Below are 72,089 nucleotides of genomic sequence, written 5' to 3'. Positions count from 1 at the left end.
TCCCAGGTCCTTTTCTGCCGGGCAGCTTTCCAGCCACTCTTCCCCAAGCCTGTAGCGTTGCTTGGGGTTGTTGTGACCAAAATGCAGGACCCGGCACTTGGCCTTATTAAACCTCATCTCATTGGCCTTGGCCCATTGGTCCAATCTGTCCAGGTCCCTCTGTAGAGCCTGCCGACCCTCAAGCAGATCAACACTCCCACCTAGCTTGGTGTCATCCGCAAACTTACTGAGGGTGCACTCAATCCCCTTATCTAGATCATCAATGAAGATATTGAACAAGACTGGCCCCAAAACTGAGCCCTGAGGGACACCACTGATGACCGCCCGCCAACCAGATTTTGCTCCATTAATCACAACTCACTGGGCACGGCCATCCAGCCAGTTTTTTATCCAGCGGAGGGTACACTTGTCTATGCCATGGTTCTCCAGTTTCTCCAGGAGAATGCCGTGAGGGACGGTGTCGAAGGCCTTACCAAAGTCCAGGTAGACAACATCCACAGCCTTCCCCTCATCGAGAAAGCGGGTCACATGGTCATAGAAAGAGATCAAGTTGGTCAGGCAGGACCTCCCTCTCATAAACCCATGCTGGCTGGCCCTGATCCCTTGGCTGCCCTGCACATGCCTTGAGAGCTCACTCAGGATGATCCTCTCCATGATCTTTCCCGGTACTGAGGTCAGGCTGACAGGCCTGTAGTTTCCAGGATCCTCTTTCCGGCCCTTCTTGTAGATGGGCGTCACATTTGCCACCCTCCAGTCATCTGGCACCTCTCCTGTTGACCAGGATTGTTGATAAATAATGGAGAGAGGCTTGGTGAGCTCTCTTGCCAGCTCCCTGAGAACCTTTGGGTGAATGCCATCCGGCCCCATAGACTTATGCGTGTCCAGGTGCATAAGCAAATCATTAACCACTTCCTCCTGGATTACAGGGGAGTTGTTCTGTTCTCCATTCTTATCTTCCAGCCCAAGAAGCTGAACACCCTGGGGGTAGCTGGTCTGACTATTAAAGACAGAGGTAAAGAAGGCATTAAGTATCTCAGCCTTCTCCTCATCCTTGGTTGCAAGGTTTCCCCCCGCATCCAGTAAGGGATGGACATTCTCTGTCACTCTCTTTTTGTTGATGTATTTATAGAAACTTTTTTTGTTGTCCCTTATATTAATGGCCAGGTTGAGTTCTAGCTGGGCTTTTGCCTTCCTGATTTTTTCTCTGTATGACCTAACACAATCTCTGTACTCCTCCCGAGTTGCCTGTCCCCTCTTCCAAAGGTGGTAAACCTTCCTTTTTTCCTTAAGTCCCATCAAGAGCTCTTTGTTCATCCAGGCCGGCCATTTTCCCCGCCCTTTAATTTTGCGCCTCATGGGGACAGCCTGCTCCTGGGCCTTTAGGATTTCCCTCTTGAAGAGCGTCCAGCCTTCCTGGGCTCCTTTGTCTCTCAGGACTACCTCCCACGGGACTCTCCCAACCAGGGTTCTGAACAGGTTAAAGTCTGCCCACCGGAAGTCCAAGATGGAGGTTTTGTTAATCCCCTTCCTTACCTCACTATGAATGGAAAACTTAACCATTTCATGATCACTAAGGGAGAGGAGCAGGCAGCGGAGGATGCTTTCCTGGGTCCCGCCATCACTGCCTCCAGTCCCAGGGGCTGAGCTGGCTGGCTCTGCCCCGGTGAGGTGGTGTCTCCTATGGGTGATGCAGGGAGGAAGGAGGGAGTGTATTGGCACTGCTGCTTGCTTGGAAGAGGCTGAAGCGCACGGCAGTGATGGGATCATGCAATCGTTAAAGGTGCTTGCATTTAATGAAGGGGAAGGCATTTTTGCAGTGTTCCTGGGGGCCTGAGCAAGTGCCACCAAGGCTGAGTGTGGACTCAATGCAGCTTTCTCTATCAACTTGTCCCCAATGAGCCTGAGAGACATCTGGTATGCTTACATTGCTGATGGGTCACTAAATGTATTTTCTTGGATGTTTCACCAATTTCACAAATTGCTGCTTCTTTGGCCTGTCCTGTAGAACTGCAATATTGTGTTGTGCACAGGATATGACTAAGGGCTTGGTACATCTTTTCAGTATTAAGATGTCTTGAGGAGTTACAATGCTAAGTCACATCAATGTGTTTCCGCAGCTGGGCCGAGCCAGGGAAAGTGAGTCAGTGTAGTGCATTGCAGCTGGTACCAACAGAAGCTGGGAAAGGACTCTGTGCCATGGAAATCACGGAATCACGGAATTGTTGGAGTTGGAAGGGACCTTCTAGAGATCATCTAGTCCAACTCCCCTGCCAAAGCAGGATTGTCTATAGCACATTACTCAGGACTGCATCAAGGCGGGTCTTGAATATCTGCAGAGAAGGGGACTCCACGACCTCCCTGGGCAGCCTGTTCCAGGGCTCTGGCACCCTCACCGTAAAGAAGTTCTTCCTCATATTTGAGTGGAACTTCCTATGTTCCATCTTGTGCCCGTTGTCCCTCGTCCTGATGTTGTTGAAATGATGTTGTGTGTTGCCTTGTTGTTCTCTCTGCACGTTACTCCCATGGTACCAGCTCTTACCAAAAAAAGCACACAGGAATTTTTTTGTTTTTGCTTGCTCCTCAGAACGTGTGATGGGAAAAAAGCCCAATCCCAAACACTTCTTGCTACAACTTATATCACTTAGTGCTGCAGTGGATTTCAGCGTACTTTTTCCCCCAAAGGATTAGCTTTGATAATACTGTTCCTGAAAATCCCTCTCCTGCACTCTCTGGGAAGCTCACTGGTACAGCATGAGAGTGTACAAAACACGGCAGCCTGGCCCATTCACGCTGCAAGATAAAGATGGTTCAGAGTCACACTTTTCCTGTAAAAAACATAAATACGATCTCTTTTACAGATAGAAAGATTTTCACTCTGTGGTTTAAACAGTGAGTTTACTATTTTTAAGTCAGGAGAATGTATGCTGGTATTATCCGGAAATAGCTTCTGGAAAGCAGTTTCAGTTCCTGCAGGCATGTAAACAGGGATGATCCTCAAGTACAAATTATATCTTTTTTTTTTTTTTTTTCTAATCCAAGAGACAAGACCTATTAACAGTTCATTCATGTGTTTTCCAGGAAGCTGAGGAATCCTGTTGATACTTGGAGGAGGGAGAAATTGCCTGAATGAGCAAAATCTCTCTAGTCGTTATTGCAGAGCCACATTGCAGATTTGGCTTTGAGAACAGATACCTCTTGTGCAGACCAAAGAAACAAACTCGTTAAAACCGTATAATGAGATAAGCACGTGCAATTCCTGCTGATATTCACAACAAGCCAAGGCACCGTGTGCTTATCGGAGACCTTGGGCTTCATGAGAATGGCAAAATATTTAGCCATCCCCTCACTACTAAGCAGCTGAAAGATGCCCCAGCAGCTCACTGCATCTCCTGGCAGGCTCAGGCTCAAGCACGTGCCTCAGTTCTGCATTTGGTTTCCAGAAGGTGATTTGGAAAAAAAAAATGCAGAAGTTTCCTGCTCAAGCAACCCCCACCAAAACCCCCTACCAAAAGCGGTTAAAATCATTCTAGGCATTATTCACGTATTTTGATCTGGCTATATGTAGATGTGTTTTCTCTTCCCACAGTAACAACAGCTGGGATACATGGTATACATGGGATAATTTCATACAGGGTTTAGGGCTTGTGATTCAGCCTTTCAGACTTGGGACATAGGAAGAAGATGCTGTGAGCCCCCATGGACACCTCCACTCTCCTGACAGAGAAAAAGTATGTTTTTTCCTGTCTCATTTGACATATGCAATAAGAACACTTCACTTTCCATCTCTTAAAGTGATTGCTGCAGCAGTGAGAAGATCTCCTTGGACGGACACAGTTGAAAGGTTAGCAGTGTTTATTGATTTAATAATTCTCACATTCCTTCTCAACAGATTATCTTTCCAGAGCCATTAGCAGAAGCAGAGCCCAAAAGCGTAGGAGAGCATCTCTGATATATTAGGAAGGCAAAGGACATGGGGGAAAGGTGATGAATTTCTCTGGTCCTGACCTATTAAGCCCCCGGTGCAGATTGGAAGATAGAATAGGAAATCCATGTACCTATTTTCTATAGGGAACGTTTATAAGGACACTGTTTATGCTGACCTTTCACACCAAGGTCGTGCACCACTTTGTATTACATATTGGTTAGTCCATCACTGGTGCAGACAGCAGGTAGGGAGAGATCAAGGCTCAGGACTTTCTTCCCGTGGGAGCTGGTGAGCTCATGGACAGGAAGGAATCATGCGCCCTCTTCTGAATTAGGGTGAAGGTGAAGTGTTTTTCTAGAGGCAGAAGACTGGGATTGTAGCCCCAGAGTACGTTGGTCCTGAAGTGACAACTGTCAGATGCCTGCAAACACACTGCAGGCTTCCCCAAATCAGACTCACCAGCTCACTGGAGGGATGAACAGCCTGGCCCTACTAACCTGCTTTCCACTGCCATCTGATTACCATTTTTGATCATTTTCACAGCATCAGAGGGAATCAGTGACAGCACTTCATGTTCCCTTTTGGCTCTTTCCAGCAAAAAAGGCTTTGTTACATGTGGGGAGGAAGCTCCATACATCTGGGAGCTGTTTGGAGGAGGCTGAGTGCCCACGGGAGAAATTTATCACACCTTCAAGCCAGGCCATGGCAGAGTCTGGGACCTCATCCTCTTGCCACTGAGATCAGTCCAAACCAATGCGCCAATTTCCATGATTTCACTCCTTTGATGGAAAACTCCTGTTCTGATCATCCAGCCCCTCCTCTTAATGGAGGTTTGTTGTTCTTCACAACAGATTGTAGCCAGTGGCTCTTCTGCCTGAGTTTCGGAGTCGGAGTGGGCCTGCTCCTGAGTTGCACTTCATACCCTCGCAGCCATGGGTGTGCTGAGACCTTTAATGGGTTGCTAATTGCTCTGATTACAAATCAAGACCAAAGAGGAATTGTTGGATGATGAGCTCCCTGGCAGAAAAGAAGATACCAGTGGAACATTTTGGATGAATAATTCAGTAGGCAGGAATGGGAAATGAACAAGTCTTCTGTCTGCTAAAGGGAAGAAAAAAAAAAAAACCCTCAAAGAAAAAGACAAGATATCTCCTGCTGGAGAGAGGCAGACCTCTCTGAGCTTGAGCTTCAGCTCACGAACAGCGGCACAGCCTGGCCAAGCACTTCGCAGAGCCTTTGCATGATTGCTCCATACCTAGTTACAAACCGCTTTGCAAAGGAGAATAAAACCCACCTCTCTTGTGGTGACCATTGCAACCAAGTGAGAGCTCACAGGCTCAGGTTCTCTTGCGGTGTAAGATCCCTCAAAGCCTATTCAGTTGAAAGAACATATGCTAGTCACAAGCTAGCAAGCCATGAAAGCTAGGATAGAGATTTCTCTTTGGGGAAGATGTTAAAAGGGGTTTTTTACATGTTTTTTAAGTTCTGTGTCAGTAGAGTTGGAAGGTCTTAGCACAAAATTTTTTCTCCAACATGAAGAGGAACTTTTTGCAAGTGTGATTTTTTTTTTATTTCCGTACCAGAGGATGATGTGCAAGCGCAAGTCTTGCTCCTTGCAAGACAGGAGCATTTGCAGTGAGGGCTGCTTTTATTTGATGCACCTACTTAAATGTGCCAATAGCAGTGCAAAACTTTCTCCCCATTCATGATGCTGGAGTTGTGGTATCTTTTTTTCTCTCTTTCCAATTACTCCTCTCTCCCCCATTCTGCAGATACAAACTAGTTTAATCTCTCGGCTAACAAAGGTCTGCTGTCTTAATCCAGTGGTGACAACAACAGCAAATGTTTCAATTAAAACTGCATTCTGCAAAATAGCTTTATTCATTATATTGTTTCCTTTCCTTTGCAAGTGAGAACAGTCACGTGAAGGACTTGCATCCGTAAGTCTGCAAATAGAAATATGGTGGTTACTCTTCCAGCAGGGAGAGAGGCAACTGCCTGAGCTATCAGAGCAAACAGTCGAAAGGGCAGAAAGCAGTAAATGGGCAACACCCATGCCAGGAGTGAATGGCTTCAGCCAGATAAATTCTCCACCCTCTTGAGAGGTTCCAGTGCTTCAGGCTGCGGAGGAGCTGATTCAATCAGTTTCTACAAAGCTGTCGTGGGTAGGTGGGTCTGTACAGAGGAACTTTGGTCCTTGCTTGGGCACTGAAGCCTCAGAGCACTGCTCATCAGATGCTGCTAGAGGCTCCCACAGAGCAGGGCAAGGAGGAAACTTTCGCTTTAGGCTCCATTTTCTTTACCAGTTCATGTGCATAACTCAGGTTATGGTACCTTCTGCAGTTTGCTTCCTCCCTTGGAGTCAAATTCAGGTACTGGTTCATTTGTACAAAACTGATACGATCTCATTTGAGATGAGTTCTTAGCCCCAGAACACGGGGCTTTGCATCCAACCATTATTTTTTTTCTTGGGAAAAGTAGCTCAGATGAACAGATTATCCTAAACTCCACACAGCTCTTCTTACAAGCAAGTGCAAAAATAATTTCTCATCTTTATTTACAGTTACCTCTAGAGAAGTTAAAAGCTTGCTAAGGCAAGACTGGCCACTCCTCTCCCCAGTAAAGAAAAATCTGTTTTATTTGGGAGCTTATTGAATAAGTGAATTACACATTGAAATCTTTTGTACTGAAAAGCAGCCAAGTTTGCCATTGAGTACTTCCTTAACAAAAAATAAATGAATGGCTGCAGCAAGGTGTGTTGCAATCATTATTCTTGAGCAGGGAGGGCGGCACAGATCCCTACCCGTATCCCTTGCAGCAATGTAAAGCAGGGACACAGGTATAGCATCCAACATGCAGTCGTGGGATTTTCTTTCTGTGCTCTCCTTATCCAGAGGTGATCGGCATCACAAACACCCTGCAAGGCTGCGGCTCAATTTACCGTCTCTTTCCAGATAGTTTTAAGCACTCTTTTTTAAGAGGGTGATGGATAAACTGCTAAATGTGTGCAGCTGTTGGTAGAGCTCATCTCTCTGATGATGTCTAGTGGGACCTAAGAAGCAATACTAATAAGGAGAGGATTAAAGTTTTGGTGTCCACCTGCAGTAAATCCACAATTTTCCAATGATGCAGCATTCTCACATCTACTTCAGTTTCAAACACTGAAAGAGCATTCATCCTTTGTACCACACCGAGTGCTTTCACCTTCACTGATGCTACTTGTGTCGTACTTTGATCCCTGGGTATTTGTAATTTGAACTGCTGTGCAGTACCCACAGGGTCTCCTGCAACCCAGCTCCCACAGTTTGACACCCATGTTCTTATCAATTTATCCATCATGGAAGAATATTATGACACTTACGAGGGCAGTGTTTGCAGCACAGAGGTCTTTGGTGAGGTTGGAGTGTGCTTCTCACTTTCCAGTGTTGGACATCCCTCCTTGGCCACTCCAGTATTATCCAGGAACCTCACACTGATGATTCAGCCTAAGAGGACAAGGATGGAGTCAGCAAAATTATGCAGTGTGGATTTGAAATCTTCTTTCAGATGCTTCTTCATGGTTTTTCTCTCCACAATGAAATATCATAGACTCCATAACACTTTTCCTTATGCCAAACCTTATTTCAATGTCTTAAACAGCAAATAATGCTTTTATTTTCAGTGGAAACAACAGAGACCCCCCTTCAAATGAGGTGGGTCTGAAGCTACAGACCCTTGTTTTGCTCAAGGTATAAACAAGCTTTGGATTAAAATTCCCCTATTAAACACACCCTGTATGGCTCTAGGGCTATAGGTGACAGTGCCAGGCACCGTCTCAAGCTTCTTAAACATACAATCCTTCTTTAGTGTAGTTGCATCATCTCTCACTGGTTCTGAATTTGATCGGTTCGAAAAGCGTGTGTGTGTATGTATGTGAGGGAGCACAAAGGCAATTGTAAAGTAACAAAATATTAAGGAGAAGGCTTACGTAAAATCTGGGCAAAGCACTCGTGATGCAAATGAGCTTGCAAATACAGTCCGTCTGCTCTGCTTCAATACTTTTGTGACAATTCAGCACAATATTTATTTGCTTAAATCATTTTCTGACCTTCCTCTTGCCCTCCCTCCCCAAGGAAATAACCTTGACCCTTTTTTCTTTGCAGAGAAGTCCTTAAGAGTGGCTTCTGAATGAAAACCCATTGGAATAAGAGCAAACGCCAAACATACTATAAATGAAAGCAGTTCCATGTCAAGAGGCACCAAAGTCTTGCTAAGCATCACAAAGAGCACTTGTCCTCCTGAGAGGAAAGGGAGACTTTGTTCTTCCAGGTGACACGGACGGTGGGAGGAACGGTTCAGTAACAGTGGTAAATAATTTGTGGTTTCACGTGATTTCCCCCAAATCTCTGAGGGGCTTTATGTTCTAAATCAGCCCAGCCACAGCAGACATGCTACCTAAGTTGCACTGGGTAGCGGGGTATCCATTACATGCCCCTGTTTAGGCTCATCCCATGGGCTCTTCCAGGTAGGACCGTGGCTGGCAGCACCGAGCATCAGGAGCCGCTGGACCATGCCTGCCCGTCTGGGCAAGGCAAGGCACAGTCGGGATGATGATTATCTTTCACAACAGAGAGGAGGGAAGACTCACCACGCAAGCATAAACATTTTCAGAATCAAGAATATAAAAAGAAAAGAAAAAAAAAAACCCCAAACTTTTAGAAGTCTCACAGCTGCTATTGCTGATGGTGTGTGTGACTCAGAGGGTAGACTGTACGCTATAAATGGAAATGGGCTACTTACAATTTGACTGATAATGTCTTAGTTTTTGTAAGAAAAATGTCTTTTGAAGAAATACTATAGTGGGGTGGCAAGCTGTACCATATGTTCTTTGCTGCAGCTGACTTTATAATACATCTCAGCTACACTTTAAACTGTATAGCGCTGATTGCATTGTAACTCCTATGTCCTCTGCAGATAAAAGTTATGGAAATATAATGATTGTGCTTCAGATACATGCCAGCACTGCCTATACTATTTCAAATCATCAGACAAGAGAAGAGCACCTGCTTGCCTAGGCTTTCCCCGCTTGTTTACCACCTTCTGCACCACAGTAAGGGAGGCTTGCAGGTCCCCCAGGGAGAGCCACCACCAAAAATAAAAATTCCTGCCTGCTGGAGCTGTGCTTTGAGTGAATAGTACTTTGTGGCAGAGGATGGATGCCTTGTGCCCTAACACAGGGCAAAACTAGTAACTACAGCTGCTTGGGCCACTGCTTCAGAGGGATAACTGGGGAGGGGACAGCCAGGAGAAAATCCAGACAATGTCCTCCTCCCTGAAGGAAAACAGTTCTGGAAATAATGGCTGTTGTATCCCAAATTCATCTCGAAATTGCTTGTCTGTTGTGAATTCCAAGGACCATCTTCTGCTGCACCTCTGGGAAATGCTGACACTGCTCAGAAGAGCTGCCGCTTGGCCAGCACCCCTGTGATTATTGACCTATTAAATTTTGATATTGCAAGAAGGTTGAAGCCATCTGAAATGCTGTGGTGTGGTGTCCCAGCAGTGCCTTTCTGGGTCGGAGCTAGCAGAGCCCTGTCTCTCTCTGTCTCTGGATAAACTAACTGGCAAGATGTCTTATCTGCACTTGAAAGCCTGGCTAAGTATTGACATTTGCAGGGAAAACAATTTGTCACTGTAAAACTGTCTGTACAGGGTGAGCCATAGAAAATGGTTGAATAATAACTCTCTCTCTGAAGATTTCTATGCAGTGTCTTTGTTGTTGATTTTACCAGCAGGCCACCTTCACCATTGCTTTACATATGATATTTTAATGGAGGGCTGGACCGAAGAGTTGTCTTCTCCAGAAAGTCTACACCACGTAGTTGGCCTCAGTCCTGGGCTGCTCAGGTGCATGAAAGGCTTTGCTATGTATTATGGCAGAGAAATGTTGTAAAATCACCAGGGAGCAGTGGGCATCGCAGTGTAAGGAGTACCTAAGTCCCTGTGCCTTACCCTTTGCAACCTCCTACAGCATTCACTGCTGCCCAACAACATTGGTGTGGTCCTGCATGTTGAGCCAGATCTCGACAGCTCTTCCCCTGGCTGCTCCACCCCATCTCCCAGGGCTGGCCAAAGTCTCAGGCAGGGAAGGTGCTCAGGTTACGTTTTTCCAGCGGCAGCCAAGGCTGGTTTTCTCAATTCCCTGTGTGCCTCCAGCAGGGAGCAAACCCTAGCGTCTCACGCGTGGTCTGGGTGCTGTTGTGGTAAGACGGGAATGGAAAGGAAGGCAGCAGAGACCCCAGACCTTTAAACGGACTTACGTATCATCTGGCGTCAGAACCTGAGCTGGAAATAAGGAATTCAGCAAAGCCAACCAAGAGATTGGAGTCTGTCAGCAGGCCAGAGGTTAGAAGTTAATTTATGAAGAAAGGCAAGGAGACACAAAGCTTGTGGTCCCAAACACTGCTGAAGATCATGCCCCACCCAGCTCAGCTGCTCAAGGTTTCCCTAGAAGGCAGATGGGAGATAGCCAGGAGGTGACCAGCACAGCGGTCAGCCCCGGGTGATATCTATGCTGGTGTCAACCACGGGGAGAGATGGACCCAGGTGGACCGACAAAGGAAAACATCCTGATGGAAGAGAAGGGATCTGGAAGGAAACTGGGCACGCATCCCTCTAGCGCTCCTTCCATGGCATGGAAAGGAATGTTCAGGTGGAGGTGGTGCTGAGGGGCAGGCATCCCTCAGCAGCGGCAAGGAGCGAGCCATAAAGCCACTTTTTATGGACAATGCTTCAGTGTGAATTGGTGAATGTTTAACAATTACTTTGCTTCCTGGCAAGAAGACAGGACATGGCATCTGAAGGAATGAGCGCCTGTTGGCTGCTGAGGATAAGACATGTCATGGATCTGTTTACTTAGAGTCAGTCCTTTCTGTCTCCTATGAGGTTATTAGCTGTGATCCACTCCTGATGTACAGTAGATGTAATTTTACTGCAATTTGTGAGTAATTAATGTCCATTGCTCACTGTTTTACGCAACTAGGTGCACACATTTGTTTTAATATGCTTCAGATGAAGTATGGTAGGGGAGGATAGTCCTTACATCAGTATGCACCAAATTTCATCAGAGTACTTCTACTCCTATCCTAATTTCTTTGGCAGGCACAGCGGAATCACAGGATTTACCTAGACCAGGAGAAGAAATCCCACATTACTATCAGGCAGGATACCAACGCTGTTCCAGACTGCTTTATATTATAAATCCAAATATCACTTCACTCCTTCAGTGGTTGTTCCAGCAGCGGTGTTGATGGAACAGCTTATGGAAAGGATTGGTTCGGGTCAGCAGGGAAGTTTTGCAAATGTGCTGGAAAAGGTGTTTTCCCTCTTCCTCGTGGACAAAATGACAACTGAGTCTGGAATTGACTCTTTTTGGTTAGAACACCGTCTTGTAGCTCCCCAGAAAACTTGTGTATCGGGAGGAAAGGAGACGCCCATCACTACCTTGGCCGGTGAGTTGACCTCTTACAAGACCTGCTGACCTGCTCCGTCAGAGGAACATGCAGAGGCATGTTTGTTCCCTGCTCTCCCATCACCACGATATCATTTAATATTAAGACGCAGAGGACCAGAGGCCTCAAAGGCACAAAGGGAAGATTTACAGCAGAATGGCTGTCAGTTGTTTTGGTCTAATTAAATGGCTCCTGCCTCCTTGACTCGGTTCCAGTGCAGTGGAGCTTGACTTGTTAAGCATTAGGGAAGCGTCCTGGCCACTCACTGTTACTAATGCCTCAGCCCCAAAGTGTGACTGTTTGGCTGAAATAAGCTGTAAAAACCTGTCACTGCCTTCCCACCCCACTTCGTGAGCAGCTGGATGTCTCTCCTGATGGGTGCCTGTGCCTGTGACAACAGCAACAGACGCCATGGGGCAAGGGACACCACACATGGGCAGCTGGACATGGGATTAAATGCTGCTCCCCCACGGGGCCACCACCACCCTTGGACCCTCTTTGGTGGTGTAGGCACTTCTCTTCTCTGCCTCCTTTTTGGAGGGGGAAATGGGGAGCTGGCAGTAGAAGAGAACTCTGGAGGTGAGGACAAACCTCAGCGGTGGTCCCATGATGTCTTCTCCATAAGATCCCATGCCCCTCAAGCAGAGGTCCTTCCCCTCTTCACCCAGAGCCACCCTGCCTCTCCTGAGGCACTTCCCAGCCCGCCCTGTTGCTCTCTGAATTTCTAAACATCCGGAAACAGAGCCAACCAAGCTGTTCATAACGAGTAACTCACCCAACACCCTCAGCCCATTTTTTCATGTCAGTGAAATAAGGAACAGGTTATGGTTTGAGTAAATGTGTTATTTTTGATTATGGATTATTATTTGTGTCTTGTTAGCAAATTGGCTGGTGTTAGTCACCAGAGCACATGCCATCTAATTGGCCATTTACATCATATGTTATTCCCTCCCTTCCCTGATTGGATGAATTAAATTTTATTAAGCAGAAGCCTTCTTTCTCTCTTGTTTGCAGATGATGCATGAACATTTGTAGCTACTTGGCAATTCTGTTGTGAGACAATAAAAGAGCTTTTCAAAATGCCAGGAGAGGAAATCCAGTGTGAATACTCTTGCAAATATTTACTTGTGCTCGTATTTGCAATATTTCATTGTGTAATGGATTTAATGATGCTATTTATCAAATAATTATGATTGCTCTCTTTAATGAATTCAAATTTAACTAAGCAATTTCCAGAAATATCTGTTAAAATTAAAAGAAAATTCCAGTGCACTAAATGCAGAAGATATGGGAAACCATTATAAATAATTATAGTTATACGGTGTTTAGATATTGCACAAATGTATGTTTCACAAGTACCTTAGAGGAGAGAAAACAAGTATAGAGTTACCTCAGATAAAATAACAATAACAAATTAGCAAATCGTAAATCTCCACTTCCTCAATTTGGCAGCGCCAAGTTAGGACGCAGGGAATCGGCCTTTTCACCGCAAGAGGAGCTGAGCAAAGATGAGTACACACGCAAAGGTCTGCTGCCTCAAGACAGAGCTGTGATACCAGCTGTATTTTAGAAACCAGAGATGTTTTCAGGGTTCGGGGACGGTTTGACAAGCAGGGCTGCCTCATCACTGTAGTCTTCCCAGCCTTGCCCTGTGGCCCCGGTCCCGATGCCACCCCTCTCTCCCACTCAGGGAAAGAGGAAAAACGGGATCTGGCAGCAACAGGGGCATCTAAGAGTCCCTCAGGCTTAACACATCGGCCAATGAACTCTGGCCACGGAGCTGTGGCTGATGTTTATTCTGTCGAGACCAAGGAAGTGGACATGGATACACTGTTCCTCCCTACCTCTTTTCTGCTGTGCATTATACCTGTGAAGCTTCCAGCATCTGCAGAGATAATTTCTCGCTACCTGATCTATCATTGTTGGAAAACAAGAAATCAAGAAAAAGCTAATTTCAGAGGTACTCAAGAAAACACGGATGAGCATAGCGATACCTTCCCAAGATGGGCAGCAGCTGTGTTTTCCATGGTTTTCTTTGAGGGATCTTCAAGGATGTGTTCCCAAAAAACTGAAGACGAGATCAGTCTCCAAGTCCAGCCCCTTTCTCTGGAAGTTGAGGGCTGGGCATCTTCCAGTGGCCATGACTTGAAAGGCCCCATCCATATGTCTATTAAGTCACTAAGCTGAAAGTGATGGGCTGCAAAAATCCCTCGAAATCTCCGGTATCTAGGCTACGTCTATGAATAAGAGGCAACAAGGACACGTTCTTAACCTAGTCTGAAGGGATGCCCAGTGAGCATCAGAGAGTGGGACCATCTCCAAAACACCCAAATTTCACTGAAATTAAACACACTCTTTCCTCAATTGATTAAAATGGAGGTACTGCCCTTTTCCACATTGCTATTTTGACGTGTACCTTATTTGAATATGTAACACCAACCTCTATTTCTAAATAATGCATTAAATGTGGATTCTTGGACAGCCAAATTCCTCTTTACAAGGTCTGAAACACCCAAATCTTTGAAGCAAGAAATATTTCCTCCAGCTGTCCATGCATGAAGTTGATTTATGACTAGTTTTCTGTTCAAACCACTGTAATTTTGTGAAATGATAGCAGTATTGATTCTAGTAAGAGTTTCACTTTGCTGAAACTACCAGGGCAGAGGGACTAAATGGAGCCTTGGAGTGAATAATATAGCTCTCCACTTTATCAATTTCATCTGTTTTGCTCCCCACCTTCACTTAACAACCTACATCTCTTCTTTCCCCTTTAAGGCATTGGTCTTTTGCTGTGGTTCACAGCTATAAATGATGGAGCGTATTTTCTTACCTGAGAACTCTGAGCAGCATCAAACTACAATCTGAGCAATGAATAGACTGCTCAACATCTCTGAGTGGTTCGTGTTGCTGTGTGGGAAGCTGAATTCTGGCTTTGAAAGATACTGAATTATGGAGGTGAAAGATGATTTTTAAAAATATTTTATTTTGCATGGAAGAAAATATTTCTGGTTTAGTTTTTCTTAAAATAGCAAGTAAGCAAAAGTATTTGCTTAGAAGAACTAGGAAGTTCCTTATTCTGGGCTAGATTCGGCTCTCAGTTACGTTGATATGAATGAAGGTAAACTTTATTGAAGACAATGAAAATATCTTGGCATAAAACTGGTCTGAAGACCAGTTCCACAAACAGACAAGTTCTCACCTATGTAGGAGAGAAACACAGCAGAGTCAGATGACATTTCTGGACCAGTAACTTCAACAATCTCCTGTTTTGGAGAATAAGTAAAAATTGCAGATGAACTCCATACACACTCCATCCATACTCCCTGTGTGCAGGTGTTGCTGGGTTTACATTTCTAAAGTCAGAGTGAAAAAAAGCAGAAAATACAAATGCTTCAGTGGCTCTATTAATTCAGCCATAGGCACAGCATGCATGTCAGCATAAATCTCCAGTAGCCTAGCCAGCTACTGAAACTGCTGCTTCTGCATTTGCTTTCTCTATACTTACTTAAAAAAAGAAATTTCAGAAAACCAGAGGGCTATAGAGGTGTTAGGAACAAAAGCCACTCAGAAAAAATAAGAAAAATCTTAATATGATATTTTTCCAGGCATACATAAAACATAGATTTATTTTTGCAAATGGTCCATCCAAGGCTCTGTAAACACATTAGATATTTGAAGATTTTGGGGCAAGTGTTTAGGAAAAAAAAAAAAAAGGCAAATAATGCAAACAGGCTCTAGCACCATCAAATAATAGTTTGGATTCCACCATAGGAACCAGGATTTAAAGTAAACCTGAGACACACTGGGTTTCTCCAGAATGTAGCACGTGGCAGTGGGGCTCCAGCACGGGGATGTCACCAGTCAGCACACGGGGTCAGGTTTGAAGGTGGAGGTGGGTTGCTGCCGCTGTGCTGGTGCCAAACAGCTTGTGGTGGCCATGAAACCCCACTGCCTGCAGCCTGTCCCCTCAGCCCCAAGGAGAGGGAAAGGCAGGTAATCGTTCAGCAGCTCCCAACATGGAGAAAAAACCCACATCGGGATGCAGGAGGGAGAAGGCTCCTGCTTGAGAACTAAACCAAGCATGAAATTAGTATTTCCTTTACAGTGAAAAAAAAAAGGAAAAAAGCCTGTAACATGGGAATAAATGTAAACTTGAGGCAGGAACAGGCTTTGGATCTCCTTGTGAGAAGGGGAACACTTTGGCTGGTTCACATCTGTCCCTGTTAAGCAGCACGATGCTGAAGAGGTCTAGGATGAGCTGCATGGACAGATCCTGATACCCAACCTGCCACCTGGGTGAAATTCCTGTAGGTTTTGTATTCTCAGCTCCCTGGGGAAAAATCTCACCCATAAGGTATAGGCAGGGCCCATGCGAGTCTTCATACCTGCAGGAATGGATTACCTCCTTCCACCCAGGCTCTGAGCACCGCTTGCCAAAAAACACTGCAGAAAGCTGGTGGGGCTTCAGAAGAGGTTTCCTGCAGACCAAAGGGCAGCAGTGCCATGCAGAGTTGTGCATCAGTGGGATTTTTCTTCCATGGTTGGGTTTCGTTTCTCTTTCATCACCTCTCTGTTTCCTTTCAGTATCTGCTCCAAAACATCTTGTGTTTGGAACCATCAGAGATGGGACTGACCAAAACCAGGGTGTGAAAGTAAAGCTCAGGCAACCCAAGAGGTGTGAGATTCAGTCAAAACTGCATCTTGATTAAAAATGGCACACTTCCTTTTTCCCAAATGAAAATTTCTCAGGAAATTCTGTTTTGTTTGTGTTTCGGTCCTTCCCTTCCTTTTTTTTTTTTTTGACAATCACATCCCAGCACTGCCCTTCCTTCTGCGGTTTCCCAGGGAGGAGTTCCGCACTGAGTGTTTCTCCCGGCCACCTTAGCATGGGAATGGAGATCCTCACAGCATCACTGATATTCCCCAGGGGAGGCAAACTCTCTGTTTTGCCGTGACCACCGAGTAGCGGAAGAAAATCAAGCAAGCAGTGAGGACTGGCCAACAGCCTGGGTGACAACAAAGCATCCCACAGCAGGGGAGGGTCACATCCACCCAGGATGGGCACATTTTGGAGGGTGTTGGTGTTGGTGATGGGCAGGGAAATACCCAACGTGTCGTGCACTTACTGCCTTCACCCCTCTGAACGGTGCGAGAGGAAGGAGGCAGAGATGGCCACTCTGCAATGGAAACAAATGACCCAGCTTTGCCCATTTGGGGTACAAGACACAGAGGAAGAGCAAAATTATGGAAAATGTAGCAAACTTTTCAGTGCAAGGAAAAAAGCTAAATAAACCCCTACGGCTTTTTTGTTTTTGAAAAGCTGGTGTTCGGGAAATCTGCTTGAAACTAGGCTTCAGCTGCCTCCGTTCTCCTGCCTCTGCTGGGTTGAGCCATCACTGGTTCATGCTGCTGCTTGGTGCATTGCGTTTGTTTTTTTTTCCCGCCATCCATCCAACTTTTCGGTTAATCGGGCATACAGAAGCACACCTCTGCTTCGAAAAGCCACGATCTCCTCCTAAGTCATCAAGCTGCTCCTCCTCTCAACTAGGAACCTAACGCACCATTTAAAAAGACAAAATAATTCTCTTTTTTCCCTGAAACTGCTGTTTGAGAGACAGCCCGGATGGCACAGCTGGACTCCAGCTGCTCTGTGGTACCTACTTTTCCCCAAAAATGCCATATTAGAGGGGGTCTGACAGGAGGAAGCAGCTGGGGTGAGGAGCCACTCGGTGTGCTTGGGATGTCACCATGCTTTGGTCCCTCTCCCTGGCAGGCTGCCCCCCACCTCCTGCCCCCGTTGCACCCTTGGGCCTTTACATTCCCCAAAACCACTTTGGTTTTGGAGAAAACAATAATTAAAAAAAAAAAAAAGAAAAGAAAAAAGGAAAAAGTGGAGGAAAATTTCTCCTTGATTGCTGAGGCACTGATGGCAGGACCCCTCCTCCCCAGCGGGTTTCTTTCCCCGCTGAAGCACTTAATCAGGCCGGCCCCGCCGCCTCCGGCAGCCGCCCTCCCCACAACAGCAGCAGGTACCCACCGAGGCGGCCTCGCGAAATCTCCTCATCACTGGCAAAATGGCCCTGATGATGGCACAGTGGGTGCCGAGCGAGGACGGCTCTTAGCAAGCACGGAGGAGCTTCACCGGCAGTGCCGGAGCATCTCGCCTCTCACCTCTTCTGGCAGTGGGGAGCCAGCTCTGCCACTGCCCCGGGGAAAACCCTTGGGCTGGAGCCACCAGCTGCTGCGGATGAGGATGTTCAGCCCTGAGTCCTGATGGGGAGGGCACAGCCCAGTACTCCCCAGTTTTGAGCTGGAGGGCTCGTAGCTCCTTGGACGGCGAGGAAACACTGGGATTTCAGAGGAAAGAAGGCATCAAGGGGTCACTTGTGACACAAAACAACTTGACTGACCATTTTCCTGGCATTGCACTTCCTTTTTGCTTACAGCAACATGTGCAGGCGGGCACTCACTGCGTGTCCTCTGGAAAGCTGTGCTTTCACGTATCACATCCATACAGGGCCCTATCCCCAATCTGAGCTGATCTTTATGAATGAAGGTAGAAAGCACAGTTTTGGCACAACCATAGTGCTTTACCCTTGGCTTCCATATGACAAATATCGGTGCTTTCCTGTGACCCGCAGCTCTCTGCCCCAGGCATTACCAGGGTTACATGTCTGCCCTCCCAACTTTACTCGAGGTGACGTGATTACAGTCCCTGTCTCCTCTGGATAAATGTCTTCAGTTGCTGAGCAACCTCCACACCAGGATTAAATTAACTTTGATTACAGTTACAGACAGCACGAATCAGCCCGCATCATCAGAAGAAAGCAGAGCGCAGGCTGTTTTTTTTCTGGAGGATTTTTTTCCCAAAGCACAGCTCTCGGGGGAAATCGCATCTCCCCCTTTGCTTTGTGCTGAGCATGGATGCATCCCAACCCCGATGCTTTAAATGCACAGTGGAACTGAGCACAAAAGAATTGATTTATGTGCCTGAAGATATTTCCCTGCATGGGGAAGGAAAGCAGAGCGGAGGCCCAAGTGCTGATGGCAGCTTTGCTCCTATGCCAAAGTCCTGAAACTTCCTCTGGTGAAACCGATAGGCTTAAATACAGCTACTCATCACTCCTATAGGGCCCTTGCTGTCATCTTTTCCAGGTCCTCAATTTAATATATGGAATTGTGCAGTTATTATATATAGCTCCTCAGGTCCCTGGAACAGGAACCGCAGCTGAGGGGAGCGTCTCCAAGGAACACCCTGGGCAATAGAGCAAGGAGGGGTTGTAGGTGTCCGACCCTCCAGGGATCAGACGTATGGGGCGCAAAGAGGGAGGGTTAAACACCTCTATCTGCTGTTCATGGCCTTTCCTGCCATGTCTGGAGCAGACCTGCCTGGCTGGCAGGATGTTTTTGTGGTGGCCAGTGTCCCATCAAGTGGGTTGCAGTGGGTTATGGGTGGAGAGGCAGGAGAGCCTTTGCCCAGGGTCTAGAAAACTGAGGATTGCCTGAAGCACTGCCCATTTACTCCTGGCCTCGGGGAGGTCAGGCTGCTCTGCTCCTTGCTCTTGCACCTCTTTGTTTCATGACCTCTTCTCAGCCAAACTAGAGCCTCTCTTTCCCTGGCTTTCCCTCTTCCCTGGCTCATCGCGTGGGAGAGAGCTGAGTACTGGCCACCACCAGTCTGCAGGAGAGCTGCTGGAATCCCTCTGAAACACCTACTGAGCTGTTTATTCAGTTAAGATCCTCTTTCAGGTAGGTGGAGAGGCAAACGGTGCAGAGAGGTATATCAGTGTGGGAGCTGGGACTGGTAGCACCAGCAAGAGACCCAGGTGTAGATAAAATTGAGGTGGGCTTGCTAAATGCCTTAGTAGAAGTGCAGTGTTACTTCTGTCCCTGAATGAGGAGGAGGAAGAGGAGGAGAGGAGGGCAGGGCAGAGCAGGAACTTCTGCTCCTCTCTGCGGTCCCCTGGCCAGCAGACTTTTGCCAAATCAGTAGGTAGGAGCAGTGTTTGCTGCAGGAATTGGCCAGCAGCAAATGACTGCTCCCAAGTGGGAGCAGGGAAGGAAGTGTGGAGGCTCATTACACTTAATGTAATTACTCTGGACTTACAGCAGGGTATGCGACAAAGGAATTTGGCCTTCTCTCTTTCTCTCCTCTCCCTGCCTTAATCTTCAATGATACAAGGGTCTGGTCATACCAGCCTGGGATCCAAAGCAGCTCTCTGCAGCTTCTCCTTGAACAGTGACACTCCTGGACTTGCACAGGCAGACGTAACATGGCAGAAAAATGTATGAATAAGACTAACATTTGGCCAAGGCTGCTGCTGTGCAGAGGTCTGAGGCAAGCAGCACCTGCCCTGGCGTTGCTCACCGGGCAGGTCCCTCTGCTACCGGAGTCACTGCCCTCCCAGCTCTGCCAGAGAAGGGTTGGAGCTGCTCCTTCACCGTCCACCCATCACCTGCACAGGAAGCATGGCCGTGGAGGCCAGTGAAGGGTTCCCTTTGCCTGGGACCCACCATCACACCTGCAAAACAGCTGGAGAAGCATCATCCAGGATGTCCTGGAGGAAGGTGGGATATGGGGGCTTTGATCCACCCACTCCTCCTTCCCCAGCTCTCAGATGTGCCTCCCTTGCTTGCTGCTGGAGGAGATGGAGGTGGCTAAAATGCTGCTGCAGTGCTGTCCTGCTCCCCCAGGCACACGCCTCTCCTCAGCACCCTGTGCACCGGGGTTGTACCTCTTTCCTAGCACAGATCCCCTGGGTCCTGGGCACTGACCTTCACCCTGGGGCTCCCAAGGTTTGTCCATGTGAGTCAGGTTGGGGCCATCTAATGCTGGACACCTTACACAGGCAGGTCCCCGGGCTGCGGCAGTGTGTGGCTACCTGCACCCTAGGAAAGCGCATGGTCATCGTCCGTCACTGCTCTCAGCTGTCTTTCAGTATCTGTTTTCTCTCTCTCATGAGCATCTTGATGTTTCCTGACACTTTCACCTTCCTCTTCCTTGTGCACTCCCAGGGGAAAGTCTCTTTGACTCACCTTCCTGTTTCACCGTGACGCATTTCAGTCCTGCTGCAGCCTCCTCTGACCACTCGCCTGAGCGCAGCGCATCAGATACACCAGAGATTGCCAGGATTTGTCTTTCCTAACCATATTTCTAATGAGGGGAGCCTTTGCATAGTCCACATTTTACAGACTTGGTCAAACAGACCACTTTATTCTTATGATGACCATCAAGAAGTTGCAGGTCCACGCTCAACTTTTCCTAGGGTCAAGTTGGACTTTCGCACATCTTAAATTTCTTCTATCCTTTGCTGTACTCTTTGCAAAACATCTCACACCCTTATTTGTTCTAGCAGGAAATATTCTCTGTGGCTGATCTGTCTCCAGGAGTGCGATGTTTATCTGTTTTGTACTGCCAGCTCTACATTTGCTTGAATCCCTGAGCAGCCTGCTTTAAACAAAGGCCCCATCTGTGTACACTGCTCCTCTTTTTCTTGTGGTGGAGGTAGCACAGGACACTTGGTCCTTGCAGTCTGGCCATCAATGATTTGCCACCTCCAACCCACCCTGCACCCAACCCTGCACAGTGCTAGGTAGGAGTGCCTGGAGGCTCCTTCCAGAGAGGCCGAGGTGCACAGCAAGGGTGATAGGGTCAACCCTTTTTTCCACTGAACTACCTTGTGCATCCCACTTGTGTGGGAGACACCTCCTGCTCCACGCACATGTGGAGACACCATTACTGTGTTTTGCAGACAGGCAGTGCAGTCAGCCATGGCTCCTTCCTGGTCCTTCTTCATGGCTGGTGATCAGGCTGTGCATCCCACTGGCACCCAATGATGCCCCATGGTAATGAACCGTCTCCTTCCTGCGCCTCTCAGGGCTCTGTTGCAGAAAGTCTTGGGCCGTTGCCTTTGTGCTAGAGATGTTCAGAGTCCCTCCTCCATGGCAGCACCAGCAGCTCTGCTTGCTCCCAGCACATCAGGGCTTAGCCATATATGTCATCTTCTTGACACTTCCAAAAGCAGAAAGTGGATTTCTTCTCTTTGTGCTACTGTTCACCAAAGTCTACTGGCTTCGTGCTACAAAAAGAGAGGTTGAGTTATTGCTTGCAAAGGCATGTCCATCTCAAGGGCTCTTGTGATACCCTCAAGCTGTTGCTTCAACAGCAGTGATGGAGGCCTCCAAAATAAGATGCCCAGGTGTTCTCACTGCCCCTGCCCTCGTCTCAACAGCCGTAGAATCACCGTTCCCAGCTATGCAATCCACATGTGTCAGCCTCCAGCCTCCAGTGAAGGCATTGTCTGTCCTCCGTTTCCCTTTCAGAAGCGAGTGTCCACAGTATCCATTTCACCTATGCAGATAAACCCAACTTTCAGAATATGAAGGACTTTAGGTCCATTTAAATACTTATTTGCTAACACAAAAGCAAGTGCCCCCATAATTTAATATTCTTCTGGAAGTAATTGGATAGAAGTCCTTTGTTTCTTTTCCTCCTGTCAGCTTGCATTTGTTTAATTTGGCTGTCGTGACACGAAGTGACGGATCCCATGCTCCATTTTTACAGATAGCAAAACTCCGGGATTCTTCTTTCTTCATTGTTAGAAATTTATGTATTCTCCCCATTCACTCGTACATCACTATTGTGTCAGATTACTGACCCCCTTAAGAATAAATGCATTTTAATACAGCTGACCCAGAAACCTCCCAGAGGGGAGATAAAGCGTAGCTCCGAGAACCAGCTGAATTTGCCTTAGCTTAGAGAGGAATCAGAGAAGGGTCCAAAGCAGGCAATGGCTCAGTGCCACGGCTATTTCCTATTAACACGCCTCCCACCATGTTCACATTGCCTGCTGCTCACAGCGGTCTGGTCCCAGGGCCTCATCCTCTCCTCTGGGTGGGAAGGAGATGCTCACACAGAGTTTTCTGCAATGCTTTCCCGAAGAAACAGGTGCAGGGGAGGATGAGGCTTTACCCGGGTGCAGAGCAGGCAGCAGGGCTGTCCCAAAGACCAGACGTCCTGGCATGAGGCACAGCAGGTGCCGAGGGCAGCAGAATTCAAGGAGAGGTCTCAACGTCTGCAAGGGCGAGAAGGCCAGGGACAAAGCAGTCTGCAGGGGCTGGGGAGGTGCATTGCAAATAACGTCTCATACTACGTTTGCCTGGCTGGCAACGTTCCTGGTTCTTCCCTTTAAAGAATATTTTCCAGAAGAAAGGAGAAACAGCAGGAAATTGCCGATTCAACCTTGTATGGAAATGTGAAGCTGCAGAATGCAGGAGGAAAAAAAAAAATCATCTTTCTCTTTCTAGAAATCTTTAGACTTTTTTCTCAGATTTCATACAGTGAATCTTGCTCCATGTCCGGTTTAGCAAGTTGTTTTAGACAGATTTCTATAAAATGCATTCTAAGCTTGAAGGACTTGCTCAGTTCTGAGGACCACAGGCCAGTAATGCTTTTCTTGCTTTGCGGTTTCCGAGTCATGCGTTTGGGTCCCTGCGGGTCTCTTCAGAGTATGGCTGTGGCAAATTGTTGGGGGGGAAATTTGTGTCGCGTTGGATGACTCCAGTTACCCATCACGTTATTCTGACACCTTCCCTGAGCACCACGGGCCTTAGATGCTTAATCTCTGTGCTGTAATGTAACAGTAATCAAATAAAGACCTTTTCAGGCAAAACTCCTCTTAATTGTCAAACTGCAGGTTGAATGTAATCCTCAGGCAGTTTAGAATGACCGCTTTGTTATTAGCCCTAAGAGGCTTGTCCTGCAGCGGCCCTGGTAATGGCCTCACCCCGTGGGAACAGCTGATGTGGGTGGATGCTGCTGCTCGGGAGCCTGCCCGCAGGTTCAGTTTGCCACCGTGGCTGGCCCAACTATGCAGGGCGTGGGTCTGCGTTCACCAAAGGGATGGAGCCTCTCACCAATGAAGCTCCCATGCAGCGCTGCTCGGGCCACCGGGAAGGTCCTTCACCCTGGCAATACACTTTGCACCCGTCCTTGAAGGGACCAAACTCTCCATGGTGCTCTCTGCGTTTCCCATGCACGCGTAGAGGCAAGGTTCCCTCTCCCACCCACCAGAAGTCATGAGCTGAAACAGGTCTGTGCTCTCACTGTCTGAGCACGAAGTTGTGGGTGCAGCAGGTAGTTTCACATGAGTTGGTGAAGATGTGCTTGACACGAAGGAGCAGGGACCGGTGTTTCTGCACGTACTGGGAGCCCACACACCCCTTTTAACCTATCAACACAGTAAGGGCCGAGCCTTTCCACCGTTTTGTTACTGATGATCAGTGGTGTAGGGGTGAATCAGAAAGTGGCTAAATTCGTTTGCTTGATCTTCCAGGGTAGTGAAGACTGGGTAGGCTCTTCTAATCTGTGATTCCCTTCCCTGAGGGGGTACGAAAGCCAAGAGGAGAAAATAGCTGAGGTTTCAGATCTCAGGTTGATTTTGCAGCATGGGCCAAAAAGGAAAGCCAGCTTCTCCTCTTGTTTGGAGCTGAAGAACAATTGCTCTGGAAGCCCTTGAAAGAAAATAGACACGGTGCAATATGGTGGTGTTTGTACAATCAGTTTTCTGTGAATAACTTCACTTTAAATGGTTATGGAGATCTGGATAGTGTTGATCACACATGTGGATTTAAGGAATATGCAGTAACCAAGGTGATATTTCTACAAATGCCTAATTAGTGAATAAAGCAGGCTACAGAGAAAGATGCTTTTCTGAGGGCTGCTCTCCTTCTCTCTGGTACAAACAGGTTCACACATATGCATTTATATACATATATATACTAGAGTTTATTTAGATCTAAGGCCCATTAAACAACCTAGCTTTAAGACTCATGATGAGATTAATCGGGCATGGTAATTACATGTGCTCGAAAATTACTTAGCAATTATACTTGAAGTTACCAAGAATTTCTATGATGAATTACCTTAGGATTTTAATTCTGAAAGAGGTAAGGACAAGGTTAACAGAGGTCTAGTTTGATGATAGTTGAGCACCAGATAATTATCCTGTGCTGTTGTATATTTACAGCATGTACCACTGCCATGAATCTTCACACCTGTTGCAATGTAATTATTTCTGTTTTCCACAATAGGAAATTAATTCTGCACCACGGCTTGGGATTCCCTGTTCAAATCCCTGGATATTTTTTGGTCGGTCGTTCAGAGAGGGGACCTGGCAATCCCTCAGGTCACTGGAGGCGGCTCATCCCACTCTCCTTTCCTTATCCACCAAGACGTGAATTAAGATGCCAGAGGTCGGGCACCTATTTTGGGAATTTTCATGGAAAAGGATTAAAAAAATTCTGTTTTCAGAAACTGGAACATTTAAGTTCTTTAAAAATGCAGTGCAAGGGGCAGCTTCTTGCCGTTATCAGCTGAACTAAGGAGAAGATGGAGAGTTGGCATACAGAAGCACACATTTTTCATCTACAAACATCTACTCTGTGCATTAGAACTGAAGAGGTGGTAACTTTCCTTTGCTGGCCTCAGCCCCCCCCAGGGCATACGAGGCTGTGGACCTGGCGGGATTTGGATGGAGCCAGTGTCTCAGCCCCACTGGGGATCAAAGGATGGTTTCAGCAGGTGATGGTTGTCACTCTGGGTCTGCAGTGGCTGTGAGGGCATCCCTGGACACAGTATCTGTCTCCGGGTGCTCAGGCAGGACCAGCACCCTCCTCACAGCAAACCACAGGCAGAGCTCAGCTTGTCCTCAGCAACATTGCTGGTTCTTTAATGGAGGTATGCAAGGGAAGGGTTTCATCTCCAGTGCCTGGGCAGCGGGAGCAGGGGGAGGTGGGGCCGAACAAAATCTCTGCAGCACTTAAATTCCCAAGTAAATATCTAATTAGAGAAATGTTTGACTTCAATAATAAATGAGCAGAATATCAGGAGACGTGAGTACTGGCAAAGTACATCTAAGGCAAAGTCTTTACAACGGGGGCATTTTTTGGCCTGCCCTCCTATTTAAGATCCTCATGTAAGTGGAAAAACCACGTGTGTGGCTACTAAGGGTAGGGCATGACTTTCCTCGCTCTTGCTCGAACAATTTGGAGGCACCCATCGGCAAACCCACCCTCATCAATTCTGCATCTTCCTGAAAATGTACTTTTAAGCACCTTAATTGCATTTCAGAGATAACCCTGCAGGCAAAGTGACAGGAAGAGAAACCATATGGAGCAGTTTGGCGGTCGGGCTCTTTGTTTTAAATCAATCAAACATCTGCTGCTAATGTAGCTTTGGGCTGCTCCTCAGGAAACATTAGCCCTATTAGTCTGGGCTGGCAGGAACACAAAATAATATATTTATGGACAAAGCACATGTGCATTACTGCTGGAGAGCGAGCAAAGGAGGAGGAGGAAGAGAAGATCTGTGGTCAGCAATTTGCCTTCTTGGGAGGTCAGCTCCAACAAGCAAAAAGCACGGATGTGGGGTCCTGTCTCCTTGCCCCAGCCCCACGCCGCCCACCTCCCTGCCCGAGTGCAGCCTCAAGACGCACTGCCCCAAGCCCAATGGGGAAACACCACCAAGAAGAAGGTGTGTGGCTTCTTTCCTTAGAGGAAATGAGGTGGGATGGCGCAGTGGGATGTGTTGCAGTCCGCAGGGGCAGGGAGGGGAAGCCTGGGTGGTGGGCACAGGCATGGGGCTGTGTGGCTCCCAGAGCACCACATCCCTGCAGGGCTGTTGTGTCCCAGCAGCACAGCACAGGGATCGCACTCATCGCTCACAGGTGGAGGCAATGACGGTGCATGTGAGGGCAACAGGGTCTTACCAGGCTAAAACCACCATTTCACAGCAAGGGCTACAAAAGCCCAAGGGAGCTGATTCCCCATACAGTGTTGCCTTTTAAATTTAGGCAGCTTTCAGGTGGGTCATCCCATTCTGCCCCCACCCCCCACCATGTGGTGTCTTTACGTGTGCTCACATAACAGCAGCAGTCCCAAGAAGAAGATGGGAGATAGAAAGGGTAACAAGACTTTCTCATTTACACTGTCATGCAGACAAATACGTGTGCATGTGCATATCCATCCATATATCAGAGGCATGGGGACATATGTCCACCTGCCAGCATCTCTCTAGTCCATCCACCCACACCCCAGTTGTCTGGGAAATGGAGAACCATGACTGGGAGCAAGAAGAGTGAGAGCTTTGGGGGTGCTTTCCAGCCAGCCACTGCCCCTGTGCAGGAGGGAATTTGCGTGAGAGAAACCTTAAAAGGTGTGAAAATCTTAATTAACTCCCTAACCACAGTTTTAGGCTTCCTTGTTTCTGTTCCCTACAGGGGAAAACTAAAAATTCTATGACAATGAGGGGGATAAGGTAGAGCATCCATATTAAAGGAGAAGTACATCATTGGCATGTTTTGATTCCGCCAAGACAAAATGCTGTGAATCTTGAAAACACAAATAATTGTTGAATTTAAGAAAAAAACAAACTTATTCAGAGAAAGGAGTTGTATATTAGGTAGGATGAGACCGTAAATCTGTCCCTTAGTGACACTGAGAAGTAATCATATAGCTATGACATTTCAACTAGGTTTTCAGTCCAGCACTAGATGAGTCTAATTTCCAAAATATAATCTAGTTAATCCTTTTTTATTTTTTCTGATGCCATCAACACTGGGCAGAGTCAGGGATTTGGGGATGCCTTAACTGTGACTTTCTGAATTTTTAAATGTTTTATTCCATCTTTGCACTTCTTCAGATTTTAATGGCAGGGGTTGGGGAGAGGAGGATGGCAGCATGTGCAATTTGGGTATTCTATTTTTTAACGATGCATCCATGATGCATTTAGTGTAACTGTATGTGTCATTTTGAGGAGTTTCCTCTTTTGCCCAGGTTGAAAATGTCAGATTTGTACAGTGACTGTGAAATGCAGAAAGAGCACTATTACACGCAGGAAATGTAATGACTTCAATCTGGAGAATACCGGTTGTATTTACATTTCTGGTCTTTCATGAGCATGCTCATTTGTAAGCTCTGGCTTTCTTGCAGGGACGCAGTGAAGCTAAGCTGGAGCAGGTAACTCGGCATGCCCCAGAGACCTCCCTGCTGCCTCTGCAGCTTACATCCCCTCACATGCCCTACACCATCCTCCTGCCCACACCCTCTCCCCATACCTCTTGTGCTCACAAGCCGCATGCAGGTGCGTGGGTGCCCCCATGCAGCCCATCCTCCTGCTCCTTTCACAGCCCTAGGCCTTTTCCAAAAGAGATGTCAACTCCAAATCTTTTCAGTTGCACCAATTCCATTCCTGCCCCAGCAAATATCCCCATTTCAGAGCAGAAACTTTCTTCCACCTTCCTCTTCTCTAAGGGATGGATGAATTGTGCCAACTCATGACCCCTGTTCTCCTAGGAGGGAGCTCAATACGTTATGAAATGGGACAATTTCCGGGACCAACGTTACTGCCTTTTCCTTTCCCAAAGGCTGACAAAGCTTCAGTGCTCAATGGGAGGAGAGGGACTCACCTACTGTCCTTTGAGAGCCCCTGAGTGCAGCCTGTATGAAACACCTTGCCTCTAAGGAAAGGCTGGAGAAACATCTACACATTTCCTCTGGCGCACTCATGAGAAGGCAGAAGTCTGAAGATTGCTGCTAAATTTGTCAAAGGGCGTATTTTCCAAAGTACTTCTAACTCAGGCAAATTATCCAATTTATTTGCAAATTATTTGAAAATCCATCCTCTACTCAAAAGAGTAAGTGCTGTAATTCTGCCAGAGATTCGCTGCATCCACACCAGTCACTCACCACCTTCTCCAAGTGCAAAGAAGCGTCGTAATTTTCAGCAGCATCCCCATCATGCAAAACACACTGCTTTGGTTAGAATTTTCCCAGCATCGCAAGCAGAAGGTTTCCTTGAGTCATCCAGAGCTGAGGGGCTTCAAGAGGATACCAAGGGTAGCTCAGCTGCAAGGACAAGGAATCTTCTGCCAATGGAGCTTCCCAGTGTGGTCGAGGGTCTCCGGGGAGGACTGAAAGAATAAGTAGGAGGGGTTTCTCAGAGGGAAAAATTACCGAGAGGGGTTTGCTTTGAAAATAAAGTGTACCTCCACCCACAGGCCACATACCATGGTGGGGGAAATACAGGAGATAGCTGAGATCTTGAAGCAGCCCTCCCCCAAGCGCCAGCTGCCCCATGGTCCCCTCGATGGCTCAATGGAGCAGGGGCCTGTGTTCTGTAGGTCACAGAGTAGGACAGGGTCCCAGGCAGCACATGGGGTTTGAATTGGCTGAATTTCCACAGCTTCCCACAGAGGATATTACTATTAGGAGTCATCCTAGCCCATGCACTCAAAGGCAATCATCATATACAATAAATATGTAATCATCAACTATAAGGGGAAAGGTTTTCTTTCTTGACCCGTACTTTGTGGGAACTCTTTTTCCAAGGAAAGGGTGTGGGAGCTTCTCATCAGCAATCACAGCAATTCAAAGCAAGGGCGACAGTCCTTCCCCATGGGACTGAAGGTCACTTGTGACCCCAAGGAGGTGATACTGCAAAAAAGGATTCAGAGAAGAGTCGGTGTAATTCCAAGTTTAGTTTGTCCTGTCACCAGCTACTTGAAAGACTTCAGTGCTGGACAAATGTCTGAAGTGAAAGGCATGGAAAGATAATGATGCAAGATAATGATGCAAGATAATGATGCAAGGAGAAATGAAGTCCTTTGGCATGAATGTTTGTTGCTGTGGCAAGAGGGAGGTGGTGGCTACCCTTGTGAAGGGTGTGCCTCACAATTAAGAGAAGTGAGAAACAACATGGTGACCACATGTATATTTGAAGATGGTCTGATAAAACTCCAATCCATGTTCAGAAACTGATACAAGGAAGGGATGTGACCTCAGGGGAGTTGTCCCACTGCCTCCACACCCCTTTGGACAAGATCTGTGGTGTCCTCCCTCCCAAGGAAAAAGGATGCGCGGGGCTGGTACCAAGTGAGCTTCGGCTTGTGGCCTCCAGGCTGAGCCCTGTTTGCCTCTTGCCCCTTCGTTAGTTGTTCATTGACGAGGTTGTGCTTGGGTGGGCTGTGGCAGCCCTTTGCAAACAGGCAGCAAGGAGCCCTGCCCAGCTTACGCGGTGGGTCACCAGATAAAGTGGGCTGATAGGGGCCCACCTTCTTCACCCTGACCGGCACCACCTCTGTGAGCTTTGCAAGAGCCATTGTCCAGGAACATAAAGAGTGTCCCTAACCTTCCCCCTGGGTACCAAATCAAACGGTGTTTGTTTTCTTTTGCTTTCAGCAGGTTCTCTAATTATTAACCGTGCAGAAGGGCTTAGGGTTTACTGTGTGGGTTACTGCGGAGCACCTCACTTGAGGAAGGCGTTCTGCAGAAGCTGGGGGAGCGGGGGGGAAGGTTTGTTTGCTCCTTGGTGCTCCTGCGAGATAAGACGGACATTTGAACAATGGGAACCCAATAATCTTCCTTTTTCCCCCTTGACCATTAATTTGATTCATGGTACTTTTTGTTTGCCACGGATGAGTAATGAGCTATTTCATCTTCCTTCCAGATCTATGCAGAAAAGAAAGGTACACATCATGCAATGTAAAAGACACATAGATTTAACCCCTTTGCCCAACAACACGCTGCTGATAACATGTGCCTTAGAAATAGTGCTTTGGTAGCAGAAGGGAGAAGTATTTTTTTTAAAAATCTACCTCTGATTAGGAACATACATTTTTGGAGTGACGGCCTGCCAGAAGTACAATGTTACACAAGCTCTCATCACCTGAACCAGCATCCTGGAGTAGCTCATTTTTCTCTCTCAAGGTCATTTTGTTATTATGCAATTGAACAACCAAGGGGTAAAAAGACAAAGAAGGTTTTCATGCACTCCCAGGAGCACAGGGCCCTTAGGACTGCCCATTTAAGTGCATATGTTTGAAATATTCCCCACGCTTTCTCTCATTTTGGCCAGTTTTTGTGCAGCCCCTATGCAGTCTGGGGCACAGAAGTGCCGCCCAGCCCTGCATGCCGAGTGCCTCGGGGTCCTGTTCTCCCTGGAGCTGTGCAAGGAGAGTACTGTGCAAATACCTGAGCCTCCTTCCCACCCATCCCTAGCATTGAGCATCTTCTTCGGTCCCACCATGAGCACTCAGAGCCAGAAACCCCCATGCCAGGTCAGCCTGGTGGTCCCTCCAGCCCAGTCCCCTTTCTCCAGCATTGCCCAGTACAGCAGAGGCTTGGTGCTATTGGCACCAGTATAGGTTAGGGGCAGTGGCACCCCAGCTGGCAGGCAGCCCTCGCTCATGCCCCCCTGACTCACCCCAAGTGCCGGCAGGAGAATACATGTGTGGGTTAATAGTAGTGCCGAAACAGCGATGGTTTTCCAGAGCCCTCCGGAGCTGACTCATAGGACAGAGCTGAGCCAGAGATGACAGGGGGATAGAAATCAGGGCCCTGACGAGCTTCTCCGTCAATTATCTATTTATTTTGTGCACCATCTTCTCCTTCTGCCTGTTGGCAATGAGGAGAATTCATAAATGACGGTAATAAATGCGAAATGACAGCTAATCTTAATTGACCAAAGCTTCCCTCAAAAGCCTGGGTCTTGCTGGATGTAATATGCTCTAAACGTAAAAATATAAGCCAGGAAATTACACTGGCAATTTTACGTGCCTTTAATTGGACAGGTTTTATGCTGCCAAGCAACAAAATCAAGGGGGGATCCAGTTGCAACAGGGATTTTTTTTCCCCAGAACGGGAACGCTGGGTTCGGGGGCCTCATATTGTACCTCTGCCCCACCACCTCTGCTTCCCAAATCTGCAAATTTGGGCTCTGAAGTGGTGCCACTTTGTAGGGGGTTATTTTCTGCCTAATCTGTTCTGGGCATCCGCCACCTGCTCAGTGTAGCCAAGATATCCCTGAGGGGAGCCCTGTATTTTGCTACTGAGATTTTACCTCGGTGGGTTACTTATTTTCTCTCCACCTATAATGCACCACAGACTGTTATTTTTCCAAGAAAACATTTTTTCCTTCCAGGAAACAGGTGTTGATAGCAAGGTGTCCCCTTATGTCCCATCAACTCCAGCACATTTCTCTCTGGAAACCAGCGCAGGATGCTCAGGGGCTCTTTGGGGCCATGGGGAGAGGAGGAGGAGACCAGGCAAAACACCAGCTATTCCCTTCAGGACAGGCAGGCAGTGCTTCATGCACCCCTGGCAGATCCCTCCTCCCATCAGAGGGTATACAAAAGCCAAAATATTTCCTGGTGCTCCCTGCAGGAGCTGTGCACCAGGGAGCTGGAACTGCAGCGGCTGGTCCTGCTCCTGCCTTGGGCTGGCAGCACCATCTCGCTCCCCAAATTTCTGGGCTGAGTGGGCAGCGCCCAGGTTGTTGGGGCTGGGACATGTGAAGGATGAGAGCCAAAGGAGAGGGGAAGGCAGGAGAAAGAAGAAAGGAAACCTGAAGACAACAGACGTTTTGCAGTACTGCTAAGATGCTCCTGCTTGGGGTTTCTTTTTTGGGTGGGAACCCTCCCTGCCTGCCATGCCAGCTGGGCTGGGGTTGGACTGCGGCACTTTTCATCCCAGAGACTTCAAAACCTCCTCCTCGTCCTGGAGGAATGACTTGCAGCTTTTCTGAAAACTGGCAGGCAGCCTCAGTGCTTTACCATGGGAAAAGGATTAACCCCTTCCCTCCTTTTCTCCTTCTTATCCCTTCTCCCGGCCCAGTGCATGGTCCTGCTGGTTTGACTGGGAACTGGCTGAGAGGGAGGACAGAGGAGGATATATTTTATTTTTAATAGTATTTAGCCCTCACAGCTGTGTGGTGCAGGGTGACAGGAAAGCAGCCTTGCACCGGCAGCCTGAGGTTTCATCCGTCTGAAGCCACGAGATAAAATCATTGGCATGTGATTTTTGAAAGGGACAATTATTGAGGATTTGGGGGTTGGTTGTTTGCGGAGTGTGAAACAATTTAGAAGTGGGGAGAAAAGACTTACCCTTCAGGTGCTGCAGGGAGGAGCTGGCAGTGGCTCAAAGGACTCCCAGCCCCAAAGGCATGTTTGAAAGTTTTCCTATTTTCTGGGTCTGCGTAAGAGCACCCTGCAGCAATTGCGCAGCAGGGGTATGGGACTCCCGCCTCCTCTTCCTAGCTTTGCCTTGGGCTTGCGGCATGGTCTTCTTCAAGAACACCTGATTTCTTGGTTAATTTTCAAAAACCACTATTTTTTTTTTTTCTTTCCACAGGAAGCTTTGCAGATACAAAAACTGTCGGGGCTCAATGCACTGCAGCTGCAAACCCAGCTATCCACACGGCTCCCCGGTTTGCACGCAGTCAACGTGGGACCCTGGGGTGCTGCCTCCGACCCCCTCTGCCCTTGGGCTCCTCTGTGCCCCCCCACATCCCTGGGGCACCCCTGGCCCACTGCTTGGGCAGGAATAACCACCTTTTGCCCCTGGCAGAAGCTGGCCGGGACAGCCAGGTGATGTGCAGTGGGAGAGGTGAGGGCTGAGGAGGAGGAAGACTGAGAGGCTGCCATGACAAAGGGGTCCAGCCCAATAACCCGGGCTTTAAACTTTTTCCTTCCTCTTTTGCAGACATGATTCCCACTCCTGCAATGTCAAGACTTCAGATTACTGGGAGATAAATTTAGAATAGATCTGAAAAGTAATTTAGAGACCTAAAAATAGCCTGTGAGCCTGTCTATCCAGTGACTGTAAAACCAGAAGGGAGGAGAAAGGAGGAAAAAATGGCTGGGGGGTATGGAGAGGGAAATAGGAATAAATAATTATTAGAGGGGGCAGCCACGGCAGAGAGAAATCTTGAGCACACGTGCCCCTGATCGCTGGGATCAGGAGCCTGGCAGCAAGCTATCTTAACTTGTCCCTGCACTCATTGAGAAAATATGGCCAGCTAGTTTGATGTTAAAATTAAGAGATGCTATTTCATGTCGCAGTGGGTAGCCCTGTGTGACTGCCCACGGCTTCTCCCTCCGCATTGTGGTCCAGGGACATCACTGGTGCCTGTAGCCCAGCAGGGCATGGTACCTGATCTTCTTTCCTTCCCTGATAAAGTTGCAGGTAACACCATTTGCCCTGGGTACTGAACCAGGCATGGAGCTGGTGGCAATCAAATAGCAAAGGGGAATTTTTTCCAGGAGTTTGGGGAAACTGAGTAAACACCACATGGCCAGTGATGGGGATTTGGCGTAGCAGGGTTGGACCTGGTGATCATTGACAGCCCGGTGAGCCAGGTCCAGTGTGCCACCAGGAAATCCAGCCAGGAGCAAAAGGGGACGGGGATGGAGACAAGCGATAACATATGAGCAAGGTGTCTGTGCCGGCAGAAGCCACCCGCAGCAGGAGGCAGGCAGACCTATAGCCTACTGAGGGCAGGACCAGGTGCCCCAGCCAGAGCTGAAACAGGTCTCTTGGTCCCCTGTGAGAAAACAACCCAGTGGGACCAGGGTGCTCAACCCCCATCACAGCACCAGAGCCCCCAGGGGGGAGCGTGGCAGCCCTGTGCGAGGGGGCATGAGGAGGGGGCGGCGGGGGCTGCAGATGTTTCCTGCATGCTGAACGTGAGCTGCGGAGAAGAGATAAATGTCGGCGCTGCGAGCTAAGCCTCGCCTCGTATCGCGCCTTGCTTTTATAACCTCTTCTTTTTAATATCCTGTTGAGACAAACAGCCCATGCATGTGGGCTGGGGGGACCTGCCAAGCAGCTGAGCATCTTAGACCATCTCAGCCTGAAAGATGCTCAAATGTCCCAGAATTTCTTAGAACATCTCAACCTGAAAGCTGCTCTAAGGAATTCAGTATTGCAGCAAGTGCTAGGCTGCCAAATTGCTCCTCTCCCAACCTTGGCTCCCTCAGGGGCAACAGAGAGATGTGACATGGCCACAGGCTCTGGGTCGGGCACCTTGGTTTGGTGGTGACAGACCACAGAGGGCAGGGATTGCAGCAGGACAGAGAGACGATGTTACAGGTGCTGAGATGGTCAGTCCAAGCACTGCTAGGATGCCATGGACATCTCCCACGCAGTCTTTTCGAATGCCACCTGGGCACTATAATGCTTTTGCATGACTACAGGCATTGGGAAGGTGAAACATGGCTTCATGTGTCATGACTCTGCTGACCACCATAAGCCTGTGTCCTAAAAACGCTCCTGGGTGCAGCAGCGTAACCTCTCCTGTATCTCCCATTAAAAGAAGAGGTGATGTCGCTGCAGCCTGAAGTATTTCTTCTTCCCCTCCCAGCACAAATCTCTGTTTCTGGAGGGTGTCGTTAGATGTCCAGCAGCACATGGGAGTAAGGAGGCAGAGAGCAAGAGCCTCTCCTTTACTTACACTCATGTCCCCTGATGCTTGGCGCACAGTGGCATTTCAGTTTTCCCCCTTGAACCATAAATAGTGCCCTGTTTCTGTAACTGGCACTTTTGGGGTGGACACGCCCTCTCTTGTGCGATCTGTCACCACGCTCCCACCTTTGATTGGAAGGAGGGGGACAGGGGAGGATGCAGACGTGGGCTGGGATGTCACCTCTTCTTGCACCACCAAAACCCGGGAAGGCGGGTGGCCAGCAGCCACGTCCAAGTAGCACAAAGCCCATGTGTGCTTGGCCATGGCAATAATCCCCTAAAATGTAAGGTGAGCTTTCAGCCTCACAGGCTTGCCCCAGCACCCTTCTGCATCCCGGCCAGCCCCATGCTCCAGTCACGGTGGGACCAGATCCTGGTCCCTGCTATGGGCTGGTCACCTTCCTGGATGGGGAAGGCGAGGTGAGGGAAGCAGCCTCACCTTGTCCCAGCACCAACAGTCACCAGCCCCACCAGTAAGGTCTGGTGAACCGTCCCTTCCCCTCAGCTGCAGCTGGTGCAGCCCCAGTTGCCCCAGTGAGGGACTGGACTGACTGGGAATGGCCATGGGTGCTCTTCCTACTCCCCTGCCCCCAGGTATCATCACCTGGGTATGCTACTTTGGTATCTCTCTCAGGAAAAAAACACCCTTTTAATTAAACATGTACCTCAGACTACAGTTTCCGTCGTTTTGGGAACAGCCTATTTTTGCAGGGCACACTAAGCCTTTCGGCTGCTTCGCCCCCGCAGGGCAACCGGCCTCTGGCGTTGGGTTCCCACAGCCCGTCTCCACAGGGGTGGTCCCTACCTCGGGGACAGTGGGGTCTGTCCCCACCAGAGCTGCACAAGCCGCAACCCGCCCTGCCCGTGTCGCTCTGTCCTAACAGTGACATGCAGTGGTGGCAGCCTGCAACGGAGGCTGGAGATACCCCTGTGCTCAGCCCGAGCTGCTGCTGCCACTTACAGCCCCTCACAGCTTTCTGTAGCCATAGCTTTTTTTTTTTTTTTCCTTTTTTTTTAACTAATGGGTCAATACTATCCCAATAATGAATTCTGCTCTTGTTTTGTACAGCCTTGCTTTCTTCCAGCTCCTTCTTGTTACGCCCATGCATACACACGTGTAAGCCTACCAATAACGTTTTCTGTGGAGATCCAGCTAAGCAGCCCTACAGCTTTCACTGCTTTTCCTAGGGCAGGGCCAGCTATGGGCTGCTGTGTCTCCTGGAGCAAGCCAGGTGTATCAAGAGGTAAGACTGGGGGACATGAAGATGCTCAGAGGGCTGGAGCACCTCTCCTATGGGGACAGGCTGAGAGAGCTGGGGTTGTTCAGCCTGGAGAAGGCTCTGGGGAGACCTTATAGCCCCTTCCAGTACCTGAAGGGAGCCTACAGGCGAGATGTGGAGGGACTCTTTATCAGGGAGTGGAGCGATAGGATGAGGGGTAATGGTTTTAGACAGAAAGAGGGGAGATTTAGATTAGATATTAGGAAGAAATTCTTTACTGTGAGGGTGGTGAGACACTGGAACAGGTTGCTCAGAGAAGCTGTGGATGCCCTGTCCCTGGAGGTGTTCAAGGCCAGGCTGGATGGGGCTTTGAGCAACCTGCTCTAGTGGGAGGTTTCCCTGCCCATGGCAGGGGGGTTGGAACTAGGTGGTCTTTAAGGTGCTTTGCAACCCGCACCATTTTGTCATTTTGTGATCCTGGCTGCCTCAACCATACCCTGCACCCCACACAGCCCGCAGTGTCTCCCCATCTCTGGGCGTCTTGACCCCTGCCCGTGCCAGATGCACTGGAATGAAGAGAGCTTCTCCCTGGCCCTGCAGCCAAGGGCAGTGGCCGCCCTCCCTCTCCGCAGGCTGGCAGGGAGCAGCGCCCGCTCGGCCCTGGCAGAGCGTGCCCATGGCCGTGCCCCAGCAAATACTTCTGCACTGCTTACCTGCTGCTGCTTGTAGATCAAGTAGCTAATGTCTAAGCAGTCCCATTTAAACCCGCAATCAAATTACAGGAACAAAATTAGAAGCCAGACTGGAGCCACTTTAGAAGTTGCCCCTTATTAAATAATTCTGCTGCAGTTATTCTTCCTCTTATCACCATTTATTCTCATTCTGGGGCCAGTCTGTAATAACAGAGGAGGTTCATTTGTGCTCCCCCTCCTCTTCCCAATGTCTAGTCTTTCTGCGTGGGTTTCATTTCTGCCTTGTGAAAAGGCATTAGGATAAATAAAACAATGATGCAGTACTACAGAGGTCTACGTTAATGGGACCACATCACACTCACCCCTTCCACGACCCTCCCTTTCCCATATGAAAGGGGTGAATCAAAGAGACGAAATTCCTATTTCACCCCTGCCCGTACCTATAGGTATCACTCTATCTGGTACGGAAGAAGAAATTGCAGCGCAGCTCTTCCCTTCAAGGCAGCAGAAGCAGGAGCCCAAAGGAGGTGCCGGGGCGGTTTGGGAGCGCCGTCTCCCCTCTAGTGGGGTCTGCGCAGAATTGATGGAGGAAAGCAGGCGAGAACCTCCGCTTCCCAACTGATGGAGGAAAGGAGGAGAGAGCCTCCCCTTTCCTCCCTGCTCCTGCTGTCCCCCCACGCAGCCAACAGCGCAGGTGCGGAGATATCGGGGTGGCAGGGATGCAAAGCCCCAGCTGGGAGCTGGCATGCACTGATGGAGCCAGAGGAAATGCTTTTGTAATTGTTTGCCTATTAATTAAAGATGTGACTCGATGAGAGGTCTGATTCACTCACCTGGCTGGATTTCCGTGTTTCCGGATATTGCCAGGGAAAAAATAAACACAGCTTCTCACTAGCCCTTCAGCATTTTAGTAAAACCTGGGTTTAGATCCCTTTTAAAAACAGATCTATAGCCATTCTACAACAGGCAAACACTGCTGCGTGGTTAATGGTTGTTGTTCCCCAAACTACTGCTGAAATTCACCAGTATTAAAAAAACCATGAAAGTTAATGCAACATTTTGGTGACAACTGCCCATGTGGCACACCTGAATTCTTGTTTTCCGTGAGCAAGGCATGACCCCATCTCATGGTAGGTACCGACTCAGGCCTCTGATGGTGGGAACCACTGCGGGTGCCACACATCCTGGAAGCTGCTTCGGGGTGATGCACAAAGTCCCAGCACGGCTTAATCCTGCCCAGGCAGAACAGCGAGTTACCCACAGGCACAGGGGTAGAAGCATGAGAGGTCTCCATAAAGGAAAGCATGAGGATGTATAGCCTGGGAGAGGTGTTCTCCGAGTGGGGGACCTGTCGCGTGCTGGGGGTATTGCAGGGCATGGAGGGGGGCTGAAAGCTGGGCAGGAGTCAGTGTGGGGGTACAATCCAGCTGGCGGGCTGTCTTCTTGTCCTTCTCTGCCCCTTTCCTGCACCCACGATAAGCCTGAGAAGTTTCTTTGTAGAAACAGACACATATTCCTGAAGGCTTCAGCTACAAGGGGGATAACTGCCAGAGGACTGCTTGGACAGAGGTGCTTAAGATGCCCAAGGGGCTCAAAGGTTTCATCCTGCAGCTCAGGGCAGCTGAACGCAGGGGATTAAATTGAGTCGGGATCCTGCAGCAAGCAGATGAAAGCAGCTCAGGGCCTGCAAACCTGAAAACAAGCCAGAGCCAGGGGCTGGATGGGGCTCACCATCCCACCACATGCTAGTCCTTCTCCCCCCATATCCCACTACCAGCATCTGCCACCTACACATCCTTGCTAAGCCGAGTGCTTGCAGATCGGTTGTCTTCCTTAAGTCTGTGTTTATCAAAGCATCTACTGGGGGCACTCAGGAGGCAAAACTGGCCACCGGCAGGTGGTCAAACACAGAGGCTCAGCATCCAGCAGGACGAGCTGAGGGAGACCCATCTCACTCCTGGCAGGTGCCAAGGAGAACGTGAACCTGAGGTAAATGTGAGCAATAATCCCCTTTTCAGAGGGGTGCTCTGGCTGGGGGATTTGCATCCGCTGAGCTGTTTAGCCTCCATTTTAGATTTGAGCTCTGAGTGAATGCAAATATCTTAAAATAAAGTCAAAGCAGAAAGTCTGCTGGATACCAGGCAAACATTTACATATCAGGAAGCTGCAAAGGAAGCGATAGCCTCACCTTGCTCCACACACAGCTCCAGTCATTTACACATCAAAGAGGTGAATTCAAGAGAGCAGAAATAGACCTGTAAATATATGGAGATTCTGCTTTTGCAGTAGCTCATTTTCAAAGCACATCTACTCCTTTAGCGCACACGTGGGGTCACACTCCACCCCACAGCCCTCACCCCGCTTCCCAAAACAAGCTGTTTCAGCTTGCTAGCTTCCCTCTACAAGCAAAGCATAAAATAAGTGCAACGCAAGCCTAACTTTGAGTGTTGTCACCACTCGCATCTTCCTGCTAATCACTATTGCAAATTATGTACGTATCCAAAAATGTCTAAATTTCAATGCAGCACATTCTTGCTACTTGTGTTTCTTATTTTTACAATACATGTGACAAGTATTTCCGTATTTTTTACCTCTACTGACCACCTCCAAATCTTGAGGTAGGATATTCCTGTGATCAAAACGCAACGAGGCAAACTGGAATACAGCCAAGGCCCCCCACTCCTCTTGTAAAAGACGGATTTATGATCTTTAGTGACAAGTCGTCTTGTAAATCTTGACTTATCTTACCTCAGGCAGTCCAGTGTCCCCCCTCACTCACGCTTTGCCATCAGCTCAATTTTTGACTTGTGAGAATCCCGTTTCTCATGATTTCCCAAACGCTGCAGGAGACAACCATTCTTTAAATGTTTCCCATCCGAGTACCGCTCTGAGGCAACAGTGTCCGGCTTGTGAAACCGCACACTTGCATTCAGAGGACAAGCTTTAGTCCAAGTAAGGATACCAAAACCTCACAGCACCCCACACACCGTAGATCCGAGCTTTCCAGACAGTACTCCCTCTCCTCTCCTCCTTACCTCAGTAAGCCGGGCTATCGTGCAGCAGCCCCAGCCAGCCCAAATAAAACTGGACAGAAGGGAGCTCAGAGATGTGAACCGTGAACGCTCGCTTGGTGCCTGGCTCCAGCACCCACAGAGAAAGCTGTAACTAAGACAAAGATTTAGTGTTTTAGGGAGGCAAGGAGGAATTAATTACATGAGAAGAGACTTCAGTTTAGCGCCTAACTGGATTACAGATGCTGGCCGCCTGGGGCTTTGTTGTCTTCTTGCAGGTGGCTCCTTTAGCAGCAGGCCACCTTCTGCTCTAGCCCAGACCTTCACACCTACCCCAGGCACACCACCCAGGTTCTTCTCTCCTTGTTTGCCAGCCCTTGCCCTCTCTATGCCTCAGGCACCCCACAGCCTTTCCCTCATGCTTTCCCTTATTCCCTCACACTTTTCCCAGAGCCGAAACAGACTGCCCTGCTCTTCAGCTGAATTTTGCTGTTTTCAACTGCGTCATTCACTTCTAGCTTTTACTGCTCCTTGTGGCGTATGTTGTCATTCCAGTTACGTGCCTTTGATCTATCTATCCATCCATCACCTCCCTGAAAACCTGAAATCTCCAACCATTTTCATCTCCCGCCACTAATACCAGAAAGCAGTTGCTGCACACACCTGTGTCCCGATCTGGTCTCACTAGTTCCACTAAAACAGTCTCTCCAGTTACCTTTAGTGACTCACACTTTGACAAGTTTCACTTGTGTTTCCTACAAAATAAATCCCCAGACGAAGGCTTCTGGCAACTTGGGCCCGCTGCCATGCTTAAACATCGCAGGATGGGCTGATGGTGAACCGGCCAATGTAACAGAACCCAACAAAACGACAGAGCTGGGGAAGCCCCAAGAAATCACCCACTTAAACATCAGTTGACTAATAGCCTTAGGCTTCTGGAGGCTCACTTTTTAATGAATGCTAGCAAAATAGGCAATCCTGAGTATGTCTGCCCACACATCCACTCCAGATGGTTTTATTGTATTTAATGTTGTCTTACTCCTAGTCAAAAAGCTGAATAACTGTGATCTAGAAGGGCTGGGAATTTGAGGAACCACAACGGACCACAGAGAGCATTTCAGACAAAGATTGTCACATCACTTCAGCACAAACCGTTGTAGCAACCTTAAAAAGATAAGGTTTAAAAAGAAAGCCAGCATTGGTTTAATCCGAGGTCCTGTTTGGACCCATTTTTCCAAGCTCAGCGCCTACAAATTCACATTCTCCATTTACCTTTCACAATCAGATACAAACGGGGACCTTCTTGCGATGGTTGAGAGTGTTTTATTATAGAGTCTTATCAATAAATTACTTCCCTGGAAATCAGTTTTTCAGAACTAAAATCTTATCTGGCAGGGTTCAATAAGTAACAAGATGAACTCAGCCATGCAAACAAAATATTACTAAGTTACTTTAATAAAATTTTATCACAACGACCTCAGGAAGAAGAGTGTGTCCTGGAGACTTAGACAGTTAATCTTGGATTTTATTAATATTTTGGATTCTTTTTGTTATGCCCTAGCCTCTGGTACAAAGCTGTCTTCATTTTGATGCTAGAACGGGACAGATCTTTGGGTATGTTTATGCCTGTGATTCTTGTCTTATTTTATGGCTCTGTAATAAAAATAGCACCATCAGTGTTCAGTGCTTGCTGAGGTACATTTAAGCAACTGGTCACTGCACTGAAACAGAACTCCTGGAGAAACTGAGCTTATTCCTCGACAGTAATTGCTCACAAAAGGTCTAGCTCCCAAGCGTTTCAGTTTGTGCCATTCATTTTCTGTTCAGCACCTCTTATTACGTTTATTAAAGTAACTTTATTGGGTTACGTTGCACACAATAGGATATTCAAAATTCTGTCTTGACCTTCACAGCAGTATCTATTACTGCCTGGAAGATAACCAACGAACATTTTCTTTGTATATACAATCAGCATTCTGAGCTTGCAGCTACTGTTGACAAATGCTTACCAGTTTCAGTTAAATACAAGAAAACCTACGAATACTGAGACATTTGAAAATAAGCATTACCATATTTTTTATGTATTTTGGATGGTTTAGCTTACCTTATTAATTAGTCTTGATTTTCAGGTCTTAATTACACACAATTTTTACAAAAGCAACATCGTGTCTTAACATTAATCAAACATAACATTTAAGATTTTTTTTATTGTGCAAAACTTGAGCAATAAGTCTTATTAGTACAATAAGCTGAAAAAGCAAGGGATATTTAAAACAATATTCACATCCAGTGTGCAATTTTTATCCCTACTTCCATCTTCTTGATGTGGAATCTAGAATTCCCATCAGTAAGTGCTATCTGAAAATACCAATAGTTTGTTTCACCCTTTTTCATTTGGAGGAGACTCAGAATAAATTTTGCATTAGGTTTTTACACACAATTAAAATAGGTGTTTAAATTGATAAATACAAATTAGACACTGAAAAGGGTGGAAAAATACATACTGAAGGCATCCCCCTAAATGGTGGTATGACTAATAATTTATAGCTTATATTCAAAAATTGATATTCTGATTTTCCATTCTGAAAGATTTTAGGAAATAACCCAAAATTTTGTTTAAAAATTCTGCCATCTGCTAATTGAAAAAGCAATTTAATGCAATAGTTACTTTTAATTAAAATCTTTAGCTTGTTAGATATTAAGTGCTACCAGTCAAGGCAGTCACAAAGACTGTCTGATGTTTATATAGCACCATATAGATAAATATCTCCTTCAGAGAGATTATGTTTAGCTGGGCACATAATCAGAGTATTACCTGAATATTTTAGGTATTTTTGACTTCCATATCATAAATACATGTAACAATTCCTTAATTTGAGAAAAAAATGCACAGAATTCCATTCAAGCTTTAAGTCGGTGCTATCATTAATTCAAATTCTTTATGTATAAAAGTATCAAGAACTCTTCAGTAGTCAATTTAATATTCAAAAGCAGATCACTAGTTTTATGTAAACTTGTTAAAAAAATCACCACATAATTTGGCTTTAAAGTGACAAAGTATTTTGCTTAATATAATTTACAAAGCATGTGAAAAACTAATGTCAAACTACGATTGCAAAAAGATGCAGAGACTGGATTATCTCTGATACTGAAATACTCAATTAAAATATATAATTATATAAAGAATCTCCAAGAAATATTAATTATAATTTGTTACAGTGGTATTGTTCATTCCAGTAATAATCCTTCCTATAAGGAGGCTGCATGTTAACTGAAATACATTAACCTGTTGTAGTTCCCAATTAGAGAACATCAATATCCTCTCTCTGCCTCTCCTCCCCCCTGAATTTACTAAAAAGTGGATTAGGTTTTCTAATTAAAGAGAAAGGGAATTATGTTCACTATCCAGATGGCCATTCCCTAGCCCTAATCAAAATCAACTTATCTACAATTGTTAGGTTTAGGCTAGTAACAAATCTCGCAGTAAAGTGTTAAAAATAGGTGGAGTAACTAACAAGCCAATTTATGTCTTTTAAATCACTGAAATCTACATATCAAAATATCTGGAAGCACAAGTGCTGGTGACATCATTGACTCTTACAAACGGAGCCTTCCGTAAAAGTTGCACAGATGGAAAAAGATGCCTTGAGATAAATGGAAAATAAAATCCAACAGAAGAAAGATTTCCTAATATTGAGCCCAAATTCCTTACAAACTAACACACATATTTCAGTGACAGACACTGCTCATTGTTTTGGCCCTGTTCCTCCCCGAAAATCAGCTTCATAAGCTGTTATCATGCTAATAAAAAAAAATAAAATACACCCTCTTAAAATATTGTATATGGAGCTCTGAATTCCAAAAATAAAATGAATGCGCATTTTCATATTCTTGCTATGAAACATCAACTAAAAATTATGAATGTTTATAAAGGAACCAAATTGCATTTTATGCACTGTATCTATATCGATACAGTTCTCTGTGTTAGTGGAGAATTTAGCATCTTTAGAAGTTCAACATGTGCAAAATTCAATTACATTTTGAAGAAAATTCCAGTTTAAAATGTTGCACGTAATTTCATATATGACAGGCCAATAATCTGAAGTCCAGTCTCAAACAAAGCTGTACAAAGTTTGCTTCAAATCTCCCTACACCCTCACAAAAAAGGCACTAAGTGGTTTAAGTGTGCAAAAGGCTTCTTAGAAGAAACAGTGTGCAAACAGAGCCTGTTCCATTAGCTCCGCATCCTTTAGTGATTTCCTAGAGAGTACTGGTATTAGATGCTATCTACGGTACGACTTTCTAACGAACAGAAGACAGTCAGTCCACGGAATCACAGATATCTTTCACTTTCTGATTGAAGTCTTCAGGTTGATCAGCGTACACATAATGACCTGCACCAAGGATAGCCTGGAGGATAAAGGTGAAGAAACAGGTCAAAATCACAAGAATGTAATAAACAAATAAATAAATACTGGGGTACACAAAGAACCTGACTTTCACACATTACCTACTTGATACTTTATTACTTGAAAAGATAAATCTCAAAACTCAAACTGATCTCTTGCAACCAGCCTGTGTTAATGCAGTTAGCACAAACGCTGCCAGGGGGTGGTATTATACAGCCTAAAAAGGACGGTAAACATCAGGAAAGCTTGTTTCACCTGTTGAAGGAACTTTGCTACACAGGAAAAGAGGGTAAAACCACTGCTTATTCAACTGCACACCTTGTTGAAAAAAAAACACCATTCAAGCCAACACAAGTCACAGCAAAACAAACTTAGGAGAACATGCTTTACATATCAAACTTCTGATTCATCTTCATCCTTCATTCTCCACTCAGATAATTCTGCCAGGCCGCTCTTTAGTTATGTAAGCATTTGCATTAGAGACAGCATCAAACCACATGTATTCTCTTATTACAAAAATTATATGGAAGAGACTAAAGAAGGTACTAGGATAAATGTTTAAGAACTCAGAAGCTTAAATTGCTGTGGATTCTCTAGACTTGTGGAAGCAGATTTCAATCCTCCGAATTAACAACTAGTACATTAAGCAGGGACAAGTAAAATCCATACAATGCAATATATGGGGGGAAACCCCCATTTGTGTGACCTAGATTATTTCACAGTAACTATGTTAACAAACTTCAGGGCTTAAATAACCAGGCACGGCGTGGTTACTCATTTCTGTAATTCATCATTCTCTGCCAAAACTGGTGCCAAGCCATCACTGCAGTGTAGAGCAAAGGTACTTGACCTATTTTCTTTCCATTTTATAATCAGTCCAAGATTAATTTGTATTTAAATCTATTTTTCCCCTCCCTCCATTGAAACACTCTTAAGTCTCTAACTGAAGCCCATAAAAGTATGGCTATGTTACTGTGTTAAAAAACCCACAAAGTAAAAATTAATTTGAAACAAAACCACATAATAAAACACCAGAACCTCTGTGTGTTTTGCCAAAGATGGTGCTGCCAGTCCATGTCCCAGCCTCATGTGAGAACTCCTTCCCTCCTTTAAATGTCCCTGCAATTTCTACCACTCCTCTTTACCTTTTAGAATCTGTATTTGGCTTGACAAAATTTTAACCTGGAATACAATAAAGTTTTCCACAGTCCCCTCTAAAAGCCACTGACCAGAGTGGAAAAATCTGCCTGAATGGTATAAGCTTATCCCAGCAATCTACTGTACAGTGCTTAAGAGTGACTTTTTGTTACAACTTTCTCTCTCGTTAAGCAGTTAAGTGACACTTTCAGTCTGGATGTCAACATTTATGAAATGTATTCGTGCTCTTTAACACATGTAAAGAGTTCCATAACAATGTCTTTTCTCTGAGTTCAAGCTCTGATGTTAGCTATATCAAGATTGTAAAATTTTATTTGAATGACTTGGCGTAACATAGTATCGACATCACATATTGTACTCTTCTGTCCAGATAGATCTAAATATCAGTAAGACGACAGCTGGTGTATTCAAGTATTTTATCACCTCATAGCATTGCAACATATATGCATATTCAATTATCACGGCTGACTGATGTGATAATGCATGAAGATTACTTTTAAATTTGTTTGGTTTTATAGAAATCGACAAAAGAAATGCAGTGTGCACACTCGCATCAAGTTGCAAGTACACACATTTTAAATTATAATGTCATATCTCTAAACTGGAATGTATTAGCTAGGAAGACAACATTAGGTACTTTTTCAATGACTTAAAGATGCTTACAAGAACCTAAGCACCAGGTACAAACCACTCTCTTACACAGAAAGATTAGAACAGTTTATGAGAGCCTCCTCACTATGGCATACATATATGCAGATATTAGGACTGCTATGGTTTAAAACTCCAGATACTTACCAGTGACCACAAAACCTACTTGTATTAGCACACTATAGAGCAAAATCCTGTGTAGAGCAGAAGAATGACTTTGCTCTAAGATCTAATTTAACTTTTAGTGCTACCAAGTTTCCTTCTTACTCTGGGAACTCAATACTCTTTTGTCTAGGTTCTCTCTGATCTAACACTTGTTTTCTCTCTCGCTGTTACAGAAATTGGAAGTCATTACCCCAGGCTTTAAATCAAAGGGCCAGCATTTCCACAGTTGGCATAAAAAACATAGATAAGATTTAAACAATCCACACAATAAACAAACAACTGCTTTAAAAGTCAACTTACTATTGTCTTCACATATGAATTTGGTCTCAGAGACTGGATAGTGCTGCCAGAATTGCCATCTATACACGAACGTGCTCCATAGACCACAGTGATAGGAATGTCTCGATCCATTTGTGGAATCCGTTGCAGCATCGGCCTTTTTGCCCATCCGTAAGGAATAGTCATGTTCTTGAAAGCTGTTTCACCACTTCAAGTCATCAAAAAGGGTAAAAAAATTACATTTCTATTGGATCTGCCTTTTCTCTAAATTGGAGTATCTGTGCCTTTTGATAACACAGAGTGCAATACTACATGAGGCTGGGCTTTTTTTACTATTAAGAAATGTAAGTTCTCAAGGTTTGCATTTATTTTCAACAGAAAGAACCTATGTTTTTACAGTACTGTGTGATAACACTTAAGAGAATGAAATACCTGATTTTTAAAGTTTTTAAAGAAATTACTCATAAATTAAACCACTGTAACAATTTTTAAATTAAAAATTAGCACCCAAACTCTCTCAGAATTAACAGACAGTTCAGAAGAAATACAGAATCAGGATAGCTTTTACTTTTTTCAGTTTCTGGAATTCAGAAAAAGTGCAATGCTACCTTTTCCTTCAATTAATACAATCGATTTTACCATTTTAAATAAAAAAGCATGTGCACCATTGCCATGGCCATTGGAGGGAGTAGCACGCACTCAGTAAACGAAAGACAGACTTCAGAACATACACTTGGAAACTCATACTCACCTGGGTGACTGTACGTTGCAGTGATAGATATACTCAGCCACAGTGTTATCATCAAACATTGATGAATACTTTCGCTTGAAATCCGGTCTTAAACGCTGGACAAGGCTTAATCCTGTTAAAACAGAAAACGCTATTAGAGGAGGAATTTGTATGGACAACTTTATCAGATTGCCTAATGCTTTTCATTACAACCCTCCAAACACGTTCCTTTGAAACTTGTGGCTAAGCTTGGTGACTTCTAAACCAATGTTTTGTTTCACCACTTGCATGTCTTAGGAAAACACAATGGCATTACACCAAACAGGAATGAAACATAAATATTCTAAAGGATTTTCTGCTGCACCAGAGGAGGGGCAATTCAATCCCTGCTGAATACATATGGAGAATGTTTGAGAAGGGCCACTGCAGCAATAGAGGAAACATGCAAAGGAGACCAGCAGAAGGGCTAAGTGGAGTATCTTTTTGCCACCAGTTTAGTCTCACCTGATACCAAAACTGCCTTTCTCCTTGCTCTGCCAGCACTGGGTGGGCCAAAAGCAGCCCACCTCTCAGAATGAGAAGGCCCTCTTGAAAAAGCTGGGCTGTTTTTCTTCCTTATATCTAAGTCTGCGCTCTCCTTTTACAGAACAGTCTTCTTCTGAAGCTAGTTCATCTAACTAGTATTTAGTTGAAAGAACAGAAGTCTATGCAGAAGAACAGGTGTAGAAATCTTGACAAGAGTGTAAGACATAAGAACTGGTATAAATCAAGAGATCTAACCTAGGAAAGCTATGGTCCATGCTGTCTTAACAGCCAAAGTAGAGAAGCAGGTCCCTCCAGGGGCCACTTCAGGCTTTCTAAAGTTAAGCTCCTATTCTGAATTACTTCTTTAAGGAAGAAGTCTCTTCTAGTTGACCAAGCAGACCTTTGGGACAAGAGCCTCACCAAAGGCTAATCTTAGTCTAAAAATATTATTCATCCCTGAAGAGATAGGCTCGCAGTTTACCACTTGGGTTTATCAACTGAAAATACCATTGATAATCTGCACAATTATGATGATGTCACTTCTTCCCACCTGTCCCTGGCCAAAGGCCTGGTACTATTTATGTAGACCTTGTCACAGTGATCTGTGCGTTTGTAACCTTGAGACTGGACTACTGTTTTAAAGCATGCCTAAAGGCATGTTGCAATCTAGAAAACTAATACAGCGCAAGAGAAAATAATTCCTTTATGAAACTTCTATTGAAGTCCTGAAGCAATGAAGATTTTGCAAACAGTCTGCAATTTGCTCTGCTGCTTTTATTTTCTCTATAGAGAGTTCAATTGCCGGACTTCTGTCTTTTTCTGTCTGTTTAGGGTATTTTTGAACACAAACGATACAGCTAGCTTGGGATAAGAATACCTGGAAGAAAGAGATGAATTCTGTCTTCCCCTGTTATCAGCATAACGACCACAGCATCTCCATTTCCAATAACTAGGGGATTGAAAGTTACCAAATTTGAGAATTCACTTTCTGTTTTGATAAGAAAGTGTTTTGTCTGAGGGTCCAATCACAAAACCATTCTCCTTCCCTGGGAATTTACAGGGGAGAATGAAACAAGGAATCAAGGCACACTGGAACAACTTTTAGAATGAAATCACACTGGCTCATTCTTGTAATACTTATTGAAGACATACTCAATTGTCTGGCTGATGTTTTCCATAGTGTCTATGGAAATGCTGAAAGAAATACTAATATTGAAGACTAAGGTCCATAAAAAGGGTGTGGTCCCAGTGACATTGCTGTTGTGCTGAGGAATTTTTAAGCGTTCAGCTCTAGGAATGGAATTCACAAATCCAATCTAAGCACTGAAACCCCTCTACTGGAAGCCTCCTGGGTGACTGTTCCAGTTAAGGAAAACGTTTCACTGAATTTCACTGAATTTTTTTTTAGAGTTGGAAGGGACCGTATAGATCATCTAGTCCAACTCCCCTGCTGAAGCAGGATTGCTTAGAAAATGCTACTCAGGAAAACATGCAGATCAACTAACTGGAAACCACTCAAAAAGATCTTTCTTGACTCTCTCTCCCTCCCAGGTTTAAGTATCTGCCTGCGGGTCTGATTAAATATCCATGTGATATCACCATGATAGCCCAAAGAACCCAGCTCCCATTTAAGTGCCTAAGACGTACCTTTGAACAAGAGCAATTGGCTTTGTAATGAGGATCAGACAGCTCTGCCTGCCAAGAAGCTTAGACACATGTGCATGTAGAATGAAACCTGGGTTTGGTTCAGTGCCTTCATCAGGTTGGGTTTGATGTCTACCTCACAACGCAGTGTTTAAACTTACTAAGAATTATGCTTCACCTGTCATGAATTGCACGTTAGGTTGATGACAGAAAACTTTAACACATAGAATGAGAAATGGATGAAAAATTTTGAAAAGCACTGCCCTCCACAGCAACCTGTAAGTGAGGCTAGGTTGGGAATACGTTGCCAAGACAGGGTCTGTTTCTGCAGCATGGTTTTGACTGCACTTACTTGCTAAGGGAGCCAACTTCAGCTTTGAACTCTTCCATGTGGATTGGTTTATGTATGCATTTGTTATTGGATAAAAGGCATTAAAGCAGTGCTTATCACCCAATATGCTTCAGGTTGTTTTGTTAATCAAATTAGCATTTTACTTTAAAAAAAAAAAATGTTTGTATAAAACATGTTGCTCTTCTGAAAAGCTAATTTTGTCATGCTCCCAAAAACAATCAAATACATCAGTATATTAAAATATATAATCCATAGGAAGAGATTTAGGAAACAGATGTGGTTTAAATGTAGACAAAGCCTAGAAATATCATTAGTTTATCTTCAGACTGAATGCTAAAAATGATGAAGAGGTGATTTAATTTTAATTTGTGAGTGGCCCGAAGGATATATTTTTCCAAGCCCCTCCAGCAGATACTCCTGTAGTACAGACATTAATAGGCAGATAACCTCTTTCCCCTCTAGAAGGAATACATATGATGAATTTAAGATTTGATCACACCCTTCTCCAGACATAAACTAAAACCGTAGTATTTTTGGTCATTCTTACCTAGTCCTAGTACTAGGGTATACATAGTTTATACAACATCTCATCAGTGCTGTTGAAGAAACATAGAAATAAGAAGTATAGACTGCCACTGTAATGCAGGATACCAAAGAGACCCAAAAAATTTGCTAGAGTAGTAAGAAAATGGCTAATGGAAAGTATCCTGTTTCAATTTAACTCCTCTAAACTCAGGCCAAAGACAAATGAGTTTGAGAGACTGCATTCTAACGTTAACCAAATTTGAAAATTTCGTGTGTCCATCAGACTGCAGTTGGAAGGGAAACTAAATGGACTGTGACTGGAGGCAACCAGAAAAAAACCTTTTTGCATTCGTATCTCTTTATCAGGCTTCCCCAACAGTTTCCACATAATCTGACTCACTACAACTGTAGCCTACAATAATATAATGTAGCTTGCTATAAACTATCGTAGTAGTATTTCTATAGAAAGAGCTTGCCCTCTTGTCCTAAAGAGTTCATCTTTCCTTAACCCCTCCCACTTCTTCCTCCAGTTCTTTTCTCTGTGGGTGATATGCGCTTGCAACAAAGCTTATTTTCATGTGGTATCTGCTCCATGCTTACGTTTAATGAAAATGGAAACAGCATTTAAGAGTAGCTAAAACTCACCAAAGGGTCCTGCTATCCTCAGCCCAGCTAACGGATTAAATGGACTCAATATAGCTCCTAGTGCTTTGATCCAGATTGGAATTGGTCTTTCATGTTCAGCATTGTCAGGCCTCTCTGGAAAACCCCATGGCTCCACTAAGATTAGATGTTTGACCCTGTTGGCAAAAAAGGTTCAGAGGTTTAGAGGACATTAATTTTTCTTCGACTGAGTACAACAGAAAGGTGCTATCTGTGGACTATGCAACCTGGTTTAGTCACTTCTATCATAGCGGCTTATTACCTAGTTTCTGAGTCATCCAATGGTTTTGCTTTCAATTACTAATTTCAGAGAGATTGAATTGCAACTTGGAAGCATGTCACAAAGAGAAATTCAGTATTCAATAGATACCCACTGTCACACATTTGAGAAAAAGGCCAGTCTTGTTTCTATGTTTAAAAATAGCCAAATCTATATGCCCAGTCAGTATTATTTGCAGGAACAGTTTAATGTGACAGAAAAGAGGAAAATTGCAACTGTTTCATTTAAGTAAAGTTGCTAAAAGTCTTTCTTTTCCAAGCCATTTAAGATCTCTGTTCTAAGAAGAGATGCAATTTATCTCAAAAATCATCTTAGCAAACTAAAATACGAAGTGAGAGAGGCAGAACAAAACTGGCAGATGTTTTCTAAATTTATTGATTTTAGGTCATGAAAGAAATGTCGAAAAGACAACTTACAAAATTATTACTCAAAGGAACCTCAGTACAGAGAGCACAGTAGCAGTCTCCAGCACATGCAACTATCAGTCACTTCAAGCTGTGAATCCCCCTCAAGCAAAAAAAAAATCTATTTCATCTTGGTAGACTGCAATAATCCATTTCTGTTTAAACCCATAATAACACCAACTCTAACTATCCCACATGGTGCCGATTTCTGAAAAAGTGCCTGTTAATTATAGTTTTGCATATTTAAGGTGATTTTCCATGCAAGCTTCATGATCTTTACTTTCTTCTTCATGACTTCCTTCTCTTTCAAAACCATGAGATTAGGTATATAATACAGAAGAGTTCTTAGTGCCTAAAACGATGCCAGAAGTGATTCCAAAGGCTATTTCTGGACTATAATCAGTTGGGAAACCAAAAATCTGTGCTTGAAATGAGGGGTTGAACAGGATTAACCTCACAAAGATGTTTCTTGGCTGCCAGCTCCGCCTCGAGCGTATTTGCAAGAGGACAGGGTAGAGTTTAACTACACAAACCAAGCAGGAGAGACTGGAGGCTAAGGAGTGAAAGCAATGAGGAGCTGTTCAGGACAGACACGCATTCTGTGCACAAATTATGGAATTAAACATAACACAGCAAACACTTGAATAAAAATAGAGTGAACTTTTTTTTCATGTTTCCTTTCTTGATGCTTTCTTTTTCCTATTTGGCATTTCTCCTTTTAGTAATCAAGCCTAAAACATAACCCAGGAAAATGGGAAGTTGATCATGAGAATCATTCCAGAAGTAACAGTCCAGAAGTTGTAGTATTTGAAAATCATGACCCACCACCACCCGGGAATATTCTAAATGGAAACCTTTTTGGATTAGTAACCTCAGATGTCCCATGAACAACTCTGGTACAACATAGTAAATTAACGGATCATCTAAGCTTGGCGAAATAGATCTACTTTCCTAACAATACGTATCCAGAATCCCTTAAGCCTCTAATGCATTGTTAGGTAATCTAGCTGAAAGCTGTGTTATATTTATCACTTGATTCAATGCCATCTTAAGATCCTACCAGTCAACTTGCTAATTTGATGGTGTCAGAGAAAGGTTAGTAACATGAGAGCACAAACTGAAACATCCTCAAATTAATTAACCTCAACTTAAGCACAGTGAGGCATGAAAACAAAGCATCACTTTTGATTTAAGGCAGCAGGGGGCAAAAACAATATCCCATCCCACAGGGACAGGATAGCACCATTTATAGATACATCAGAAGGGTAAGGAACTTGTAAGTGATCCCTACAAGAAACTAACTACCGTTAGGTAAAAGTTGTTTTATGCCCAAAACGAAAACAGGTTCATGTCCCCAGAGCAGAGGGCTGCATTTCTTCATTGCAATTCTGGATTGAGACACACACCTACTTTCACACATCACTTCCAGCCGCACATGCCAGCTGTCGTCCACTTGCAAAGGAAGAGGCAAAGTGTTGTAGCAAAAAATGATCTATGAATTTACTTCAAAATCTCCAAATGTTTATTTATTCTCTCTGTTTATTCCATATACAAAGAAATGTATATGGAATAAATTGATGTGAATATAAAAGAATGTTTTGTATAATATAGAACCCACCAGACGATGTGGAAAGCTAAACTTAGATTCAGAGTTTTTCACAGCAGTCCACTATCTGTATCTAAACAAAAGCAATGTCCTTTTTGATACAGAATGACTTCAATTGGCGGAATCCTAACTCACCAGGGGTTATATAACCAGACTATATCAAAAAAGAGATGAATTATTAGCTTATGGGGGAAAAAAAAAAACAAAAAACCACGGACTAGCTGTTGGTTAACACCATGGTGCAGAAAATGCTGATGAAATACAATTACAGGACTGCTGCAGCTGGGCTGTTTTTCAAAGAAAAAATATGAAGTGGCATACAGACAATTTCAATCAAACAGTCACGAAATTCATTTTTACATCATCATGCTGGCACTAGGCCAACTGCTACCATATAGGCATAAATTACCTAGGGGAATTATATTCAGAAGTTTCAATGTTATCTATAATAATGGGAAGTTTGACAGAAACAGGCCTATTTTCCCTTCACAAACCTATTTTTGATCAGAGATATCACAAAATATTCACCCATAAATATGATCTTTGCTATTTTGTACGGCAAGGGGATATTGAACAAAAACAAAGAGGTACAGAAGAATACACAAAAAAGCTTATTTACCACATCTACTTATTTTTGTTGCCCTGGAAACAAACCATACAATTAATATTTTGGGTTTAAAATTCAGTATCAAGTTTCTTGATAGCATTCTTGAAAGCACAGTCATTTACATAAAGATAATCTATGAAGAGCCTGATGAAATAAAAATCTACATTAAAATTACTAGTCAAATACAGTAAAGGAACTCTTTCATTCCTTTATTTTCACATACCTTGATGGGTATTTTAATGAGTAAGCAGCAGCCAGGAATCCACCTAGGTTGTGTCCAAGTAAAATCATTTTTTCTAACCCCATCTCCTTTCTCCATTCTTCTATGGATTCCACAAACTGATTTTCTGCTTCCCGAGCATCAGTGTCAAAGTGTGGTCTACTGCTACGTCCAAATCCCAAAAGGTCAAAAGCATGAACGGTCCTGTTCTCACAGAGATCTTCAAAATTGAGAGCCCACAGTCCAACGCCTCCTCCAAACCCATGCAGGAGAACAAGTGGAGTTTTATGTGAAAGGTCCGGAGAGAAAGTCAGTGTCCATATTTTATTTCCATTAGCTATATACACATATCGCTTATTGTATGTGCTTGCAATACCTGAAGAAAGAGTGGGTAAAAAAATGATGTTGCTAGACATGTCTGATAAAATATGAAATACATTCTATGGAAACCAGTGTTTTAAGTAGGAGTTCCCTTTCAAAGGGGAGAGCCTACAATCAAATATCTAAATAAAGGAACAATGAAAATCTAATTCTAAACCTGTTTATTTCATCACTGTGCAAAAGCCACATTTAAAAACTTGTTCTTCTTTGGATATATTTAATGTAAATTTACAGAAAATCTAGTTATATTCATAATCTTATAAAAAACCAAAGACTTACATTTTAGCATTTTGTCCTCAGCCTCTTTAAGGTGTAGCAGTGATGTGGGACACCAGGCAGGAAGCCAGCTGAATAACCATCCCAACCTATAACAGCAATACAGAATAAAAATTTCTTGAGCAAGATGGCAATTTTTGCACCATTTGATGCTTTGAAGACATTTCTTTTGCTGCTCTTAATAAAAGAACCCATGTAAATTACATGCCATGTGGGACAGGAGTGCGCAGTGAGAGGGAATTCACTCTCCTGGCGTTTATAAAGTGGTGTCGTGATCAGGGGCGTTCTTTCAGTGCACTGTTTCTCCACTGTGCATTCCTTATCACAGTGTACTGATCCATCTCCGTCAGAGAAGGCTTCTTCTGAGAACCTGGAGACATCAGCCCTCACGGCGACCCGACAAGTCTGGCAGAATAACACAATCATTGGGGTTTCCAGCCTCCTCTCAAGTTCCCTTGGAAGTCTGCCTGAACACGCATATTACCTTGCATGAACCTACTATTTCCAAAAAAGCAATAAACTGTGTGCTTGCCAGCATAACCTGAACTGATTCATACACTAGATAAAATTAAAAAGTGAAAAACAAGCAGGTTTATTCTAGTAAAGCAAAAACCTAGGGCCTGCATCCAACTTGGAAACAAAGTCCCAGAGGAAAACAAAACAGCAATTTCAATTCCCCCCGAGAGAAGCTCCTTTTCCAGCTGTCAGTTGCTATCTTGGTAGCACTAGCTTGACCATGAGAGCAGGAGGAATGACTCAGCTAGCAGCATTGCCTCACCGATAGTGCTTCAAAGGGCACAACAATTGGGTAAAGCTCCTCCCGGGTGCTAATTTATCCCTTGCTTTCAAGATGGAATCCTCTTTTTCCCATCTCTCTCCTGTTTTTGAAGTGGCTCAGCCTATCAGTGGAAAGGCTGCTACTGTAGGACCCCAGAGCATTCCTCATAGGGAAGAGGATAAGGTCACCAAATTCACAATTCTTGCCCTAGCACATTTTTCCTACACTGAACTGCTCTCCAATTAGTTACACTATTTTTAGGACTGAATGCTGAAAGTATAAGTTGTACAACAATAAATGTTAAAAGACTGTAAGGTTATTAATGTCCATTTTTTCAGAGTGTACACAACACATGGATAACGAATTACAGAACTGCCCTCTCGAGTTCTTTATCCAAAGGACCTTCTCCCCACCTTTTTAAGGGGCTGAGCTATTCCGGCTGCATAGCTAATTAAGCTTATGACACAATATGGAAGGTTTTCTGGAGATGCACAGTGCAATTGCAAGCAGCACTGTTCTGATTCACAGAAACATATTAGGGGATATCAAGACAAAAACCCCTCAAATCATACCTGATGAAAACGGATTAATCATCTGATCACCCATGCCCACTGCTATTCAGTATTATTTACTCCTCTGGGAAACACACTGATGTCTGGCTGCTCTGTAAATAACCTTCCTAAACCACTGGACCATGGGAATCGTTATAATGGTATATTGAGGGACTGGGAAAGGGACAGTTGTATGTCCTTCCATGCCATGTCCTCTTGCAGTCTAAAAAAAATGAAGGAACTCAGCATCTCACAGGAACGAGCATTCAAGTATTTTGCTGCCACATTAATCTATGTATTTATTTAAAAGTAAGATTTTTTTAAAAACATTAAAGCTGGCACAAGCCAAAAGCAATTTCACCAGCAAATAACTGTGAAATATGAGTTAAACAATGTCACTAATTGTGTCCAATGTTATGAATTACTCTGGTAAATTATTAAACAATAGCTAAGTCACCCCCCTTTTCTGCTAATTATATGCTCAATGAGTCATTTTCATAACTCTTAGGTAAGAAGCACAAAACCTAGTCACTATTTCCCCCAAGCCAAAACTATATGAATTGCTGCTTCTTGGCAAAACCACTGATACAGCAAAGAAACTGCTTTAAAGATTTTTCATTCTTTTTTTACAGAAATGTTTAGTTCCAATATGTCAACATGACGACAGTGCGGAGATGTGACCACAATGAAATAAAAAGAAAATCTACAGTTCACAGTCTTAGAATTTTATTTTCCAGTCTTAGGGAGACGCCTGGATGCTCAGGAAAAATATTTAGAAAACTGCATCAGAATGGGAAAGCTCTAACACAGATGCCCACTCTTTCTTTTGTTAGTTATCAGTACTGTTTATAAATACTGAAATTTACATTCAGAAGACATCACATACATGTATAGCTTGAAAAATACAGTGAGCAAGCTGAAATGCTTAAAATAAAAATTATGTTTGCAATCCAGTCATTCTGTACTTGAACTAAAAGAGCAAATGAAGAAGGCTTTCTGTCAAGAGTGATCACTTTCTAGAAAAGTTGTTTGAAAAAGAAATATGTAGTTACTTATATTCAAGACTTCGCCTTTTGTATCCATCCCTGTCCCCCCCCCAAAAAAATGATTTAGCACATTGCTAGATGTTTTCCACATGTGGAGACTAATCAACTATTTAATCTATTTGAATCATTTCTCTGATAGCTTTGAAAGACTAGAGTGTGGCTGTATCATTTCTTTTGTACATCTGTGCTAAATGTGTCTTCTAAATGCACACAAGAATGTCAATTGTTTATATGGCCTATCATTTTTATTTCTGTGATATAAAGTTAAAAGAACTACGTAATGTCAAAAAAGAAGAAACGGACCTTTCAAGACAGCATGCTCACCAGCAATGGAGATAAGATATGAAAGAAAACTAAGGATTTCAGCACTTTCACATTGTAAGTGAGCTATCCATTGCCAGAATAGGCAGACCCCACTCTGCTCTCATCACCCACCACTTCCCAGACACTCTGTTTCCATCTCTCTTTTTACAAAGAGAAAACTCAACAGTGGAATCCTGTATTTTGAAGAGTTAAGAAATCTATTTGTCTTAGCTGCTTGCTGTATCAAAAAATGTGAAACAAATCTGGCAACTGACAGCCCAAATTTCTACAATTTTTATACTGATTGTACATATGGGCATTACACGTCAAATTAGCAAGGCACATAACTAGTGGAATTTAACCTGCGTATTCATTTGTGGCCAGGCAGTAACATAAACCAGTGTGCACATCCATGCTAAAATAAGCAATAAACAGCAGGGCAGAGAATGCTTCCTTGCTTCTCCTATTTGGGATCAGTTACACTTTTCACAGCCACCTGAAAAAGTTTGGAGTACCAGAGGCAGGAAAAAAACAGAGGTCAGCCGGTGGGGGGCTGCTGACCTGCAGTGCATTCAAAGAAGTCACTCTCTCTGCCAGCAGACCTCCACACTTCTTGTGATATATCCGGGGCAGGAGGAGAATAGAAGGTAAGGGAAAGCCCCAGAGACACCCACTGAACCTTAGACATGGAGAAAGTCAAGGTGATTAGCGTGAGGCTAGAAGATTAGTGAGACCATCAGTAGTCCATGCTGACGGCTAAAGGCAGTAATAAATAATGAAAACAAAAGAGATACAGGCACACACATCTGACAACACGGAGCTGCAACCTCTATGTGCAGGGGCCAAGCCACCAGCCAGGACCTAACGTGTTGGCTGGCTGGAGCAAGTGTCCTGTTTCCCTGGGTCCAAGCGTAAGAAAGGATAAAAGTAAATAAATAAAAATAAATAAATAAAATAATTATTTACAAATAAGTAATGATTACTATCTTTAGACATCTAAGAGGTGAAAACCAATTGTGTAAAATGTAACTAAGGATAATGCTGCTTAAATGTTAATTTTAATCAAGAATTTGCTGTCACAGTATGGCTTAAATTGCCTGAGGGTAACTTTCAAGAGAACTGAGAATCAAGTAGAGGCAGAGTGAACCCGACCCACCCATCCACCTCCACTAACTATGTCAAATTGGATGAAAAATGTGGCAAATAGGTAACTCAGATACTGCCATTCTGTCAGCTAGATTCATCCTATTTAGCTTGCTGAGAATTGATTATGTGCAAGACAAGTGATGGATCTGTAGCCAGTTACAAGTTTGACACACTCCACAAAAAGCTCCTGAAAGCGCAGGTAATACTGAAGAATTGAAAACATCTATTGTAACACTCAGTTATGCACTCAAACAGCTGAATAGTTTATCTGATTTCTGGCTTGAAATGTGCATTTGAAAAATGAAGCTCCACCATATAAAGATGTTCAATGAATGTTCAGCAGAAGTTTCTTATAAGGAGATATAAATGTACATATATGGAGCTCATTCTCTAACTTTTCAAGCTTACAATTTACTTGCATTAGAGTTATATGAATGCATGGCTTACAAGATGTATTAACCTTAACATCATTCAACAGAGGTTATTTTCCCATGCACACCACCATTGCAGAGCTAGCTGTAACGATCTATGCAAAGCCTGCGTGGCCAAAAAGCAAAACAGAAAAACCTACAAGCAACAGAACTCCGCTAAATCAGAGTAAATGAAAGCAACACCATTTGCTACATGATGATTTGTTAGAAATTGCTGACCCACCGACACAGGACATGCAGAGATCTTTCTACAATACTGAATATAAAAATCAGCTTTTCCACTAAGAATTTTGAAGTTAGTGAGGTAAACAAAACTCCCAATATAGACGAAGAAACAGGTACATTAGTGACAGAAGTGTGGAGATTAGACTCTCCTGTCATGAAGATTATTTGGACTTAAAAATGACACGAGTAGAGAAGCCAGAGCTCAGGGTATACAAGAATTACAATAACTCACAAGCAAAGGATTACGGGAATGTAACTGAATGCAGGAGCAACAGAGACGCACATCTGGTTTTGTTTTGTTCTCAGCAAATGAACATATTTATTATTTTTAATTGAATATTTGTAGACAGTGTTGCAAACTACCAAGGTTTTAGCTGGGACAAGCTCAAAAACTTAGAAAGCTGAAACAGTGAGTGAACTCACTGTTAAACCACTTCAAGCTTTACCCTTAAATCTTCTTAGAATCAAGCTGATCTTTCAAAAACTCTAACCCTCTCCTCTCCTGACCCTCAGAACTAATTCCAGATATTTATAAGGAAGTAAACAAAATCAAATTCATGCAGAGAATTTGTTGTAGTGTTTCTGCCCATTACCAAGAGGAACAGAATTGTGATTTTCAGGGCCATACAGGTGGCATGGTGGTTATGAACACCCATGAATTCGAGCTAACCCCAAAGAAAATCTTGCACTGTAACAGAAAAGCAAGGGTAAGCTAACAGAAAAACGGCTCAGACTCTACCATCTTGTTTCTGCATAAAGTATTTTTGAAGTACTGTGCTAGCAAAGGAATTCAGAACTGCCAATGTGTTGAGATCTAAATACGATAAGCATCACAAGGCTTACTCTTCTAAGCTCTCACATAAGCCCATCACATAAAAACACTTAACCATTGTACTTCAATGAAACTAGTCATATATTTAAGTGTTCTGCCGAACTGAGGTTATAGTGGTCAGTGTTTTATCAAAACAAACTCTAAATACTTAAATATTATCATTAATCCATAAGTAACACTTGAAAGAGATCAATAATTAAAAGAATGGAGCAACCACCTGCAGGGAAAAGCAACTCAGCCTTTTCAATTGTTACAGAAACACTACGAATGGGCAAAACAGGAGGAGTGAAACGGTATTTGTGATGTTGACAAGAGGTCAACATATAAAATTTAGGCCAAAAGGCCAATCTTAAAAGTAAACTGTTTGACTATAATGCTCTAAGAACACTCTATAGTTAACATAGGATTTTGTATGGATATATGTTTAAGTGAAATAACTAGCGATACCCTTTTCCCCTTCTCATTAGCTGTTTTTTTTTTTTTTTTTTTTTTTAAGAGGATCAGTAGAAATAAATCTGTTTACTGAATATTTTCTGCATTTTCCTCAGCATCAACAATAGTTTACACAAAGCCTAAAAGTGGTTTATTCCATTGTCGACATCACCATGTTTTCAGAGCAAATTCTATTTTTGGTTACTAAATTTCAACTTCACAGGTAGTAACCTGAAACAACACAAAGCAAAAGAAACAGTCAAGGATGACACAACCAAATAGGACTTTGTGCATCAAAATGTCAGAGCAAAGTAGCAGGTTTACATCTGGCTAATTATGTCCAAGATAGTTATGTTATAATACACTTTTTCTTTCCCATTTCATCAATTCCATGGCTTTCAACACCAGAATACTGAGTGCTGTGAAAACTGATTACAGCAAGAATTAATGCTTCTTTTTAACATTTACCAGCAACAATACCATTGCAAAACCCCTACTATTTAAGTAAAGAAAATTTTTTTCTTTCCAACATTCACTAAGTTCCATCTTGTTCTCTATTTACTCCCAGGAGAATTTCTCTTGAATGTTAAGACATTTAACAAATCACTGGGGAAAAAAAATGTAATAAACCTATTTCAAACCAGTGTGTGAAAGAACAAGAAAACATGTTTCTAAAACTCCAGTAAATGGAAAAGTAAACTTAAGGAGATATAGAAGTGGCCACTATTTTGAATGGAAGGAAGTTTAAAAGTTATTATACATTGGAACTGCATACCCCTGAATCAAATTTGATAACATTTTTCTGTTTGGTAACACAATATTAAACGAATAATAGTGATAAATTTAAAATGCATACGGTAGTACCACTAAAATTAGGATGTCACTTAATCATTGTGGATTTAGTGTTATGAACAGTTTGAAGTTTTCCTGTATCGTTTCAGACAAGCCAGCGGTCTCTTCAGCATTTTAACAAGTATAATCATTTATAATCCAAGCAAATTATACATTTGAGCTTGGCACCAGTTTAGGCAAAGCAGAAATCTTGCTATGAGAGAGAAAGTTGGGGTGGAGAAAGTTTTAATGTAAAGAAGTAAATAAAATGCATTCTTAAAGACCAAGATTCTGTTCAAAGAATATATAAGAATATAACAATAAGTTTTTAATAATTATAAAATGAAGCAAAAACTACAAAGTAAGGCACATTCAATTGAAAATGAGATAATGTTTTACTAATTAACATGAAAGAGGACTCCAATTTCCTAATTAAATTTGTAAAGTTTATCATGTGAAAGTAACACACTCTGCATGAAATTGAGAACAAGATGCAGCAAATACATATTAGACTTAAACCTTTGCCAGGAACAGTCAACTACAGTTAATATAAAGTGTTAGTCTGTTAAATCAAGGAAAGCCAATTTTTAAAATCAGAAAGACAAAACACACAGAGAGGTCTATGTTTTAGTCCAGCTCTAAGAATCATCCTCCTTCTGTGCTTTTATTCCTGCTGGTACCAGTATGCAGTAAACTGGGTGATGTGATGCCTTAATCTCAGGCATCCTCACTACAAGCAGATCAGATTAAAAAGCTTACTATTCCCTCCATTTTGCCAGTTCAGCTATTTTCGTGGTTGTTCTCTGTCAGATTTGTGAAATGATTGAGCTGTAAAAGAAACTACATTTTAAACCAGATAATGATGGGAGACCCAGCTGACAGAGAAGCCAAACAATAACCAGCAGAGCTACAGGATAACAAGGTGGGAAAAAAAAGACTAGGGCAGTATGGTGGAGGATGGCAAGCTTTTAAGTCAGAGCTGCCACTGACAGACAGGAACATATAATCATGACCTCAGTCAGTCTGGATTTAACTGGGCAGCAATGTCTCACGAACAAGGCTCAGGATATGGTTTCATGATAACTTTAAGAGCATAACCAATTTTAGGAGTCCTTGTAGTCCTTCATTCCTGTCCCCAAAGTGCAGCACGTTCTTTAGCACTTCAGTTTTCTGAGAATAATGAATACAGCAGGAATCATTCAAGCATACACAATCTATGTACAGTAACTGTTACTGCAAAGGCTGTATATCCAGGGTCAGAGATTCTGCATGTATAGTAGAAGTCAGATACAGTAAATCACAACAATTTGAATGAGATGGTCCTAGGACAAAAATTAGGCTCTGGCAATTGCAGAGAAACATCAGGATAAGAAAAACATTCCATGTTCCACTTCATAATCACTGCATTAAAAGACCAAAAATGTTGTAATCCTCAGGGAAAGACCTTGAGGAGCATACAAAAGAGGCAAGGCCCAGAAGCAAGAACTAGGAATATGGTATGGGAACAAAAAACCTCAATCTTCTAACAAATGTCTCTGTTTAGCATTTTCATTAGGTGACACTCCCCTCCCCCCCCCCCCCCCCCAACAAATGTGAAATTGCTGCAAATGGATTAAAAAGGAAACATTTTTTTTTCTTCAGATGACGTTATAACAATGCCTATAAAATTCTGTTTAGATCAGTTTTGAGCCAAGATGTTCTATGCAATTAGATGTTGTGAAACTCTTGGATACTTCAGTAACATTAAAATAGAATGTTTTGAAAACCTCTGCATAATATTTCTAGGAACTGTAATGTACATCAGTCCCATTCCAACAAAAAGCCCATAATAGGTTATTGCAGAATATTGCTTCACTAGGTCAGAGGTAAAAACAACGCATTCCTCATGTACTTACTGCATCTTGAACTCTGTATTCAGAACATTCAACATCAGAATTAATGTAAAAACTCAGAAGCAAATTTTACTACTGTCTCTGTTTATACTAACATTGCTACACAGCACTATCACCTATCGAAATTAATCTGAGAATGTAAATAATGAATGCGAATCTATAACCAATGAGCATTTTCTGGCTATTTTTGTGATACTGAAGTTTATGGTGTTACTCAAATTTATTTGAGCAACCCGAGCACTCAGGCACTAGAGATGACATACAATTTTGCTCCCTCCCATGCTGAACCTCAGCCATAGGTATGCCTTGCTGTATACCTTGCAGTATTGCAGCCCTCTCCCAATTTTCTTCTTCTCTGTCTCCCAGTATTGCCTTTCATTTTTTTTAATCCATACATATCTGTTTTATATGTTTGTCTCATTTCTTCCATCCCCTTTCAGGTTATACCCAAAGGTGTCCATTTCAGGGCATGTGCTTTTTTAGTTCATACCGTAAGAACAAAGTTTATCCATGAACTGCCAGCAACCTGTAATGCTCATACCACGTACAAAGTAGCTGTGTTAGCACCCAATGCAAGAAACCATTAAGCATGAGTGCAATAACGAAGAAACTATGAGTGTGGTCATACAGCTATTACTTATTCCTATTACTGTTCACTGCTATATAGATTCCAAATCTACAAACAAGGGCAGTGATCTACTGTCCTTCAAAACACCAAAAAGTTGTCCACAGTCAGCTTAAAGTCAGGCCTGACTATAAATATACTACAGAGCAGAGAAGCAATTAATTCTAACAAGCTTTCAGAAACTCTGTTCCTCTCTAACTTACAACACACTCTCTAACATACAGGCATTTCCCCTTAAAAACTTCATAGTTCACTAACTACTAATAGTAACCAGCTAACCAAGCCCTCAGTTATTTCCTTCCGTCTCTTCTAAGGACCCATTATTTTATATTTTGATTGAAGAGCTAAAATAAAACACAATCTATAGAGAAATACATAACTTTCCACTACTTCCATTTTATTCACCCACCTACTGATGTACTCTTGCTGCCCTTCACGTGTTGCATAACCTCAGCCTTGCTTAAACCTTACTTGTCAACCTTCTCAGGCCTCCAATGACAGGGGGCCGCATTTCAGGCTGTCCCCGAATGCCATCAAACAGGACAAGAACAGAACACACATGTAACAGGAACCTCTCATAAATCTGCACCATCGCCCACCCACACTCTACCCTGCTTACCTTCTGTTTATATTCCATAGTGTATTATGCACAATTTAGATTACAACTTAAATAGGAGATGGATGTTCTCAGTTTTTCATAAGGGGCCACGTAAGAACACAAATAGTCTTTTACCTAAAGCACATGATTATTTCCCTTCGCTCCAAACACACTGTACACAAACCCCACTCGTATTCAAGTGTGAATACGCACTGAAGACAGGTAGTTTCACTGCAGATCATTAGAACAGCTTCTACATTGTGTGCCTCTATCATAGTCACTTACGGTGACTAACAGTTACCTATGTCAAACTTCAGGAACTGGTATTCAATGTTTTGGGCTACCTAGCCTTATTTCTACTTCTTGGAAAGAAGTGCACAACCCTTTTCATAACAGACTGGTTTGTGTACATGCTACAAAATGTACAAATGCTTTAGATGTCAAGGAAGTGTACGCAGTCTTAAAAATAGCTAAGAAGTTAAATGGATCTAAAAAGCTACTGGATGAAATATCCTCTTATAGAAAGGTACGATATAATTAATAAGGCTTTAGTGTCAGTATGACACACACTAAATGCAATCAAGAAAAAAATATAATAATCTACAATAGTCTGCTAGCACTAACCCGCTCCGTTTCTTTTTTTTCCTCACTGCAATGCCCTTCTCTTCCTCACTTCAATATTATGAGTGGACTTTCTCAATGGCAATTGGTGCTCTTGCATCTTTTGTTACAGAATGCATTTTTATGCCTGTGCCCTCCCCTCCCTTCTAGTCTCCTAGGATCCTGAGTTTTCTATTATAACTCATTCAGACGCCCTACTCCCATCATTCCTCACCATGTCTTCTTGGTGTCACATAAAATCCTTTTTACCCTCTTAACCTTATTCCAGCCTGACCTCATTCCCCTACACAGCTTCACTGACTCACAAATCTCTCTTCTCCACTGACCTCTCTCCTGCTGTTCAGCTCCTCATCTGGATCTTCCAGAGCCAATGCAAACGCAGACGCTTACCTTTCCTCCCATGCCCTCTTCTCTCTCTGTCAATACAAATCATGTACAAAAACCTATCCTGAAAGAATGTCAGAGTTGCAAGTAAATATTGAAAAGTTATGAAACATGAGAATCAAAATTTTCTCAACAAGCAATCTTAATAAACCACTATATAAGAGGGAAGAGAAAAGACGCTTTAATAATTTATCAGTTGGGAAAGTTGTTCAGATTCCGCCATAAAAATTCAGAAAAGTCAGAGACCCTCCTGGAACAGACATTGTCCCTTTTGAAGGGGTAGGTCTCTAACTGGGCCTACCAGCCCCCTAGCAGGCTCTAAAAAAAGCTAGAATATACCCAAAGGCACCTAATACCAGCTGAAGTTTATGTTCTCCAATGACCCACAGTCACCAATACTTTGGCAACCCAAGCAGTAACGCCATAGCTACTGCTCCTCTGGATTTGTGACTCTGCTTTAATTTCCACAGGGGCTACGACCCGTCCACCCACTCACAGCCACCCTAATCCTACTTCAGCAATTTTTGTAGTAGTCTTTGCCTGATATTTGGAAAGTTTCCACTTCACCCATACAATTAGTAGCAGACTTTCTAATGCTGCCTCTTCAACCTGCCTAACCCCCTGTCAGTAACACCCTAAAAATAAATTTAAAGTCACTCCATAATTACTACCTTCCTCCCTCTGCTTCCCATATTTTTTTTAAAGGACTTGAGCTGAATGGCTAATAATCTAGTCAGATTTATTTTTATCTTTTTTTTTTTATGGGGGATTTCTGTTATAGCAGATGACTTGGCTGCGTAATCACTGAAGGAGAGTGGAATCTTCTGGAGGCAGAGGAAACCTTCAGGCCAGACACTGAAAGTGTCTGTTCTTTCATGATAGTTTCTGTAAAAATTTACGTCCATTTACTGCATATACAAAGCTTGAAGCACACGTAACACACCTAACCTCTGGGATCACCTGCAGACCTTGTGACAGCAGTGGAAACCACGCACTTAAATGCTGCTTCACCAAAGGCCACTGGAAAGAAGCAACTGAGAGGATGCACTGCTTCTGGGAAAGAGGGGGAGACCTTCCACAGCTCGCTGGAGCACATCAGCGCGGCCTTTCTTCCTATCGTCTAATAATAAGAACAAGTTTCAGAAAGAGTGGTGGAGTAAACCTGTCAGCCTAGACACATCCAGACTGTGGCATTCAAACCTCTAGGTGATGTTTCCTAAGGCTATTTCCCTTAGGAACCACAAAGAACGATGAAGAACTAAATAATTCTCTGGAAAATCACACGCATATTTCTGAATTATAAATTAAATGTATGGGATGTCCCAATTTTACTTATTTTAAACTGTGAAACCTCATGAACATATCTTGACCAAAGCTGTGGTCCTTTGGCAAACTCCTTGCCATCAACCCTGTCATCTAATTTCCTGATAAGCTGACGGAACTTGAAAGGTGGTAAGTAGATGTATAAATGGATCTAAGTGAAATCTGAAAATCCCCTTCACAAAGGTAAGCATTCCAGGTATAACCACGGAGGACCAGTGTGAAATGGGTGAAGCAAATGAAAAAAAAAAAAAAAAAATAGAAAAAGCTTCTCTACATCTCTGTCATAAACACAAGTCAAGGAATATCTAACAAACAAGTGAATTCAAAGAGGAGCGAAAACCAAGTAAAAAGAGCTGAACAGATCATCTACTTTGATATACTCACTGCAATTATTTTTTTTAAACTTTTTTCCATAATGTTTGCCTACAGTTGCCAGCCGGGAAAAGCTGAACATTACGGTTCTGTCCCCTACCATGTTTAATCAAGCCTCTCATGGGGGCATTTAGATGAAATTCCTTGTCCAAGGGCAGGGCCATAACCATCACCATCTTTTTTCTGCCACTGGAACAAGAAGACAGCCCCTATTATATTTTGCCATCTTTCCCTCTTTCCCTTGAATCTATGCTGGGGGAGAAGAGAGACCTTCCTGATGAAGACAGACCTTCCCTTCCCAAATTCATAGAAGGGCAGGAAAACTGTTAGAAACAATCCTAAAAATGCCTGAAAACCTGCTCATACACATACTTCAGATGAGCACATTGATGTAACCCAAAAGGCATTAAGCACTGAAGCTACGACTTGACGCAACCCTGCCAACGAAAAAGACAGCATCAGAAAAGCAGAAGGAAACGTCTAACCTTTTCCCACACATGCTCACCACGCTGCAGTTATGTCTCACTTCCTCTTTAAAAATGCAAGTTGTAGGTACCAGACCTGCTATCAGTCGTCTGCACTATAGGAAAGGCCCTTAGAAATAGTCTCCTTTCACAAAGAAAAGTAAGCAGGAACCTGCTTTCAGCAGTCTACCCACTCAGTTTGCTTTAAAACTTCGATGATGTAACGAGCAAAAATAATCAAGCAAAATTTTTGAATTGAGAGTGTCCCTTTATGCTTTAACATACCACTATGATATATATACCCATGAACCATCCAACTAAGAGGCACACATAGGCTCTACTATGCCTAACTATCCCTTTTATTAATCAAACAGTTCACTTCAAAATTGTATAAAGAACTCTGTAATACAACCAAGCTTGAAGGATAATACAAAAATAACTGTGATTACTGATGTTACCTATTACTCCAATCCACTATTTTGTGAGCCTACAGGCCCCTTGTATTTGATATAGGCTCGTAAGTGCAGATCCTTTAAAAAATTGCACTTACCTCAGAGAGGGGAAAAAGACCAGAATTCTGGTTTTGGCATTTTTTCTGTATATATACATACATTTAGTAGCTGCTATTCCTAGTTATATTACAAGCCATAACCAATCCTGCTGAATTCGGGGTGAGTGTAAGTGAACTCAATATTGGCAAAAGGCTCATGCTAGGCTCTTTGCCTCACAGGCAGAGGTCTACATCTAAACTTATGCAGAGATCATCCGAGGCTGTGAGGCGGTTTGAACATCTTTAGCAAGCAACATGTTAACCAAGCAATCACTTCCATAATGAATACTAAAACATTTGTTTAGTTAATTTCCTCATTCAAAGTCAGGACAACATCACTAGTATCTTTCAGCTGAGATCTTCTAGAAAGTAACTGAGCCACTGCTATTCCATTTTCACCTCGCTTTATGCAGTTACCAGATTGCAACAAACTGAGTGTGTTGCATAACAAGTTGAGTCACACTATTTTTTTCAAAGCAGATAAACTTCAGTTTTATTTTTCATATACAACTGTCACTAACAGTTTAATCTAGGGTTTTGATGGTATATTGTAACTCTTCCTCTCACCGCCATGGAGTTTTAAATAAAGAAGTATTTAATGCATTTCACTTGTTTATAAATTTTCTCTGGGTACCAAGCTTTGCTCAACTTCAAAAGATGAAGACGTGCTAATTTTGACTATTGTTAGAAATAGACTGATGAAAGCACTAACAACTTGGACCACTGACATTTCATCAAAGCTAATACACTTTCTGAATTCATGGAAAAGAAGGATGAGATTTTGTTCTTAGAAGTCTTTAGTGAATTGGGGGGCTTACTCTGAAAAGCTTCACATTCAATGGCCTGATTGTTCAGAAGGGGGACACTGACAACGTCCTGAAAATCAACTCCGTTTAAAAGCTATCCAGCTGAGTAAACCACAATGAGGAATTTGTCACAATCCTTTTGAAAATTTAGTCTACGATTCCTAACCCTGTGTCCAGATCATCTAGTGCTATGATCCTGCAATCCTGACAGGCTACTGAAGTTGAGGGCGCTTGGCACCGACTCAGCGGCACTGAGCACTCCCTGTGATCAAACCAGACAGCTAATACAGTTCAGCCTAATGCGCCGCATGAACATAAACAAAACAGGTCGAGGCAGAGCTATTTTAAGACTCTTACTTAGAAAACCCGTAAAACCATCAACAAGAGGCTTGACAAACGACATGTATTTTATGAATGTGAACGGGTCAGAAAGAACACAGAACCAAGAAGGGGGCTTGTAGTTTCAAACGGGTAATGTTGAAGCAGGTGGGGTAGTGGGGGGAAGACCATTTGGAAAAGCTATTTTAAGCTTGAGGAAAGGAAGAGAGCACAAAGTTACAGAGTGGACGACACCACACAGTGCTTTGAAAGGGAAGCCTTTGAAGTTTATACTTGAAAAGAGAATGGTGTGTATATACGGTGACAAAGATTTAACAGGGAGTTTGGGAAAGAAGGATAGTCCAGTTCTGGTCAGATTGAGCTGGCAGAGCAGCAAAGTATGCAAGATGAAATACCAAAGGCAGAAATTGGAAAAAGGACTAAAAGGAGAACAAGACTGAGTACACAGGTAGTTTTGAAAGGTAACAGAACAGACACACAACGTGACAAAGTGCGAATAGTGACATCCTTGATACAAAGTCATGAACGCATAGCATGATTTTCATGCAAGTAGCTAAAGAATTTTAAGTGCAGAAGAAAAGGCAAGAAATGAGTTTTTGAGGGCCAGGCAATTGGCAATGAGATACACCACCTAATATTTAAAGGATGGAGAAATCGGAAAAATTCATGCAAACAGTGCATACAAAGCACGTTTACATGTCTGACAGAGGGGATAAAGCATATGCATGAGTAGAGCACAGCTAGATATCTTCTGATACAGTATTTTTCAGACTAGAATCATAAAATGTGATGGAACAAACCGGGAGATAAGTAATCAGCTGACGAATTAAGTATGTTTGGTAAGCAGAGTCAGAGATGAGATGACTATATTATTCTATAGTGGGATAAAGGAGGGCAGACAATGTATTTGCACGCAATGGAAGGGTATAAGAACAGGTCTGTACTGGAAGCTGAAATGTACAATGAGAAATAAAACATACACTGAAAGACGAGGTATGAGAAGGCATACATGAGTAAAGAATATGTGAATGGAGGAAGAGCACACCACTGATCAATAATTTGATTAGTATGGAACCATCTGAATGTACACAAAGACGTAGTGCAGAACTATGCCATTTCAGGCAGAAGCATGATTAACAGCTATAATGAAGTCATATATTGAGGGTGTGAGTAAGTAGTTACAAACAAGTATTAGGGGTTTATGTTAAGAACAGGCAGGAGGAGGCAAACGAATAGTTTATGCCAGAAGAGTTATTTTGGTAGATGCGAATGCCTTGGGATGTGAAAGAAAAGGTTAGCAGAGATAGCTGGAGAAGAGGTAGGCATGCAGTACTAGAAAAGGGAAAAGTTAGAGCAACAGCATACATGTTTGTAATTTAAAGATGTGCTCTCATCTCCTACCTGTATTGAGCATTACACAGAAGAACGACGATACAGTGGTAGAGAGACTGACAAGCCTTACTGTCTGCTCTACATCTAAGTGAAGGTATGGAAGGGATGGAATGAGAAGATCTGTGCGTGCAGGTAGTTGCAAAGGCACACAAAAGCACGGGGCAGCAGCATACACAGGCGTGCGCATACCGGGATACATACAAAGGAACGATGGCGATAAGAGTGTGTACATACGCCAAAGCAAAGAAGATAGCGAAATGTCTATGTATACATGTAAGCAGGTGCGCAATTACAACAGCAGGGCCGAGAAGCTCGCATGCAGACGGCGACGGAGCGGTGACACGGGGCTGGCACGGCACGGCCGGTGCCAGAACCTCCCGGGAGCCGGCCCGGGCGAGGAGGCAGCTGTACCTACAGGAGGGAGCCCTGGCAGGAAGGCGGTCTGTGTGCGGCAGGAAAAAATGGCAGACAGCCCGCCCGCCGGCAGCGACAGCACTCGAGAGGCGATGCAGGAGCGCGCAGAGGCAGGCGGAGCGGCCGCACCGGACCCCGGCGGGCCGCTCGAGGAGAAGGGAGCCCACCGCGGCCGAGGACACGTATGGGGGAAGGTCACCCCGGGCCCGCTCCACTCACCCTTCGCTAGGAGTCTCCTCCTCGGCCATGGCGGCGGCGCGGCTGCCGGGAGCTGGCAGCGGCGGGGCGGCGGCGGCCGGCAGCGCAGAGAAGGACAGCGCGACGGCGGCGGCACCGGCCATCACGGGCTCGCTCCTCCCTCCCGCCTGCGTCACACCGGCGGCAGCCGCCCACGCCATGGCGCGGGGCGGAGGGTGCCAACCGCCGCCCGCGCGCCGCCGAGCGGCCGTTGGGCGGCGCGGGGGTGGGGGGGCGGCGTAGCACACACGGCGTAACAGGCGGGGGAGCGGGCGCGGGTGACGTGGAGAGGCGGGTGGCGGGTAAAGCAGCAGAAGCAGCCGGACCCCCAGGGTGCTGTGGCCCGAGAACAGGGCCCGCTGAGGGGGCGCGGTGGCAGGGAGCCGGCACTGGGTGTTTAGGGTGGGAGTTTGTTTTTACGTGTAAGAAGCAAATTAGGGGCTCTGGACGTAACGTAAATATTACCAGTCCCTAAGGTGATTACGAGTGGAACACCTCTTGGGATTTTCGTTTTCTAGTGTTTTGAAAGGCCTGAGGGCAGCCGTGCCGGTGGGGAGGGGAGCGCTGAGGGAAAGGGACCTGCTTGTCTTGGGCAGCATTTGGCCTCACGACACGGGGTGTGTTATTGGGGCGCGTTGGAGCTGCCGTTCGTGTTGAACCATCACCAGGCCTCGACGGAAATAAAGCAGCAAGGCGCAACGAGCGGCAGGAGTGGCAAGAAGTTTTTAAGTCTTGCATTTCTTCTGGATTTTGCCACTGAGCTGAAGCACTTAAGAAAAACAGATGTAAGATGGCTTACTGTTTCTGAAATCCTTCGATTTCAGAGAAGGCGTAAGATTAACTCGGTAACAGCTGAAATTATTCTCAGCTAAAACCATTCTGCAATTTTAACAGTGATTGTTGAGATTGTGTAATCTCAGCTAAAGTTTGTTTGGCTGTGTCACAATGGTTTGGCAATCTGACGTTTTTCTCTGGAGAGTATATTTATT

At 44.2% G+C, this 72,089-nt stretch overlaps 1 protein-coding gene across 1 annotated transcript; it reads right to left on the bottom strand.

Annotated features, from left to right (window-relative positions):
- Window positions 1-40,941: 40,941 nt before the first annotated feature.
- Window positions 40,942-71,224, bottom strand: ABHD5 (abhydrolase domain containing 5, lysophosphatidic acid acyltransferase). The gene is made up of 7 exons (XM_074150209.1): window positions 71,083-71,224; window positions 54,512-54,597; window positions 53,855-54,227; window positions 50,717-50,871; window positions 47,047-47,158; window positions 46,317-46,503; window positions 40,942-44,046 (listed from the first exon to the last, which is right to left on the bottom strand). Exons 1-7 carry the CDS (start codon window positions 71,202-71,204, stop codon window positions 43,957-43,959), a joined length of 1,125 nt encoding a protein of 374 aa, XP_074006310.1. The 5' UTR covers window positions 71,205-71,224; the 3' UTR covers window positions 40,942-43,956.
- Window positions 71,225-72,089: the final 865 nt, after the last annotated feature.

Source organism: Numenius arquata, chromosome 7 (genome assembly GCF_964106895.1).
Source record: "Numenius arquata chromosome 7, bNumArq3.hap1.1, whole genome shotgun sequence".
NCBI lineage: Eukaryota > Metazoa > Chordata > Aves > Charadriiformes > Scolopacidae > Numenius > Numenius arquata.
Note: the sequence above shows the minus strand (reverse complement) of the source record. Positions and strands in the feature narration are given on the sequence as shown.

Bases quoted from the DNA above. Each gene is read 5' to 3' on its own strand.
- ABHD5 (XM_074150209.1), bottom strand. From the start codon at position 71,204: ATGGCCGGTGCCGCCGCCGTCGCGCTGTCCTTCTCTGCGCTGCCGGCC. The intron at 54,598-71,082 runs GTGAGTGGAGCG...TTGCTGTTATAG, and splicing joins GAGGAGACTCCTAGCGAAGG to GTTGGGATGGTTATTCAGCT. The intron at 47,159-50,716 runs GTGAGTTTTAGC...CTGTTTTAACAG, and splicing joins GAGGATAGCAGGACCCTTTG to GATTAAGCCTTGTCCAGCGT.